The 72089-nt window shown below is 41.1% G+C and overlaps 1 protein-coding gene across 1 annotated transcript; it reads left to right on the top strand.

Moving 5' to 3' along the window:
- Positions 1–34572: 34572 nt before the first annotated feature.
- On the top strand, positions 34573–36145 carry LOC122236201 (catenin alpha-2-like). The gene is made up of 4 exons (XM_042977092.1): positions 34573–34790; positions 34874–35140; positions 35605–35671; positions 36063–36145. The coding sequence occupies exons 1-4, from the start codon at positions 34764–34766 to the stop codon at positions 36143–36145; spliced, it is 444 nt and encodes a 147-aa protein (XP_042833026.1). The 5' UTR covers positions 34573–34763.
- The last annotated feature ends 35944 nt before the right edge of the window (positions 36146–72089 follow it).

Below are 72089 nucleotides of genomic sequence, written 5' to 3'. Positions count from 1 at the left end.
TGTGGGTTTTTTGTATAGAGCCTTTATCATGTTGAAGTACGTTCCTTCTAGCTCTACTTTCTTGAGGGTTTTTATCAAGAAAGGATGCTGTATTTTGTCAAATGCTTTTTCTGCATCTATTGAGAGGATAATGAGCTTCTTTTCTTTTATTTATGTAATGGATCACATTGATTGATTTGTGGATATTGAATTAGCCCTGCACCCCAGGAATAAATCTTATGACACTGGGATCATGACCTGAGCCAAAATCAAGAGTCAGATGCTTAAACGACTGAACCACCTAGGCGCCCTAAAAAGAAATATTTTTTAATGTTTACGTATTTTTGAGAGCTAGAGAGAGAGAGAGAGGGAGAGGGAGAGGGAATGCAAATGGGGGAGGGGCGGGGGGGCAGAGGATCCCAAGCAGACTCCATGCTGACAGCATAGAGCCTGATGTGGGGCTCAAATTCACAAACTGTGAGATCATGACTTGAGCTGAAGTCAGACACTTAACATACTGAGCCATCTGGGCGCTCTGAGAAAAAAACACATTTAATCGATATCTCTTTCCATTGCATTTAATGAATGAATATACTTAGGGATTTCCCCAGTTTTTAAAACTTCTTGTTAAAGTATTTGAAATAAAATGACTGATGTAATCTTAATTACTCATGTCTTTCCTTGTTATTATTCTCTTTTGCCAAATTACGAGCTAGAGAAGAAATTCTGGGAAACAACCAAGGTGTGCCCTCCTTAAGGGGCAAAATGCCCTCAGGTCCTCTAAAAAGCAGAAGCAAAAGTTGTTTCACAAAGTTAAACTGCAAGTCCTTGAGACAATTTTTCCCTCAGTCTCAGAGGGACAGCCCACTGGGCATAGGTGAGTGACGCACAGGGTTAACCTCACACCCAAAATGTATTAATTGAACAAGCTCTGAGCACACATGCCCTTCCCTGTTGGATCTGATGTGAAAGTATCATTCCGTTCTGTCATATCAGCCCTGGTTTACACATTTATTTTCAGCATAAAAGTCGAACTTACTTTGTTTTTATTTCAACTACTTTTTCAGTGTCATGAATATTTCACACAAAATGGTTTTGATGGTAGAAATTTCTGGTTCATATCAGCTTCACTTATTATTGGGAATATTCTCAAGTGTGACATAGTATAGCTGCTGTGGCACATGGGCATGGGATTCCTGCTCAGCCTTTCCTATTTCTTAACCCTCTGCAAGCTAACATCTGGCCTGGAGAGAAGCATAGCATTTCCCAACCTTGATCCTTGTAGGGCTGACATCTGAGTAGTTTCAGGGTTTGGGCTGGTTGATGTGGCAGTGTGCAGAGGTAGCAGTAGGTAGAGGAGCACTGCAGAAGAGGGAGGAAAGTGACCTGTAGTCCTGATGCAGGAAAGTGTCAACTTTAGGCATTGAGAGAGACTGGGGAGGGAGTGGATCTAAGGAGAATGGCTTCTTGGTGCCTCCATGCTGGCTTTTCCCTTTTTTGATAGCCCTTGAAGTTACCAGCCCAGGCTCCCTTCTCCCCAGTCAGGCCATTGTGGCTCTATTATTTTCTGCCAGGGTTTTATCTTCCTTTTGTTTTTGCCCAAGATTTGAAGTCCAGAACAGACACCATGAACATCCAATAGAAGGACTACGATTCTCCAGCTTACTTTCTTCCCCGACTTCTCGTTAGTATGCAAGAGAAGGAGGGGCGCCTGGGTGGCTCAGTTGGTTAAGCATCTGACTCTTGATTTCCACTCAGGTCATGATCTCACGATTGTGGGATAAAGGCTTGGCACATTAGGCTTGGCACGGACAGCGAGGAGCCTGCTTGGGATTCTCTCTCCCTCTCTTTCTGTCCCTCCCCCACTTGCATGCACAGGCATGCACACATGAGCTCTCTCCCTCTCTCAAAATAAATAAACATTTATTTTAAAAAAAAGAATGTAAGAGAAGGAGAAAAGCAGCCCATGTCATCCAGGAACTGGCTTGGTTCCCTCAGCTCCTGGTGAACATAAATGTCTTCATAGAATATCAGCATCAAGTAAGACCATGGGATGACCTGGATAAAAGCAAAAACAAGTCCACTCTGTAATCAGATCTGCACACAAAGACATCATCCAAGTCACAAAATATTGGCTATCTCCCATCTCCAGGCCAATATGACAACTGCTGTTTCTTTATTGCTTACAGCTGTAGTTTTGCTCTGGTATTACCTACCTAAAGATGAAATTAAGGTCCCAATCATAAAAGTATTCCTGACTACTGACATACATCATCCTGAACAAAACACTGCTTCTTTTAACCCATCCCTAAAATCAACTAACAAAAGTGCAAAGTCTATATAGAATAAGCTCTTCTAACACCTTTTTTTGGAGACAGTCCGTGGTTCCATGGTGCATTTCTCTCTTGCTGAATGGAGTAATAAATCCAGTTTGTATTTAACTGTTATGTATGTTCTAAGTAGTATTTGGCTGGTATTGACCTGTGTATAAAATATGAATGTTTACATGGATATAAAGACATAGATACTACTTTATTCTATAAAGCTGAATCTGTTTTGAGCACATTTTTAGACACATTTTCAATAAAGAATATATACAAGTTTGAGCTGAAAGCCCCAGTGGAGACTGACAGGTGGAATGGGATGGATTTGAGGGTCAGTTATTGTGGAGGCAGGGCACACTGTGTATGTGTGTTCATGGGGGTAAAGTTGTGTGGGAGGAGAATAGAATTTGCCCTGATGAAGTAGAGCCTTCAGTGATTGGATCAAAGAGAAGGTGTTTGTGGTTCTGCCTGCCTCTCCACAAAGAGGCTGGTGACCAGACTGTGGAAGAGACCATCACAAGGTTGGTGGCAGGGGGAGTGGAAAGTGGTAACACCATAACCCCTGAGGAATCCAAGTGAAGGGATCAGCAGCAATTCATTATGCTGCTATTGCAATTCTTCTGTAAGTTCCATAATTATTTCAAAAGAAATTTTTTAACTTTATTTTTTATTTTTTAAAATTTACATCCAAATTAGTTAGCATATAGTGAAGCAATGATTTCAGAAATAAATTCCTTAATGCCACTTACCCATTTAGCCCATCCCCCCTCCCACAACCCCTCCAGCAACCCTCAGTTTGTTCTCCATATTTATGAGTCTCTTCTGTTTTTCCTCCTCCCTGTTTATATATTATTTTTGTTTCCCTTCCCTTATGTTCATCTGTTTTGTCTCTAAAGGCCTCATATGAGTGAAGTCATATGATTTTTGTCTTTCTCTAATTTCACTTAGGATAATACCCTCCAGTTCCATCCACGTAGTTGTAAATGGCAAGATTTCATTCTTTTTGATTGTCGAGTAATTAGTACTCAAAAGTTCTTCTGGTTCCCCACCAAGTGAGCTTGCTAATATATGAAGATAGTCAGTTTATTCTCAATATTACCCAGTTTTTATCCTTAATGAATTATTTGGCCTTCTGTGTATCAATTTTCACCATATTTGTTTTTTATCCCAGGATCCTCTTGGGATACATAAAAATTCAGTATTCCAGGGTAGGATCTTCAGCTTGCACATGTCCAATCTGGAACAGCCCTTGTGACTCCAGAACAGGCTGAGTCAAAAGGACCACGACATTTTGGTTTCATGACTATATGGACATCCAGAGCCCTAGTGCATTGGAAGGGGTCCAGCCGAGAAGTGTTTGTGTGGAGGCTTGGCCAGAGATTTTAGGTTGGAGCTGTTCTCATAATGGTTGGGCCCTAGGGAATTGAAGTTACACATCTGGTTTCCACAGTAAACATATTCTGAGTGAATAGAAATACTGGAAGAACCTTTGTCCTCCCTGTAGCCATTTTTTTCCCTTATTGCATTTCTGACTATGTCTTTGTTCACCCTAAGAAGTCATGGATTACACTCAGGAGGTACCAAGTGATGGGTGTCAAGATCCCACTCTGTCCTGTGCTCAGTGACAGCCATTAGCATGGCATATTCCAAATGGGAATATCCATGGGATAGTCCATGGGAGACGTCCTCTCCCTGAGCTTGGTGCTTGGCTGTTTGTAGTGAGGGGTGGAGTAAGGGAAGAGAGCTTGCCTCATTTCCCAGTCTGATTGAGGTGCCTTTGTTCTGATAAACAGTGCACACAAAAGCAGTAGGCTCCAGAATCTGGTCATCACAGAAAGAGCCCTTTACTGAAGATGGCACCAATGCCTGTTTCCATACTTTAGAGAAACAGTTGGGGGCACCTCACAGGTACCACACAGACAATGCTCACTCCATCCCTGATGTGGAAAAAGCAAGGCAAACAAAGACCCAGGGCTCTCCAGGTCCTTCTTAGGGAAGAAGACAGGCCTTGGATGACAGGTCTCCCAGGAGGAGAATGTAGAGGGTTCTTTGGCTAAGACCTGTGGGTTTCGTCCCACAGCCAGATTTCTGGGAGATGGTGCTGGGAAGTTGTTTCTAAATAATTCCCCTTCCATTCATTCAATGGTCTTGGTCTCCTCTTACATCTTTACACTTTTCTCTTGTACAAAAAAGGTCTCCTAGAATCCATTCAAAGTCCGTGTCTCACAATCATATCCTCTGCCTTCCACCTGGCTGTAAGGTCTAATCTTTCTGACTGTGGAAGAGATATTGTCATCGTGGTGATATTAATTAATTGTGTTTCAGAAATATGTTGCGACCCAATGGTCCTGGATAATTGAACTGCCCAGCAGAGGATGTTTGTATAGACTGGGCCAGAGGTTTGGGGAGGGAGATGGCCTCTGTCTGTGTCGAGGTGAAATGAAGTAAGATTCTTACCTAGTTGATCCCAATTCCCGATGGAAAAGTCTAGATTTGGCCCTCCTTACACACATTCCCTCCCGTTGCTGTATTTCTGGCTATATTTTTCTCCCTTAGGAGTCATGGATCCATCCCTCATTCAGCTGGCAACCCTTGGTAGGCCGCAAACTCCCACTCTGCTCCTGGGCTCATTGAGACGTACCAGGCTCTGATCTAAAAAGGGAAAGAAGGCCTTTAATCCGGAGTGCTGGGCGATTGGGCTGTTGTGGTATGGAAGGGGAAGGCAAAGTACCCTCCCTCACTGACCTGGATGATTGACTTGCCTTTATTCTGATAGCAGACATTTTGCACATGGGCAGCAGGGCCAGGAGGTAGTCAGCATGGGGAAAGCCCTTTCCAGGAATAGTGAACAATGTCCTTGTTCCAGACTCCTGAGCAACAGCCAGCAGAGCCCAATAGCTACAGGTCATGCACTGATACCTCTACCAACCGATAGAAAAAGCGGGAGGGACAGACATAACTAGAAATCTCTGGCTCCTAAGGAAACAATGCACACTTCTTGCTAACAGTCGCTCCCAGCTGTAGTCATTCAGAGGGTTCCCTTTGCCTAACCCCACAAGCATTTCTTCTTCCAGATTCAACCAGGTCGATGGGGACTGTGCTGGGCACTTCATTCTCAACATTTCCCACATCTCATGCGTGAAGAACTCTGACCATCTGTGTCTCCATGTCCACCCATTACCCTGTTATTGAATAAGGTTCTGAATGAAATATATTCAGAGCCATTGTCTTAGAGTAATATTCTCTTCTTTTGGCTTGTGAGTCTGGTGGAGACCTTGTGATGGTGAGACAGGTATTGCAATGGGACCCTCTCAATCGGGTTTCAGAACATAGGGTGTATGAAGGCGCTGAGGCAGAATACTTGCGGTAGGCTCAGCCAGAGATTAGGGATGGAATCTGCCTCATGGATGGGAAGAGGGTAGGGAATATAGATTATCTCCTTCCTCTGTTTGACCCATATCCATTTGAATGCAGAACTTTGTCCTGGGAGTCATTACTAACCCATTGCTGCTTTTCTAATTTGGTCTTGATTCACACACCAAGACCTTGGGGCTGTCCCATACACAACCAGTGTCCATGGATTGCAGGTGAGTTTCCAGGCAGTTCCTGACCCAATGCAGTGCTCTAAGATTCTGATGTCTGAGAGGACAGCTAGCAGTCCTGTCACTGAGCCCTCAGTACTGAGCAAGCTAAAGTCATCATGAGAATGGGGAGCCACACTGACTCCCACCCCTAATTGATGGAGATACACTCATTTGGAAAAAGAGTCTGTGCAGGTGCAGTTTGCGGCATGACCTGATCAGAGCACAAAAATCCGAGGCCTCCATTATTCCTTCAAGTAGAGAGGGGAAAGCCCTGGCTTTGGATGTCTTTCCTGCCATCCTATCGGCAGATAGGGGCAGCAGAGATGCAGCAGGGTGTATGTGGAGCACTGAGGTGTTGTGTTTGCTAGGTGTGTGGTGTATGGAAAGGGCATGTGTATGTGGATTGTCAGCAATACGTCTCTGGTGTATGTGTGTTGTGTGCATTTCTGTGCATGGTATATGTGAAAGTGTGTGTGGGGAGGTGAACTGCTTGTGCTGTATACGTCGTGTGGTGTGTGTGGTGTCTGGACCATGTGACGGATAGTTTGTTTATGTGATGTGCTTTGTGTATGTTCCATGTAAATTGCGCATGTCATTTATACGTAGGGTGTGTGTCCAATGCGATTTTGAAAGCAGTGTCATCGTGTGGCACGTGGGAGGTTTGAATGCGTGTGGTACTTGCCGTGTGTTGTGGTAGGCTTTGTCCCTGTGCGGCGTGTTGGTGTTTATGTGTTTCTCAGGCACTGTGGCAGGTGGAAGTGCGGTGTTTGTGGTGTGTAAGACGAGGTAGGTGTGCGGATTGTGTTTGGTGCGTAGACCTTGGTGAGTTGGTTACAGTGTCTGTTGTGCGCTGGGTGTGAAACAAGAGAATTTGGTGTGTTGGTTGAGAGGCAGGTTCTCCACATTGTTGTCTCCCAGGATTGAGGGTATGGAACTTTCCTTAGAGTTCCTCGAATAGGGTTTCAAACATGTCTAACGTAGTGAAACAAGATGTTGAGCGAAAGATGGTTTCTTCGTGGTTTATTTTCAAGGCGCTGAGTGTATGGTACTGTCATTATGCATTCAGGCCTAGATTTTCTATCCCTTCTCAGCTGGGGAACAAGAGGCTAGTTGAACGATGCTTTCTTTCTCCACAGTGTTTTATCACAGAGTTGAGTATATACACGGTACTTTCCCTTAAAGGGAAAGGCTTAAAGCCCCGTATATGTTTTCAAAAACGTCCATTGCGGAGTGAAACAAGTTAGCTCAAAGACGTATTCCCCAGGGTGTTTCATACGGTTTCCTACACTCTCGCTGTAGGCCCTGCCTGTGTTTTGAAACAGTTCTCACTGAGTGAAACCCCATGTTCGTTGACAGATGGTTTCACCACATGTTGTCTCACAGGGTTGGGTACATGGCAAAAGTTTCGGTGTCGGCCTGGCATGGCTTTGAAACACTTGTAACTTAGTGAAACAAGGTGTTAGTTGAAGGATGCTTTCCCCACGGTGTTGGTTGCCAGAGTTGAGTACATGGTAGCACTTTAGGCCTAGGCCCCGCGTAGGTCTTCACACACTTCTGGCATAGTGAAACCAGATGTTACTTGAGTTTCCCCACAGTATTTCCCCCCCCCACCCGAGGAGCCGAGCTCATAGTTCCCAGCATTGGTTTACACGCCCTTCTAACTGAGCGAAACAAAATTTTCATTGGAAGATATTTACCCCACAGTGATGTCTCACAGAGTTGTGTCTATGGCTTGTCCACGCATGGTTTTCAAACACTTCTAAAGTAGGGAAATCAGATGGTAGTTGAAAGACGGTTTCCCCACAGTGTTGTTTCACAGAGTGTAGTGTGTGGCACTTAGTTTACTGTAGGCCTCGCATAGGTTTTCAAACAGTTGTCTCTTGGTGATATCAGACGTTACTTGAAAGGCTCTTTCACCACAGTGCCGTTTCACAGAGTGGACTGTATGGCACTATCCGCCTAGGACCCGCATGGGAAGTCAAAAGTTTCTAACAGTGATAGCAGATTTGAGGGGAAATGTGGTTTCTCCACCGTGCTGGTTCGTGGTTGCGTATATGGCACTTTCCGGGCAGGCCCTGCATAGGTTTTCAAACTCTTCTAACTTTGTGAAACCAGACGTTAGTTGAAAGAGTTTTCCTCCACAGTACTCTTTCACACTGTCGAGTGTACGTCGCTTTCCACATCATCCCCTCCCCCTGCGCCCCCCCCCAGGTTTTCATACATTTCTACCTTAGTGATACAAGATGTTAGTTCAAAGTAGATCTTCACAAAGTGCAGTTGGACAGAGATGAGTATATGGCACTTCTGGCATTGGCCCCACAGAGGTTTAGAAACACCTCCAACTTAGTGAAACGAGATGTTAGTTGAAAGATGGTTTCCCCACTGTGTTGTTTCACAGAGTAGAATATACGGCACTTACCCTGTCGGACCGCCTAGGTTTCCAAAGCCTTGTCACTTATTGAAACCTCAGGTCAATCGACAGATTGTTTCACCACAGTGTTGTTTTACAGAGTTGAGTGTATGGCACTTCCAGCATTGGCCCCGCAAAGGTTTTCGACACTTGTAACTTAGGGAAGCAAAATGTTAGTTGAAGGATGGTTCCCCACAGTGTTGTTTCACAGAGTTGAGAACACGGCACTTTAGGCATAGGCCCCGCATAGTAGTCCAACACTTCTAACAGACACTAGGTGTTACTTGAAAAGAGGGTTTCTCCACAGTATTTTTCACAGAGTCGGGTTTATATCAATTTCCTCACAGTCCCCAGCACTGGTCTGCAAACACTCCTAACTTACTGAAACATGATGTTAATCGAAAGATGTTGATCCCACAGTGTTGTTTCACAGAGTTGAGTACATGGCGCTTTCTGACTGGGACGTGCATCAGTTTTCAAATCAAACACTTCTGAACTAGGGAAATCAGATGGTGGTTGCAAGGTGGTTTCATCACACTGTGGTTTCACAGTTGACTAGATGGTACTTCCCTCATAGTTCCCCACGTGGGTTTTCAAACACTATCCAACTTAGAGAAACAAGACTTTAGTTGAAGATGGTTTCCCCAAAGCTTTGTTGGACAGGGTTGAGTATATGGCCCTTCTCCCTGGAGCACCTGTAGGTCACTTAGTGAAACAAGATGGTGGTTGAAGAGGTTTCCCCACAAGGCTGTTTCACAGACTCATACGGCACTATCTGCATAGTCCCCGTGTGGGCTTTCAAACACTTCTAACTTCGGGGCACCAGACGTTAGTTGAAAGATGCTTTCTCTACAGGCTTCTTTCACAGAGGTGAGTGTATTGCACTGTGTTCATAGGCCTCGCATGAGTCTTCAAACACTTCAAACTCAGTGAAACAAAGTTTAGGTGAAAGAGCGCCTCCCCCAACAGTCTTATTTCAGGGGGTTGAGTATTTGGCACTTTGTATGTAGGTCATGCTTGGGTTTTCAAACTACGTTAACGGTGTAAAACCAGATGTCAGGTGAAAGGTGCTTTCCCCACAGTGTGCTTTCGCAAAGGTGAGTGTACGGTACTTTCCTCATAGGGCGGGCGTAGGTTTTCATACACGTCTCACCGAGCGATGTTAGTGGAAAGATGGTTTCCTCACAGTGTTTTTCCACCGATTTCAGTACATGGCACTTTCCACATGTCCCTTTCCACATCGGTACCCACAAAGGTTTTCAATCACTTCTACCTTAGTGATAAAAGATGTTGCTTGAAAGACGGTTTCCGCCAAGTGCTATAGAAGGCATTTTCGGCACAGGTCCCGCAGACATTTTCAGACACTTCTGAGTGAACCGAGATGTTAGTGGAAAGACGGTTTCCGCACGGTGTTGTTGTTTCACAGAGTCGAGCACCTGGCACTCGCCGTCTAGGCCCCGCATATGTATTCCAACCCTTCTGACTCAGGGAAGGATTGTTTCTCCACAGTGTGGGTTCACAGAGTTAAGTGTATGGCTCCTTGCACGTAAGCCATGCAAAGGATTTGAAACCATTTTCACTTTGTGAAACAAGATGTTAACTGAAGGATGTTTATCCCACAGTGCTGTCTCATAGAGTTGAAAACACGTGCTTTCTGCCTAAGATGCGCACAGTTTTTCAAACACTTCTAACCGTGAAACAAGATGTTAGTTGAAAAATGGCTTTTCCACAGTAATCTCTCACAGTGTCAATAAGTCCCTTTCCTAATCGTTCTCCGCGTAGCTTTTCAAACACGTCCAACTGAGTGATGCAAGAGAGTAGTTGAAAGATGCTTTCCGCAAAGTGCAGTTTGACAGAGTTGAGTATATTGCACTTTGGGCATAGACCCCACGGAGTTTTGAAAACCTTTTAATTTTAGGGAAACGAGATGATAGTTGAAAGATGGTTCCCCCGCAGTGTTGTTTGAAAGATGGTTTGTCCACATTATTCTCTCACGGCGTCGAGTATATGTCACTGTCCTGATCGTTCCCCACATAGATTCTCAAAAATTTCTAATTTAGTGAACCGAGATGTTAGTGGAAAGACGGTTTGGCGACAGGGTTTTTTCACAGAGTTGAGAATATGGTCCTTGGCCTGTAGGCGCCGCACTTGTCTTCAAAGAGTTGTCGCTTAGTGAAACCTGATGTTAGTGGGAAGTTTTTCACCACAGGGTTGTGTCACAGAATTGACCATTGGGCACTTTCACCGCAAGCCCAGCAAGTTTGTCAAGGAGTTCCAACAAAGTGAAGTGGGATGTTAGCTGCAAGGTAGTTTCCCCACAGCGTTGCTTCAACAGAGGTGTGTCAATGGCACTGACCGCGTAGGCCCTGCATAAGTGTCCAAACAGTTCTCACTTAGTGAATTTAGATGGTAGTTGAAAGACTGTCTCAACACAGTGTAGATTGCCAGAGTGGCGTATAAGGCACTTTAGGTGTCGGCCACATAAGCAGTTTGAACCACATCTACCATAGGGAAACCTGATGATTTTTGAAGGATAGTTTCAGCACAGTGTCTGTTCCATTCAGAGTTGAGTATTCGGCACGTTGGTCATTGGCCCCGCAGAGTTTTTCAAACGCTTCGAACTTCTGAAGCAAGATGTTCGTTGAAGGATCGTTTCCACACAGAGTGTCTTTGCCAGAGTTGAGTAAAAGGCACTATCCCTCAGGCCACCCATGTATGTGCCAACGAATTTGTGACTTAGTGAAGCCAGGTTTTGGGTGATGGCTTCCCTTCAGTGTTGTTTCCACAGAGTAGAGTATATGGCACTTACGTTGTAGCCCCCGCGTAGATTTTCAAGGAGTTCTCACACTAAGGTGAAATCAGGAGTTGGTTGAAAGAGAGTTTCACCAGAGTGTTGTCTCCCAGAGTGGAGTATATGGCACCATCCGCCTTGGTCCCGAATGTGTATTCAAGCGTTTCGAACTTCGTCCAAGCAGATTCTAGGGGAAACATGCTTTCCCCACCGTGATGTGTCCAGAGTTGCGTCCATGGCGCTTTCCACAGTAGTTCCATGCATAGCTTTTCAGAGTCTTTGTGAAACTGGATAGTTAGTTGAAAGCTGTTTGTCCATGCTGTTTATTCGCAGAGTTGATTACCTGGCCCTGGCCACCTAGTCCCCGCCTATGTTTGAATACGCTTCTATCGAGTGAAACGAGATGTTAGTTGAAAGACGGTTTGTCCACAGTGTTCTCTCAGTGTCGAATGCATGCCACTTTCCACATCGTTCCCCGTATAGGTTTTCAAACACTTCGAACGTAGTGATACGAAATGTTGGTTGAACGACTGTTTCCGCAAAGTGCCGTTTGCCAGAGCCGAGAGTATATGGCAGTTCCGTCACAGGCCCCGCATAGTTTTTGAAACCCTTCTAACTTGGCGAAACGAGGTGACAGTTGAAAGACGGCTTCCCCACGGTGCTTTTGCACCAACTTGAGTATATGGCACTTACTGTGTAGGTCCTGCCTAGGTTTTCAAAGAAGTCTCTCTCACTCAGTGAAACTAGATGTGAGTTGAAAGATGGTTTCACCACAGTGTTCTTTCACAGAGTGGAGTATAGGTCACTTTTGGCATAGGCCCCGAAAGGGTTTTCAAGGAGGTCTGTCTCAGTGAAATCAGATGAGCGTTGAAGGAGGGTTTCAAAACAGTGCTGTTTCACAGAGTGGAGTATACCGCACTATGTGCCTAGGCCCCGCACGTGTAGTCAAACTTTTCTAATTTAGTGAAATCAGATCTTAGATGAAATGTGGTTCCTACTCAAGTGTTGTTTCGAGAGTTGAGCATATGGCTCTTTCCTTGTAGGTGATCCATATGTTGTCAAACTATTTTAACTTGCAGCCAGATGTTAGGTGAAAGATGCCTTGTCTTCTGTGTTTTCGCACGTAGTTGAGTATGTGGACCTTTCCGCATAGTTCCTGCATAGGTTTTCAAATCCTTCTTAGTGAAACAAGATGGTAGTTGAAAGGTGGTTTTGTCCACAGTATTCTCTCACAGAGTCGTGTATACGTCACTTTCTGCAGCGTTCCCCGCGTATGTTTTCAGATACTTCTAACTTAGGGAAACAAGCCGTTAGCTGATAGATTGTTTTTGCCAAGTGCCGGTCGACGCGGCTGAGCATATGGCTCTTTTGGCCTAGGCCCTGAATACGTTTGCAAACAGTTCTCACCTGGCGAAATCAAGATGAGGGTTGAAAGATAGTTTCAAAACACTAGTGCTTGGCAAAGTGCTGGTTGGCAGAGTTGAAGCTATGGCAGGTCCGGCATTGTTTCTGAAACAATTCTAACTTCGTGAAATGAGACAGTTAGTGGAAAGAGCATTTCCCCACAGTGTTGTTTCACAGAATCCAGCCTATGACACTCTCTGCCTAGTCCCCGCATTGCTCTTCAAACAACTCTAACTTAGTGAAAGGACATGTCAGTTGAAAGATGGTTTCCCTACAATGTTGTTTCACAGAGTTCAGTATATGACACTCTGCCCAGGCCCCGTATATGGTTACCACCACGCCTAACTTTGTGACGAGAGATCTTCCTTGCAAGACGGTATCCCCACAGTGTTTCACAGAGTAGAGGATATGGCACTATCCGCATAGTCCCCGCCAGGGATTTCAAACACTTCTACCTTAGGGAAACGAGATGGTAGTTGAAAGATAGGTTCCCCAAAGTGCTACTTGACAGAGTTGAGTACATGTAACTTTCCTCATAGGCTGTGCTAGGTTGTGCAACAACTGCCAAGGTAATGCAACAAGATAGTAGTTGAAGGATGGCTTCCTCACAGTGTTTTCACACGGTCGAGTAGATGGCACTTTCCGCTTAGACTCCCGATAGATTTCCAACACTTCTCACTTAGTGAAACATGCTGTAAGTGGAAAGATGGTTCGGCACCACTGTTGTTTTATGGCACTCTCCTCATGCTTCCCTGCATGGGTTTTCAGACACTTCTATCTTAGTGAAACAAGAGGCTCGTTGAAAGACGGTTTGTCCACGGTATTGTCTCCCAGTCTCGGCTGTATGTCCTTTTCCACATCGTTCCCTGCATAGGTTTTTAACAATTCTCACTCAGCGATACAAGATGTCAGTTGAAAGCTGGGTTCCGCAAAGTGCAGTTTGAGAGTTGAGTGTGTGGCACGTTGGGCATAGGCCGCGCTTATTCTCTCAAACACTTGTCACAGTGAAAGCAGATGTTAGTTGAAAGACGGTTTCCCCTCAGTGTTGTTTCTCCGCGTTGAGTATACGGCACTTACCCTGTAGTCCTCGCATAGGTTTCAAGCGGTACTCACCTAATTAGCGAAACCAGATGTTAGTTGAAAGATTGTGTCACTGCGGCGTTGTTTTCAAGAGTGGTTTCAAAGAGTATGACACTTTGGGAATAGGCCCTGCATAGGTTTTCAAACACTTCCAACTTGGTGAAACGAGATGTTAGCGGAAAGATGGTTTGTCCACAGGAGTCTCTCACAGTGTCATGTATATGTCCCTTTCCACATCGTTCCATGAATGGGTTGTCCAACATTTTGAACTCCGTGATGCAACATTGAGTTCAAAGATGGTTTCCGCACAGCGCAGCGTGATAGAACTGGGAGTGTGGCACTTTCGGCATCGGCCCCGCCTAGTCTTTCAGACCCTACTGACCTAGTGAAAACGAGACGTTTACTTGCAAGATGGTTTTCTCCCACCCCCCCCCCAATGTTGCTTCTTAGAGTTGCGTATATGGCACTTGCCGTATAGCCCCCTCCCCACACGCATCGGTTTTCAAACAGTTCTCAGTGAAATCAGATGTTAGTTGAAAGGATGCTTTACCATGGTGTTATTTCAGAGCGGAGTGTATGGCACTTTACGTGATGGCCCCATAAGGGGTTTCAAACACACCGAACCTAGAGAAACCAGATGTTTGTTGAAAGAGTCTTTCACCCCAGTGTTGTTTCACAGAGTTGAGTCTATGGCACTGTCTGCCTAGGCCCCGCATGTGTAGTCAAAAACACTTTTCCCTTAGTGAGACCAGATATTAGGTGAAAGATGTTTTCCCCACAGTGTTGTTTCACAGAGTTGAGTTTGTGGCCCTTTCCCTGTGAGTGATTCATAAGTTTTCAAACTATCTTAACTTACTTTGTGAAACCAGATGTGAGTTGAAAGACGCTGCATCTCCACGGTGTTGTGTTTTGTTTTGTTTTGTTTTTTTCTTTCACAAAGTTGAGTATATGTCGCTTTCGGCATAGGCCGCACACAAGTTTTCCAACCCTTCTCCCTTAGCGAAACAAGATGGTGGAAAGACGGGTTTCCCCACAGTGTAGTTCCCAGATTACGGTATATGGTGCTTTCCGCATAGGTCCCGCATAGGTTTTCAGACAGTTCTCAGGTGAAACGAGATGTTAGGTGAAAGATAGGTTGGTTCCCCAAAGTGCTGCTTGACCGGGTTGAGTGGCACTTTACCCACAGGTTCCGCATAAGTTTTCAAGTACTTCTAACTTAGTGAAACGAAATGTTACTTGAGAAATAGTTTCCACACAGTGTTTCACTGTGCTGAGTATACGGCACTTTCCGCACAGGGGCGGGAGAGTTTTCGAGCACGTCTAACTTGGGGACAGCGGGTGGTAGTTTCTTTGAAAGAAGCTTTCCCCACAGTGTTGTTTCACAGAGTTGAGTGTACGGCACTATCCTCCTAGGCAACACATTGTTTCCATCAATTCTTAGCAGAAGGAGATGGAAGGAGCCAGATCGCTCCCCATAGTGCTCCTTGACAGATTTGAGTATATGGCACTTTCCGCGTAAGCTCCACATTGGTTTTCAAAGACGTGTAACTTAGTGAAACGTGATGTTAGTGGGCAGACCTATTCCCCTACGTGCTGTTTGACAGAGGATAATGGCACTTTACTCTTGAGCCCCACAGTTTTCCCACACTTCACTTGTGCAACGAGATGTTTGTTTAACAACGGTTTCAGCACAGTGATGTGTGACAGAGTTGAATGCCTGGCACTTTCCGTGTAGGCCCCTCATGGGTTTTCCAAGACTTCCAACTTAGTTGAACCAGTGGTTTTTGAAAGTTAGTTTCCCTACAATGATGTTTCACAAAGTTAAGTCAACGGCGTGTTCTTTATACTAACAGACCCAGGATTTCTCCACTTGTAACAGTGAAACATGATATGAGTTCCAAGATTCCTACACAGTGTTGTTTCACAGTGTTGCCTCTAGGGCACTTTCCTTGTAGGTGTCGCACGGGTTTTTCAAACACTTCTTAGTGAGCCAAGGTGTCAGTTGAAAGATGGTTTCCCCACAGTGCGGCTCTACAGATCGCAGTATAAGGCACTTCACTCCTAGGCCCCCTTAGGTTTGCAAACACATCCAACTCAGGGAAATAAGATGTTAGTTGAAAGATGGTTCGTCCACAGTATTCTCCCACCGTGTCGAGTATATGTCACTTTCCACATCGTTCCCCACATGGGTATTCAACCATGTCTAACTTGGCGGTACGACATGGTAGTTGAAAGATGATGGTTTCTGCATGGTGCTGTTTGAGAGACTATAAGGCACTTTCGGCAAAGGCCCCGCAAGTTTTCCAAACATTTCTAACGTAATGAAAAGAGGCGTTCGTTGAACGTTAGTTGAACGTTTCATTGAACTGTTAGTTCCCCACAGTGTTGCCTCAAAGAGGAGACCAGACGGCGCCTCCCTTGTGGGCACCATATAGGTTTAAATCACTTACTGAAACCAGGCGTAAGTTGAAAGGTTGTTTCACCACAGTGTTGCCTCACAGAGTTGACTGTACGGTAGTATCCCAATAGGCCCCGCAAATCGTTCAAACACTTTTAGTGTACTGAAGCCAGATGGTAGTTGAAAGACAGTGTCAGGACGCTGTTGTTTCACAGTCTTGAGCTTATGGCGCTTTCATGGCGGACCCCCATGGGTTTATAGACACTTCTAACAGCGAAACCAGATGATATGTGAAGATGCGTCCCCCACAATGTTGTTTTACAGCGTTCAGCTTATGGCACTATCCGCATAAGCCCCCGCATGGGTTTTTCAAACACGAAGTTCGAAGTTTGTGATAACGTTTGCGGGGGGGAAATGGTGACTGTGACATACCCTCCATCCTGTGTAAAAGTATTGTGGAGAGACGTTCTGTCAACTAAAATCTCGTCTCCCTGAGAAGTGTTTCAAATGCTATGCGGGGAACGATGAGGAAAGTGACAGATACTCGAGGGCGTGAGAGAATACCGGGGGCGAACCAACGTTCAACTAACATCTGGTTTCACTGAGTGGGAACTCTTTCAAAACCTATGCGGGACCTACACGGTAAGGGCTGTATACTTAAATCTGAGAGAAACAATGTGGAGAAAGCACTTTTCGCCTACCTACCATCTAGTGTCACAAAGGCAAAATGCTTTGAAATTCTTCGCAAAGACCTACAAGGAAAGGGCCATACCCTCAACTCTGTGAAACGGCACTGTGGGGAGACCATCACCCCAAATCTGGTTTCACGAAGTTAGAAAGGTTTGGGTACAGTGTATGCGGGGCCTAGGATAGTGCCGTTTGCTCAACTCTGGCAAAAGATACTGTGGGGAAACCATCCTTCAACTAACAACTTGTTTCCCACTTACAAGTGTTTGAAAACCTATGTGGGGTTTGATAACCTATGTGACGAAAGTTCCATGTGCTCAACTCTGTGCAAGAACGGCGTGCTGAAACTTCACCAGCACACATCAGGTTTCACTATGTTTGGTGTGTTTGAAACCCCGCAGGGGTCCGACACATTAAGTGCCATATACACCACTCTGTCCACCCACACTGCGGTGAAGCACTCAACCAACATCTGATTTCACTCACTGAAAACTCTTGGAAAGCCTATGCGGAGCCGACACGGTACGTGCCATTTACTCAACTCTGAAGCAACTGTGGGAAACCATCTTGCAAGTAACATCTCCTTTCACTTAGAACTGTTTGACAAACTCTGCGGGGCTTGGTCGAAGCGCCATATATTCACTTCTGTGAAACAGCCCTGGGGTGACAAACTTTCCAACATCAGGTTTCACTAAGTGAGAACTCTGAAAACAAATGCAGCGCCTACATGTTGTGCGCTAGATACTCAACTCGGTGAAACAACACGGTCGCCATACCATCTCTCAACTAACATCTCGTTTCACTCAGAAATGTTTGAAAAATCTGTGCAGGGAACGATGAGGACAGTGACTTATACTCGACACAGTGACAGATTACTGTGGAAAAACCGTCTTTCAACCAACATCTTGTTTTCACCGTTAGAAGTGTTTGAAAACCTATGTGCATCTTAGGCGGAAAGTGCCATGGACCCCACCCTGTGAAACAACATTGGGGACAAAGTATCTTTCACCTAACATCTGATTTCCCCAACCAAAAAAAAAAAAAAAAAAAAAAAGTGGTTTCAGCTCTTTTGCACGACCTACCAGGAAGGAGGCAAGCACTTAACTCTGCGAAACGACACTGTGAGAAAAACCTTCTTTCACCTGAAATCTGGTTTCACTAAGTTCAGTTCACTTAGTTCAGAGCCTGAGGGCTCTCACTGAGCACAGGAGCAGGTGGGAGTTTCATGCGTACCCGGTTGAGCTCCCTGAGCTTCTGATAGCTCCATAGCTCCTCAGGGAGAAAACAAAATGTCGGAAATGCAGCAAGGTGAAGGCAGTGGGCATAAAGGGCTCCAAAGTTTGGCATACACAGTAGGAGTTGGGAGCCACTTGGAAAGGAGGTGTCTTACTTCGTTTGCCCTTGGCCCAAAAGAAGGCCAGCTCCCTACCCAATCTCTCTCGCCCAACCGACAAAAGAACACCCTTTGAGGGGACCCTTCCATTGGCCTGGATCTCCGAGTCACCACAACGAATTGATGAGGAATGAGCCCTGTGGCCAAAATCTTTCCCACAGTCTCCAGCCGGGAGTGAATCAGACTCCCAAGTGAAAGGCAGAGGATATGACCATGAGACAATGACTCTGAAAGGATGATGGGAAGAATCTTTCCTCTACAAGAAAGCAAAGATGTGCAAAGGTGGAGAAAGAGGGTCAGAGCTCTTCAGAGTTTGAAAGGGGAATTATGTGGCGAAGGGAGAGTCCAGAAACAAGTATGTCATTGGAGTCTTGTGAGCCAGAGACCCTAACAAAGAGAGGGAAATTTGGCTTTTATTGTGTTTCTCCCCATCGTGTCCAGTAGATAGGGGCAGCAGGGGCTCCGAGTTATCAAGAACGTGCTTCCATGCGATGATGAAGAGGTGGGGATGAGGCCTTGATGCACCATGTTTTCAAAAGGATTTTTGTGCTCTGATCAGGTCATGCAGCAAACTGCACCTGCACAGACTGTTTTTCCAAATGAGGGTATCTCCATCAATTAGGGGTGGGAGTCAGTGTGGCTACCCATTCCCATGATGACTTTAGCTTGCTCAGTACTGAGGGCTCAGTGACAAGACTGCTAGCTGTCCTCTCAGACATCAGAATCTTAGAGCACTGCACTGGGTCAGGAATGGCCTGGAAACTCACCTGCAATCCATGGACACTGGTTGTGTATGGGACAGCCCCAAGGTCTTGGTGTGTGAATCAAGACCAAATTAGAAAAGCAGCAATGGGTTAGTAATGACTCCCAGGACAAAGTTCTGCATTCAAATGGATATGGGTCAAACAGAGGAAGGAGATCATCTATATTCCCTACCCTCTTCCCATCCATGAGGCAGATTCCATCCCTAATCTCTGGCTGAGCCTACCGCAAGTATTCTGCCTCAGCGCCTTCATACACCCTATGTTCTGAAACCCGATTGAGAGGGTCCCATTGCAATACCTGTCTCACCATCACAAGGTCTCCACCAGACTCACAAGCCAAAAGAAGAGAATATTACTCTAAGACAATGGCTCTGAATATATTTCATTCAGAACCTTATTCAATAACAGGGTAATGGGTGGACATGGAGACACAGATGGTCAGAGTTCTTCACGCATGAGATGTGGGAAATGTTGAGAATGAAGTGCCCAGCACAGTCCCCATCGACCTGGTTGAATCTGGAAGAAGAAATGCTTGTGGGGTTAGGCAAAGGGAACCCTCTGAATGACTACAGCTGGGAGCGACTGTTAGCAAGAAGTGTGCATTGTTTCCTTAGGAGCCAGAGATTTCTAGTTATGTCTGTCCCTCCCGCTTTTTCTATCGGTTGGTAGAGGTATCAGTGCATGACCTGTAGCTATTGGGCTCTGCTGGCTGTTGCTCAGGAGTCTGGAACAAGGACATTGTTCACTATTCCTGGAAAGGGCTTTCCCCATGCTGACCACCTCCTGGCCCTGCTGCCCATGTGCAAAATGTCTGCTATCAGAATAAAGGCAAGTCAATCATCCAGGTCAGTGAGGGAGGGTACCTTGCCTTCCCCTTCCATACCACAGCAGCCCAATCGCAAAGCACTCGGGATTAAAGGCTTTCTTTCCCTTTTTAGATCAGAGCCTGGTACGTCTCAATGAGCCCAAGAGCAGAGTGGGAGTTTGCGGCCTACCAAGGGTTGCCAGCTGAATGAGGGATGGATCCATGACTCCTAAGGGAGAAAAATATAGCCAGAAATACAGCAACGGGAGGGAATGTGTGTAAGGAGGCCCAAAGCTAGACTTTTCCATCGGGAATTGGGATCAACTAGGTAAGAAGTCTTACTTCATTTCACCTCGACACAGACAGAGGCCATCTCCCTCCCCAAACCTCTGGCCCAGTCTATACAAACATCCTCTGCTGGGCAGCTTCAATTGCTCAGGACCACTGGGTTGCAACATATTTCTGAAACACAATTAATTAATTAATAGTACCACGATGACAATATCTCTTCCTGGAGACGTACCTTCAATCCTTGGACTAGGTTGTGTACCAGACCCCATGGATTTGGCGTGTACCTGAAACCTTGTTAGAAACACAGCCTTGGGAAAGGATTACAAGGTGAGTGAAAGTTGTGCATTCAAATGGGCACAGGTCCAGTCAAGGAAGGAGATATCTATCTTCCTTTCCTCTTCCGCACACAGGAGGTGGGATCCTACCAAAATTCTGGCTTATCCCACACACAAGCATTCTTCTTGTGTACAATCACACACCCTAAGTTTGGGGATGGCCACAGAATTCTGAAATCAAATTGAAAAGGGCCCAATGCAACAATTATAGCACCATCACAAGGACACTACCAGACTCCCAAGGAAAAAGATGAGAATGGTACTCTATGACATTGGCGCTGAGCAGATTCCATGATCCATTTTTTTAAAAAATGTCTCATTGGTGGAAATGGAGACACACACTGACAGAGTTCTTCATCACACATGAGATTTGGAGAGTGTTGAGAATGAAGTAGCCAACACAGTCTGTCTTTTGTCCTAAGTCCATTTTTCCCCAGATCTCAACTGTGGGCCCCTCTTAGGGCCAGGGCCCAAGGTAGGGTTACGGTTAGGTCTCAGGAGGTGACAAGTTTGGAACTCTAGCAGCACAGTGGTCTCCTTGGACAGCTTCAATTTAGCGTGAAGTTCAGGCTTAGTGTATGGGTTTAGAGCTGACCATGATGTTGGCCAAGGTTGGGTTTGGCTTCAGAATCGCCCTAGTTCATCTGTATCCCTGCTTTGGAAATGGCATAGTGACTTTCCAAGTTCCATGCTGAATAATCCTACCCAGATAGGGGCTCCAAATCTGTTCTGTTCTCAGACGTAGGAATTGGGCCTCCACAGGGAAAGGGCCTTGGCTAGGGTGAGGGTTATGTCCCAGGAGATGTCAGCGGCTAAACCAACACCAGTACATTGACATCCCTGGAGGGCTGTGTTGAGGATGCCTGTTAGGGTGCAGAACAGATATAAGGTTTTGGTGCAGTGGATGCCTGATTGTGTGCTCCCAGTTTAGATTTTGGCTTCAGATCCCATTCTGAGGCTCCATGCAGGCCCTGAAAATATCATGGTTAGGTCCTGGGTCCCTGTTAGGTCCTAGGATGTGACAGGTCTGAACCCAGGCAGCAAATGGGCTACCGGAAGGTAGAGTTGAGGGCGCAGTTTTGGATGTGGGTCAGGCTTAGTCTTTGGATTCAAGGGCCGGCCTATAGGGGGGAGCCAAGCTTAGGTTTGGTCTCAGGATCTTCTTTGTGCAGCTCCATTCCTGCTTTAGAAATAGCATGGCCACTATCCAAGTTCCATGGTGAAGAATCCTACATCAGTTATGGGCTGCAAATCCGTTCTGTTCTCGGACCTAAGAATTGGCCCCCCATAGGGAACGAGCCTTGGCTACGGGTTAGGGTTAGGTTCCAGGATATTTCAGGGGCTGAATGAACATCATTCCGATGACCTCCCTGGAAGGGTGAGTTGAGGGCGACTTTTAGGATGCAAGACAGGCATAGGGTTTGGTTGCAGTGGACCCCCGATTTTGTATCCCAGGTTTAGATTTGACACTAGGTCTCCTTCTTATCTTCCATTCAGGCCCTGGAAATATTATGGTGAACTCCTGAGTTTCTTGCTCAACAGTTTGATGCCTTGCATTGATCCTTAGTCTTTTTTTTTTAAACTCAGACCTAGGACGTGGATCATGTTCGAGCCAGAGCCATGGCTAGGGTTAGTTTTGGCAACTAGGAAGGTCAAGGACAGAACCACCCACAGTACAGTGATCTCAGTGGAGGGCTGAGTTGAGGGTGCATGGTCGGGTGTGGATCAGGCTTAGAGTTGGATTCAGAAGCCAGAAGATTGGGTGGGCCAGGGTTAGGTTAGGTCCTACAATCCCTTCCTGCAACTCCATCCCAGCCATGGAGATGTTATGGTGACATTCTGGCTTCTACCCTGAAAGAGTCCATATTGGCCATTGGCCCCAAATCCATTCTTTTCTCAGACCTCTATGGTAGGCCCCCTTAGGGCCAAAGGCCTGCCTACGGTTAGGGTTAGGTCCTGGGAAGTGCCAGGTGCTAAGACTGCAGCCGTGCAGTGATCTCCCCAGAGGGTTGAGTTGAAGACGTGTGGTAGGGTGTGGGCCAGGCCTCACTTTCCCCTTGGTGCAACTCCATCCCTCCTTGGAAATGTCATGGCCATTATTTGTTCCCTCGGGATTAACCTGCGCTGGTCTTGGCCCCAAATGTGTTCTTCCTTCAGACATAAGGGGTGGGACCCCTGAGGAAAAAGCCTGGGGTAGGGTTATGGTTAGGTCTTTGGAGCTGCTGGGGCCTGAAATGACACCATTTAAGGGATCTCCCTGGAGAGATGAGTGTCAGGTACTGTTAGGGTGTGGCATACCCTTAGCATTTGTGTGTTCAGATATGACAGATAATTGTGTGTTCCAGGCTTAAATTTTCTCACTGAATCACCTTCTGCAACTCTCTTCTGACCCTGAAATGTCATGGCCATCTTCTCTTTTCCTCGTTGCATAATTCTGTGCAGGTCATGGGACCCAAAGTGTTCTTTTATCTGCTTTAGTAGGTGGGCCCCTTTCGAGCTATTTTCCAATTATCAGAGAAACCACCACACACACACCACAGAAACACACTTCATATACAGTACCCTCCCCAAGGTTACACCACATATACAGAAGACACATGCCACTTCCTTTGCACATATACTACACATATACCACACAGACTGCATATATAGATATAAACATGACACAATACACATCCCTAAACCACACCTATTCTGAACAAAGCGCACACTTTGTACAAACACATACATCACATAACACAAGATTATCACACAACACCACATCATACATAAACCACACACACACCACACAAATATCTTCCACAATTTACTGTACATAATATACATATAACACACACACAATCCCAAACATGTAACACACAAACACACTCCACATACATAACACATACATACCATATATGCACCACACACACCACAGTTATTTTACACAAACTACACATATGCCACACCACAAAACCATACATGCACCAATGACACAACACATGTGCCATGCAGAAATCTACATTACACGTGGACACGAATACCACAATCACAACATATACACCACACTTACAGAACACAAAAAGACACTTACAGCACCTGTAAACCACTAACACCCCATACACACACCACACATGCCATACAAATGCCATACACAGACACAAACCACATATACACAACACATACCATAAATGCAGAACAGACAAATGTTCTCAACTACAACCATTCCAAACATATACCAAACATACCACACATGTACCTCCTGACTCATACCAAGACACCGCACACACCTTGTGATTAAATGTCTGAAACTACACTTTTCAAGTGTCTTTCACATTCATCTCATAGGAAGGTTGTTGAAACATTCTTTATTAGTGTGTGTTGGGAGAGCTAATATGGCAGAAGTGTATCTCATCCCTTGATATGAGATAGCTTGATAGCTAGCACATCATTCTAATACTCAAGAAATCAACCTGAAGACTGACGGAACAAAGTCCGCAACTACATGGAGAGAAGAAGCCACATCAACGAAGGTAGGAAGTGCAGAGAGGTGGTTTGGGGGAGAAACAGATAAAGGGTGCTGCAGAGGAGATGTAGCCTGCATTGGGGAAAAGGGTGACAGAGAAAGGAGCACACAGGGGAACACACAAGGTGAGTATTTCCCCTGTGAAATACGTGAAAATTTGATCAACATCACTCCTCATCAGGGAAATACATATCCAAACTGCAATGAGATACCACCTCACTTCTGTTAGAAGGACTAAAATTAACAACACAAGAAACAACAGGTGTTGACAAGGATGTGGAGAAAGGGAAACCCTCTGACACTGTTGGTGGGAATGCAAACTGGTACAATGACTCTGGAACACAGTAAGAAGTTTCATAAACTGTTAAAAATAGGACTACCCTAGTGCACCTGGGTGTCTCAATCAGTTATGCATCTGACTCTTGCTATCCACTCAAGTCAGGATCTCAGGGTCATGGGATTGAGCCCTCTTTGGGCGCTGCACTGACATTGTGGATCTTGCCTGAGAGTCTCTCTTCCTCTCTCTCTCTGCCCCTCCCCACTTCTTTCTCAAATAAACTAATTACTTTGAAAATCGCCCTTTAAAAAGAACTATCCTATTATCCAGCAATTGCACTTCTAGATATTTACCCAAAGTTTACAAAAATAACAACTTGAAGAGATACGATGTTTTTAGCTGCATGATGAACAATAGCTAAAATGGAACAGATATAGATATAGATACAAATAGATATAAAGAGTGCACTTTGTAATGTGTACTGGGTATTGTATGGAAAGGTGGAATTATTGAATTATACCCCTGAAATTCATATTACACTGTATGTTAACTAACTAGAATTTAAATAAAAAATTTTAAAAAAATTCTATATTAGCCATAGAGAAAGGTCCTGTGCTGAAGTGCCTAAAGAATCACTGTGCTTCAAGTGACACTCTTTTTTAAAAAATATAATGTATTGTCAAACTGACTTCCATACAACACCCAGTGCTCATCCCAACAAGTGCCCTCCCCAATGCCCATCATCCATTTTGCCCCTCTCTCCCGCCCCCCATCAACCCTGTTCTCTGTATTTAAAAGTCTCTTATGGTTTGCCTCCCTCCCTCTCTGTAACTTTTTTCTCCTTCCCCTTCCCCTCCCCCATGGTCTTCTGTTAAGTTTCTCAAGATCCACATATGAAAGAAAACATATGGTATCTGTCTTTCTCTGACTGACTTATTTCACGTAGAATAATACCCTCCAGTTCCATCCATACTGCTGCAAATGGCAATATTTCATTTTTTCTCATTGCCAAGTAGTATTCCATTGTTTTTAGCAGCACTTTCAACAATAGCCAAGTTATGGAAAGAGCCTAAATGCCCAACTGATGAATGGATAAAGAAGATGTGGTTCAAGTGATATTCTTGTCCCTCATAAACATATAGTAACACTTTCCCCACAACTTCTCTGTGTAAACACTTAAGCTTTACTGCTGATAACTACCCTTTGTTCCTAAAGGGTTTTGAAAGCTTCTTGGGGATATGTAGTCAAAAGTATTCTTAAACCCATGTGTAGAAGTATTAGGAAATGGCCTAGCTTTAGGTGCCTAAAAGTACAGTGTGATAATGCATTCTTCACACAGCATTAAGTGTATATATAGTAGGAAATTTTGTTGAAACCCTCGAATTTGCACGAGGGAATGTCCATGTTCTTTGTTCCCAGAAAAATTGCTTTTCTTTGTCTTCTTTTTTTAAAATTTTGTTTTACTGTTTATTTCTGAGACAGAGACAGAACATGAGCAGGGGAGGGGCAGAGAGAGAGGGAGACACGGAATCAGAAGCAGGCTCCAGGCTCTGAGCTGTCAGCACAGAGCCCGACACGGGGCTCGAACTCACAAACTGTGAGATCATGACCTGAGCCGAAGTTGGTCGCTCAGACGACTGAGCCACCCAGCCACCCCAAAAATGCTTTTCTTAAAGCATTTGTGAATTAGCTTCTCATAAATATCCAGTAAGAAGTTTGCCTTCATCCATCTGTATAAGAACTAGGGAAGGCCCATGTACTGAACTACCTGAAATAGCTGTGTTCTAAATGAGGATTTCAAATTCCTTTTCATTACATATAAGTACAAGTGTTCTTAAACTTGTTTTTATGAATGCTACGGAAGGGACTTATATTTAACTGCCTAACTACAATGTGCTTAATACATCTTTAATTTGGTGTTTAATTTGCATCTATTTGGGTATTTTGTTTAATGTTTCTTTATTATCAAATGGCTATGCACTTAATTGCCACAAACACCATTGTGGCTGAGGCAATTTGAGTTAGCTTCTTAGATTCATCCAATAAGAAGTGTGCTTCAATCCTCTGAATAATCACTAGGGACTGTACAGGTGCTTTGCCTGAAACAGCCATGCACTCAGTAAAATCTCTAATATTAAAAAAAAATGAAATAACAAGTTTCTTTGTATAAACACCTATAGTTAATGGCTTAAAACTACCCTGGTTCAAGACTGGTTAATGACTTTCAATACACGCAAATACAGTCATTGGAACACTCTATACGAGAAAGAGGAAATGGCCGAGGGTTGTACCCCAGAGATACAATGTATCTCAGAGATATCCTTGGGAGTAAGATACTGCCTCCTCCATGCATGCAGAAGAGAGAGGAAAGAAGACAATGTTTGTTGAGGGGTGAAATATGTGCAATGCTCTCTGCCCAACTAGCTCTAACCCTTTCCCTGAGCAGAAATGAGGGATGGGGTTGGTGCACAGGGGTTAACAATAGGCCAGCAGTTCCATAGATGGTGGTACAGGGTGGGGTCTGTGGTGTGGTCCTCCCACCCAAAAGTTCTTGCCCTTTTCTTTAGCCCATGCCACCACTGGCTGCCCTCCCTCTCCTTCCCATCCCCACTGCCTTCTCCCATGTGCAGATGTGCTGTATAGTGAGTTCATACCTCTTGCTCATGGTTGGGGGAAAGGTGAGGGGCATCTTCCCACTCTGGAAGCCAGGTCCAGCAGGGGCAGGGCCTGGGGTGAGGGTCCATTCTCCTGCCCCCTCATATATTATGGGAGGAGCAGTCATCAGGAGGAAGTGGCCATGTGGCCATACTCAGTGGGTGCACAGACCTCTGCTTGAGAGGAGCTTGGGGGATATGTGGCCCCAGAGTTCCTGGTCCCCTCACAGCTGGCCCAGCCCTGATGTTTGTAGTGATGCCTGCAGGTGGGAGGCCTGCAGCTGCTGGAGTGGGAGAAGGGTGGGACAAGTGAAGTCTACCTACCTCAGGCACAATATCTAATGGAGCACCAAAGACTTAGTCATCAAGCTGAATAATAGTTTAATGCGATATTTTAAATCTTGTATTGGCAAACCTCACCCCGGAGGCCTGCATGTGTGTTTGGAAACAAGTACTATTGGGAGTCCTGGCTATCGTCTCCCTACCTGGCCATATTCTTGGTGGGAGACATGCCAAGTTGACTGAGGTCAGACTGAATCAAATCTGTGCTCAGTGTCCCCATGGGGGCCACAGCAGGGAAGATTATACCATGGGCATTGGTGAATGCTGTGAACCAGGGCTTTTCCCAGAGAGCTGTGTGTCCAGAATCTGCATGACCCCGTGGGTCTGGAGCCTAGTCAAGATGCCTTCTGAAACAAAGCCAGTGGGAGCCTCATTTCTTTCACTCTCCGGGTGGATGTACAGATGGAGTGTGGACTGGGGTATCCTCCACCCAGCCTGGCAGGGGCGGGGCTACAAGCATGGTTTCATGTTTGAAGACTCACTTCTGCTTCTTGTTAAGTGACCATACTTTGCTCATGAGGTAAGTAGACAGAATTCCAACTGGGTATTTAATGCAAGATTTTAGCCTTAATTCTTCAGAAATATTTGATGTAAAGTGAGTTCTGTCTGCCCTTAAAAAGTAAACATAATAATGACAATACCAAATAGCAGCTTCCTAAATTTCAACCCAGGTGGGAGGGCTTTCTTCAAGTGGTGAAACAAAATTTAAATAGAAAAAATGGGAAGAGTTAATGGTGGAGAAGTAACGGGACTCTGGGTGTTCTCAATCCTCAAACACAGCTGTATTAACGTCAGATAACTTGGAACAGCCAGGAAATAGATCTGTGGAGTGGCAGAAGGATCTCCACAGTTAGAAGGACACAGTTTGGCTAATTCAAGGTGTGTGGATGTGAATTGGGGGAGAGAAAACAGCAGAGATGCAGAGGGGAGGGATCCTTTCTGTGGAGAGACAAAAGGGAGAGAAAGAGAGTAGATGAGAAAGTGCAGCATTGAGTTAGCACAAGAGAAAAACCTCTCTGGACCAAAGACTGGGGAGTGAGAGTACTGTGTGTCCCAGTTCTTTTTTTGCAAACAGTTTCTGTAGCCCAAACTGAGGTTTTGGAAGTACTTGACTTTCTTCAGAGTGGAGGCGTGGTTTATGTTCCTGGAGAGGAGACAGCTGGTCCCAGAGTGCATATTGTGGTGTAGAAATCTTGAGGTGCCCTGGGAGAGAACAGTCCCTTTCCTGGAATACTTTTGGAAGAGGGTTTACTGCCTCCCATGGACAAAAGACCCTGCAGTTGCCAGCCAAAGGCTTTTATCAGCAAGGTGGAGAGTCTTTACTCTGGAGGAGGGGAGTGGATCCAAGCAATGCTGGTTTCAAGACTTTGGGTTTTGAATCAGCTGCACAACAAAGAAAAAATACAGAAGACAGTTTCAGTGCAGGGCAAGCTGACTTCCCTTGTATTCAGTGAGGGCTACCACATTGAATATTCAGTGGGGGATGAGATCCCAAGTCAAAGGACTAGAGAATGGGGTGGCAATATTCCCCATTATCCCCCTCACACACCAACACAGTGAGGCAAGATCTGCTTACACCAAACCCTGCCCCTCCATGCCTGCAACTGCTTATTTACTTGGGCAAGACTGACACTGACCCAAAACAGCTGGCCTCTCCTCCGGACCTGCACAGCCACCAACAGCCAGGCATGAACAAACAACTCTTTTTCTTCTTTCTTTCTTTCTTTCTTTTTCTCTCTTACTTCTTCTTCTTCCCTTCTCCTTCTTCTCCTTCTCCTACTCCTCCTCCTTCTTCTTCCTCTTGATTTGGAATTAGGCGCATAGTTTCTGGCTTATTTTCTGGCATTTCCTTTTATCTTTTTAAAATCTGTTTTTTTATTCTTTTCCTTTTCCTTCTTTTCCCTTCTGCCTTTTTCTCGTTTTTACTTTCTTTTTCCTTGGAACCAGCCTCTTAATTTTTTCTGTTTTTTGTTTGTTTGTTTTGTTTGTTCTTTTTCTGTTCCTTTTCCCTTTTTATGGGATCAGCCTTCCCCCCTCCTTTTTCCCCCTAAGGTTACTCAACAAACAAATCAAAGCAGACCTAGTTAAAGGTGCAAACACTCCACCTCTGCAAACAAGGAGGAACTCTACAGAGGACTCATAAAAGGGTAAGAACCGCTAAATGCAACAGAATGCACACAGCATACACCAGAAACACTTCCTGAAGTGCCAGGCCCTAGAAGTGTATGACCCCTTTTAAATATAGTAGTATTCTCAGGTGCAGGAAAGATAAGCTTTCAAAACACTTAAAACACAGAAACGTAGCCAAAGTAACAAGGACAAAGGCATTCTTCCTTTCTGCCCCTGCCATATGTCAAGCAGAAATCACAGCCAAGGATTTACTCAAAGCGGATAAAAGCAATATATGTGAGCCATAATTTAGAAAAACAGTCAAAAGATTACTAGCTTGGCTTGAAGAAAAGCATAGAAGACACCAGAGAAATCCTTGCTGCAGAGATCAAAGACCTAAGAACTAGTTAGGATGATTTCAAAAATACTATAAGTGAGATGGAAACTAAACTAGATACAGTGACAGTGAAGACTGAAGAAGTAGAGGATAGAGTAGGTGCAATAGAAGTTAAAATGATGGAAAATAATAGAGCTGAAAACAAAATAGGAAAAGGAAATAGCCAAATAATGAGGGAAGACTTAGAAGGTTTATTTGAAAAAATTATACCTGAGAACTTCCTTAATGTAGGGAAGGAAACAGGCATCAAAGTCCAAGAGGCACAGAGAACTCCCTGTACAATCAACAAAAACAACTTAACACCAAGATATATCATAGTGAAACTAGCAAAATACAAGGACAAAGAGAAAATTCTGAAAGCAGCTAGGGACAAACAGTCCTTAACCTGCAAGGATAGACACATAAGGTTAGTAGCAGACCTGCCCACTGAAACTTGGCAGGCCAGAAGGCAGTGGCAGGAAATATTCAATGTAATGAATAGGGAAAATATGCAGCCAAGAATTCTTTACCCAATAAGCCTGTTATTCAGAATAGAAGAATAGATAAAGACCCTCCCAGACAAACAAAAGCTAAAGGAGATAGTGATCACTACACCAGCCCTGCAAGAAATTCTAAGGGGGAACTCGACGAGTGGAAAGCAGCAAACATACAAAGGACCAGAAACAATACCACACAAATGAAATCTACAGCTTACACAGTAATTCATGTCTTCCAATACATATCTGAATGTAAATGGACTAACTGCCCCAGTCAAAAGACACAGGATATGAGAATGGGTAAAAGACAAGATCCATCTATATGCTACCCACCTGAGACTCTATTTAGACCAGAGGACACTTGCAGATTTAGAATGAGGGGATGGAGAATAATCTGTAATGCTAATGGACATCAAAAGAAAGCCAGAGTTGTAATTTCCTTATTTGACACCATGAGGTCTTTTATTCATGTGAACATTCATCAGCATTTTATAAAGTGTAATAAACTTTTAAGCTTAACTGCTACTAAAAAAAGCCAGAGTAGCCATACTTATATCAAACTAGATATTAAAACACACTGTAACAAGAGATGAATAAGGGCATTATATCATAATTAAGGGGTCTATCCATCAAGAAGAGATAACAATTGTAGGTATTTATGCCCCCAACATATATATGAACCAAAATATATAGATCAATTAATCAAAAACAAGCAAACTTGTTGATGATAATACCATAATTATAGGAGACTTTAATACTCCATTTGCAACAATGGACAGATCATCTAAGAGATAATCAATAAAAAAACAGTGAATCTGAATAAGGGACAGAGGGACAGAGGGACATTGGGACAGAGGGACTTGACAGATATATTCAGACCACTTCATCCTAAAGCAACAGAATACACATTCTTTTTGAGTGCACATGGAATTATACAGAATAGATCCCATCTTGCATCACAAATCAGCCCTCAACTGGAACAAAAAAACTGAGATCATATCATGCATATTTTCAGATCACAACACTATAAAACTTGAAATCAACCCCAAGAAAAAAATTGGAAATCCCTCAAATACATCGAGTTTAAAGAAAATCCTATTAAAGAATGAATGGGTCAGCCAGGAAATTAAAGGAAAATTTTTAAAAAATCCATGGTAGCAAATGAAAATGAAAATGACAGTCCAAACCCCTTAGATGCAGCAAAGGCAGTCCTCCAGAGGAAAATACATTGCAACTCAGGCCTTTATCTCAAGAAGCAAGATAGGTACACAATATTCGATTAGGTTTCTGGAAAAGAAGCAGCAAATAAAGCCAGAAGCAGAAGAAAAATAGATTAGAGCAGAAATAATGACATAGAATGAAGAAACAGAATAGATCAATAAATCTAAGATACGATTTTTTGAAATAATGAACAAAATTGATAATCCCTAGCCAGACTTCTCAAAAAGAAAAGAGAGAAGACTCAGATAAAATCAGGAATGAAAGAGGAGAGATCACTACTAACACCAAAGAAATACAAACAATTTCAAGAGAATATTATGATCAATTAAATGCCAACCAATTGGGCTATCTGGAGGATATTGATAAATTCATAGAAACCTATGAACTACTGAAAACCGAAACAAGAAGAAATAGAATATTTGAAGAGACCGTAAGCAGTAAAGAAACTGAATCAGTTTTCAAAAATCTCCCAACAAACAAGAGTTCAGGACCAGACGACTTCCCAGGGGAATTATACCAAAATTTTAAAGAAGAATTAATACCAATTATCTTGAAACCGTTAAAAAAAATAGAAATGGAAGTTAACTTACAAACTCATTCTATGAAGCCAGCATTACCTTGATTCCAAAACCAGACAAAGACCCCTCTAAAATAGAGAATTATAGACCAAAATCCCTGATGAACATGTATGCAAAAATTCTCAACAAGATACCAGCAAATTGAATTCAACAATACATTGAAAGAATTATTCACCATAATCAAGTAATATTTATTCCTGGGCTGCAGGTTTGGTTCAATATCCACAAACCAATTAATGTGATACACCACATGAATAAAAGAAAGGCTAAGAACCATATGATTGCGCCAATAGATGCAGTAAAAAAGCACTTGACAAAATACAGCATACTTTCTTGATAAAAACCCTCAAGAAAGTAGGGATAGAAGGAACTTACATCCACATCACAGAGGCCATATATGAAAGACCTCAGCTAATATCATCCTTGATGGGGGAAAGCTGAGAGTTTTCCCCCTAAGGTCAGGAACATGACAGGGCTGTCCACTCTCACCACTGTTGTTCACCATAGTACTGGGATCCCTAGCCTCAGCAATCAGACAAAATTAAGAAATAAAAGGCATGCAAACTGGCAAGGAAGAAGTCAAACATTCACTCTTCACAGATGACATGATACTCTATAGGAAAATCCAAAAGACTCTACGAAAAACCTGCAAGAACTGATATGTGAATTCACCAATGTTGCAGGATATAAAGTCGAGGTACAGAAACTAGCTCCATTTCTTTACACCAATAATGAAGCAGCAGAAGGAGATATCAAAAAATCAATCCCATTTACAATTTCACCAAAAACCATAAGATGCCTAGGAATAAACCTAGCCAAAAAGGTAAAATACCCGTACACTGAAAACTATAGAAAGCTTATGAAGGAAATGGAAGAATTATTCCATGAAATAATGGAAATGGAAAAATTATTCCATGTCCATGGGTTGGAAGAACAAATATTGTTAAAATGTAGATACTACCCAAAGCCATCCTCACATTAAATGCAATCCCATCAAAATAACACCAGCATTCTTCACAGAGCTAGAGCAAGCTATCATAAAATGTGCATGGAAACACAAAAGAATCCAAATAGCCAAAGAAGTGTTGAAAAAGGAAACCAATGTGACAATAAATCTCATATTAAGAAAAACTACAACGATAAAACCTCCAAACAAAATAAATAAAAGCCATGACAAATGTTTTAACTCTAGGTTATAAAAACATTTTTAAAGATATGACACCAAAATAAATGTCCATAAAAGAATAATAAATTGGACTTTATTAAAATTAAGTCCTTTGAAAGACACTTTAAAAAAGAATCAACAAAGATTTTGACTGGGGGACAATTTTACAAACAAAAAAAAAGAAAGAAAGAAAACCAAAGCTGGAGGCTTCACAATCCCAGACTTTAAGCCGTATTACAAAGCTTGATAATAATCAACACAGCAAGAGACAGAGCATGAACGGGGGAGGATCAGAGAGAGGGAGACACAGAATCCAAAACAGGCTCCAGGCTCTGAGCTGTCAGCACAGAGCCCGACGTGGGGCTCAAACTCAGGGAGCACGAGATCATGACCTGAGCCAAAGTCCCCCGCTCAACTGACTGAGCCACCCAGGCGCCCCCAATTCTTCATAATTTAACATTTAGATTGTTTTCAGGGTTTTTTAAATGTAAGTAAGGAATGTTTCCTCAAGTGTTTTTATAGAGAGAATCCCCCTTCCATCTCTTCCTTTTTTAAGTGTAGGTACCCAGTAATATAATATGCAATTTCTGGACCAGAGTTCTGGAGGTTAAAAGGCTCTTCATGACTAGTCAGGAGAAACCTTTTACTTTGAATGCCTAGATAATTATCTGGCATAGAAAGTACACACGTGTGGTGGTTACCTATTGGTGTTCATGTTTAGGACCAAAAAGAAATGCCCTCAAACTAGAATTCATGTTGGCGGGCTAAATTCTTTAGTGCATAAGCAAAAGAGGATAGATGGTTCAGTTAATTATTACTTGTCAATCTGCCTTGACAATCCTAGATAACCAATCCATTGTGCTTGTCTCAGAGTTCTTTTGACACACAAAAGAAAAGATACAATTGTTGCCAGGTCATTCATATAACACATACTGAATAAACAAATAAAAACTGAACCCCAGTGATTCAAGTAACCTTCAATGATGTTTTGAAACTGGAAAAATTTCTCTGAGATCCTCAGCTGGCAATCGTACATGGCCTCAGAGAGCAGCGCTGCCTTTAACATTTCTGTAAATGATGTGAACATTTTCTTAACAATGCTCTTAAAGCTGAAGATCAAGAGATTCCCAGGTAGTAGTATTTTGACAGCCCAAACAAGGAAGACACATCACCTTTGATCTATTTTTATTCCCTAAACTCAGTGATCGAGCTGCCATTAAAGATAGCTTTAAAAAAATAAAATGAAATGAACCCTAGTCCGAACCTGAAAATGAAGTGGCAGATATGCACTAAGCAAAAATCAGAAGAGTTTGATTTCCCATGTTTGTAATTGTCATTGACTATAGGGGCAAGCAATATCATAAGACTGAAGTCTGGGTTTTCCTCTGCTGCTTAACTAACTCCTATCCATGCAGGCTACTTGTCTGTATCTTGGTTTTTACATTTTCCCCAGCAATATTTGAGTGCCTTTTATAGGCCAAACATTTGCTAATAAGTAAAGGGCCACTAAACAAGATCGGGTTTCCTGCTCTCAAGAGATACAACACAGGAGGGACACATGCTTAAATATGTAACTCCAGTACAGTATAATAAGTATTGATGATAGGAGGGGATAGGGGCTTGTGGGAGCAGATAGAAGGAGACATCGCCTAGAGAGCTGGATGGAATAGGTTCCAGGAAGATGGGCCATGTTGAGTGAAAGGGTTGGGTAGAAGAGGGGTACTCCAGTATTTCATATGGAAAGAACACCATACACAAAGTCCTGGCAGCTAGAGAGAGGACAAGGGAAGGTAGATGGTTTACAAAATTCAGTGGAGTTCGGTGCGTCTGACTCAGAGTTCAATAACAAACGTTTCCATGGCAAACTCCATGGATGTGACAGGTTTCATGTTTTGCACACACAGGAGCTGAAGGACCCTCACTGTCGGAATGAGATGGCAGCCGCCCGAGGGGCTCTAAAGAAGAATGCCACAATGCTGTACACAGCCTCCCAAGCGCTTCTCCGCCACCCACATGTTGCTGCCACCAGAGCCAACCGAGATTATGTGTTTAAACAAGTCCAGGAAGCCATTGCTGGCATCTCCAATGCTGCTCAAGCTACCTCGCCCACCGATGAAGCCAAAGGCCACACAGGCATCGGTGAGCTGGCTGCAGTCCTGAATGAGTTTGATGTAAGTGTCCCAGTGGTGCACACAGAGGGGTATACGTTTGTATTGAAAAAAATGATTTGGGGATGAAGGGCCACAGTAGCATACATGAATTTACCCCTCGTGGAAGCTTAGGATAAAATGTAAATTATATCGTATTTCTGTTGATGGGAATCCAACATAGTGGCAGAGCCTAGTTTTCTTGTATTCAAAGGATCTAACAACAATGTTGAAGAGGACCTGATGTTAGGCAAGCAGAAGCCCTGTAAATCATTAACTTTTTTTTATCCCACTGGTTATTTAGGGACCATTCATCACTTGGATGATGATCTTTATTTTTAAGGGGACAAATGTCATAAGCAGTGTAGGTATAGATTGCCTCTATGTTGTGCCTGGGTGAAGAACTACCCTCAATGTGTTCATTTTAAGTCATTGACAAACGTTGTTGCCCACTGATCCCACATGGGATCGCCATCTTCCTTGAATAGACCCCTCTGGGTAATGCCTCTGCAGGACCCATGAATGACCCACATTCTGCACCTGCTGTTTCTGGGGGTGTGTCCCAATGAGTGAAGCAGTAGGAAGATGGCATCAAAGTGAATGGGAGGCATTCATGTAATCAGTACCCCAGGATGAGAGCCCTCACTTCTCCTAGATCAGGATATGGACCCACCTATGGGATGCTGGAATTCATCTGAGCTCATTCTGTGTTCAGTGTGAGAGTCTAAGTGTGTTGTGAGAACTACCAAGATTTAAAATAATTGGTATCTGCTTTCAAGGATTCTATTTCCCTGTAAGGAGATGGGAGAAGTAGAATATATTAAATACCTTTCAAGGGATAAAACACAGTAGTAACGAAATTCATAAGAGAAAAATAGGTTACTTAACAGCTGTGGAGAAAGATGATGAGCTTGCTTTTGGATCTGTTGACATGAATTTTTGGCAGGAGATGACTGGCTAGAGAAGAGAATCGGGAACAAAGCAGTGATTGCTAGAGACCTAAAGCTGGAAGATCTAATGGAGGAATAATTATGATACTTGACCTAGCTGTTTTCATAGGGGTGTCTCCTCTTTTAGGTTTTTCAGTCAGTCAAAATATATAGAGATAGCTTAGACCATATACTGTTTCCTATGTTTTTTTCTTTTCTTCTTTTTTTTTTTGCTCAAGATTAAATATAATAAATTTAAAGTGCCACAGGATCACCTGGGTGGCTCAGTTGGTTAAGTGTTGGGAGAGGAAGTTAATAACTCACATATCACATTCAACTGATTTCATGCAAGTGACAGGTTATATTTATTTAAAGATATTTGGAAATTTAGGGGCAACTGGGTGGCTCAGTTGGTTAAGTGTCCAGCTTTGGCTCAGGTCATGATCTCATGGTTTCTGGGTTTGGGCCTGGCTTTGGGCTCTGTGCTGACAGCTTGGAGCCTGGTGACTGCTTCAGATTCTGTGTCTCCCTTTCTCTGCCCCTCCCCACTCGTGCTCACACTCGCTCTCTCTTAATAAACATTATTTATTAGTTATAAATAATGTTTTAATGTCTTAAATAATATTTTTTAATGTTTATTTATTAAGTATTTACCACAGGGATTGGGGGTTAATATGTAATTCACAAAGTTTGAGGAGACAACTGAAAATCCATTGGAGCTAACAGAGTTCAGTAAGGTTATCAGTTTTAAAATATACGTCCACAGATTTGCAAAGTGCAAAAACATAGAGTAATGGAAAAACAGATCCTATTTTTAAAAAAATGATCTTGTTGATAGAAATGAAAAATAGTTTGTTGGCTTTATTTTATTCCTTATTTCCTTATAAATGTTGGAAATCATCTTGATACAGATGTGGAAGACTAGAAACAAAACAAAAAAAGCTGAGTGGCAAGTTCTACTTCTGGGTATGATATCACAATGATATCACAAGCCTGGGTGGGAAAACTATTGATTCTTAATTTTTACAATGTTCAGACAATCCCAATAAAAATTCTAAGAGTTCTTTTGCAACTTGACAGAGTAATGATGAAGTTTTTTTTCTGGACTAAGAATGAATAAGCCCATATTTTAAGGAGATGAAAATGAGCGGGTGATGTACTCGATATTAAAACATTCTAATGCTACATTAATGTTAAAAGTGTGCATTAGACCAAAAAATGCCTAGTCAAGTTAAACGGAATAGAAATTTGCAAAAAATCTCCAATACAAAATTATCTTATGAAATGATAGTTTTTAAAATTAGTAGGTGGATTAGTCAGATTTTGACAAAACTATATTTTTATAATCCTATGTTAACTTCAAAAAGTAAACAGTAAACCCTGCCAGGACCTAGTAATAGGAGTAGAAGCACTGAATGCGGAAAAGTCCCTGGAAGGACAGTCAGACCCTTCAGCTGCTGCCACCTTCTGCCCAAGCGTGAGGACTCCACCTTCCCATTTTCTTTGTATCCAGAACCTTCTCACTGAAAGGAGCTTTAACTAAAAATGAGGTTCACTATACAAAAGGCTTTGGACTCATAAAATAAAACTTAAGCCTGTATGGGGAAAATCTATTAGCAAAATATGTTGGAAATACTTAAACATTTGAAATGTTGGTTTGTGTGTATGTGTGTGTGTGTTATTTATTTTATTTTATTTTTTAGTTTATTTATTTTTAAATATGAAATTTATTGTCAAATTGGTTTCCATACAACACCCAGTGCTCATCCCAACAGATGGCCTCCTCAGTACCTATCACCCACCCTCGCCTCCCTCCCACCCCCCATTAACCCTCAGTTTGTTCTCAATTTTTAAGAGTCTCTTATGTTTTGGCTTCCTCCCTCTGTAACCTCTCTTTTTTTTTTCTTTTTTCTTCCCCTCCCCCATGGTCTTCTGTTAAGTTTCTCAGGATCCACATAAGAGTGAAAACATACGGTATCTGTCTTTCTCTGTATGACTTATTTCACTTAGCATCACACTCTCCAGTTGCATCCACATTGCTACAAAAGGCCATATTTCATTCTTTCTCATTGCCATGTAGTATTTTGTTAACTGTAGTGATACGCTGTGCAAATATGGCTTTGGGAGGTTGATACCGAAATGTAAGTTTCTTACAGAACATGACATATTAACTAAGTAATTCACTGTATTTTCACTATTACACTAGGTAACTTTTATTAGTTAAAATAAGTGTATTATGTCAATTCTATGCTTATATAATACCAGACTACTCAATTATATATTGGCTAAGTATATTAATCAAGTAATATTTTATTAAGAATGTATACTGGTTCACAAGCTATATAAATAACTAAAGCATTATCTAATGTTTAAAACTTTATTTCTCAGAGATTGACAAATGTTTAAAACTTCATTTCTCAGAGATTGACAAAAATCATCAGGGAGAACCATCTATATTGGTGATTTATAGATAGTAATTCAATTGGGTATGGTTCCCTAAAAATTTAGCAAGTGCAGTTTCAGTACTTTCTCAAACATAGTAATGCTAATAAAGTATTACAGAATATGACCAGACATAAGGTAATTAGCCATTTGTAGATGTGTTGTTTTTTCCACCATTTGACACCAGCAAATCTAGACAGTCCTTAAGGATATTTGAAATTATCACTAAAAATTAATGTTCTCCTTCTCTTGGTAACAGAATTCTCCATTTCTGTTCTTTAGTTGCATAATGAATACTTTGTTGTTGTTTTTATTCTGCGGACATAGTGACTCGAAATTGATTTTTGAATTCAGACATGTGTCTTATATCCTAAAAGCTATTCTCAGATATTAAACAAATTGATACCACATTGGGAGGGAAACTCACTCAAACTTCCTGTGAATTAGGTTTCTGGCAATATCCCTTCCTGATGCTAGGTTTACTGACTTGCCAACGTGAAGGAGATTTTCAAAAGGAAAGTATGTTTGAGATCCTGAAGTGAAAGGAACTATAGAAATACACAAGTCCATTGTGAGCATGGCTAGCATGCCTTAATGTTCAATTTCAAGCACGATTTGTATTGGTCATCAGTATGCAAAACCCAGTTTTAGGGGCGGTAGGATGCAGAAGTGACGTAAAGTTTGATAGCTGACTAAAAACAAGGTAAAAATTAGTATTTTTACGTTAATTTGTTAAGTTGTAGGATTGATTTTTTTTTTTTTAATCTAGGTAGTTAAAATTGTGGCTCAATGCATGGTGACCTATTTTCTGGCACTATTTTTCTGCCTACATGAATAGTTGATGTAGTGATTTATGAAGCAAAGGAATGAAGAAAAAAACCCAGGATTTTAACAACTTGAAACTGTCAAGGGAGTTTCTAATGATAAAATAGCAAAGAGAAAATGATTGCTAACCAATGGAAAAATCAGCCTCTGTTTAAAATGTGGCAGCTTGAGGTAGTTAATTTTATTGGGTGAAACTACTAAGGAATACTAAAAAGAATTTTAAAAATATAGTGACTACTCAGAAATAAATCCTATTAAAATGTCTATTTTACTGCCAGAAAACTTGAAAGAGTGAGAGAGAGGAAAATTAAAAGTTATTCCTACAGAATTTCTATTTTAAAGAGAAGAGAGTATACTATATCTTGTTTTTTGAAGCTTCTTTTGTAGATGAAGGCACTTGAGAAAAATGGAAATTAACACCATTCATGGACCAGTCTTTATAATTGGTAGCTATTTGCATTTTAAACGTTTGTTTTAAATCAGATAGTAAGTAAACACAATCTCAAATTCCTCTAACTTTATTACCTTCTTGTGAATTTTCTTACTTTTCCCCACCTGCCCTGGGTATTTGCTTGATTAGTAATTATTTTCTTGGACATTTAGTTTCTCTTTCTCCACTAGGAGAAATTCCCTCAGCCTATAGAAAAATGTATTTCTCTTCTACAGTCTGAGAAGAAAATAAAGCATTAGTTTACTATATTTACCATTTTTCTCATACTTCACTCTTCTCCTTACACAGTTCTTTAAGAACAGTTGTTAAATAAGTCAATGCCAGTCCTTGTTTCCGTGTCTTGGCTACCACTAGCTCCTACCTTTTTGAGCCTTGTCATCCAACTTTTACTGCCCCTCCTCTGTAACTCTGTGTTTGAATCTTTAAGGACCCCCAAGTCTATGTGATTTTACTTGCTAGTTCTCAACTACTTTAAATTTGGAATGGGGGGGTGGATTTTAATAGCATTAACCATATTCTTTTTTTTTCTTCGTATTTTTTCTGATTTGCAAGATTTATTTTTATTGAAGAGTAGGACATTCAGACCTCAAATATATTGAGTGAAATATCACCATGACATACCAACTCTACATACATTGCCCTTGCTATTTCTACCTGATTTTTCACACCCTCTTCCCTCTGGTATTTCTCCCATTTTCTCCCTCTTCTTTCTTTTTAAGTATAATTGTGTGGATCTAAAGGTAATTCTCTTACTGCTGGTATTCATTGGATAGAAGTGTTGGAATGTGAGCATAAGACATCATGGAGCATCTACATCACAGGCCAATGAGGATAGCAAAACTCTTTATCTGACAAGGGTAGGGCACATAGACCAACTGCACTGATGGGAGAATTGTCCTCTGGGGAGCATCTCCATGTTAGGGTGGTCACTGCCCCAAGGTGATTCCAACTATGTGCACTTCTCAGGTATGTATGGACAATCTAGGAGATCTAGTTGGAAAAACGTGGTTAAGAAACAGGAGTTAGATGGTAACTCATTTCATAGCAAGACGCCAGCCCATTTTTGGGACATGGAGGTTTCTGGACACCCAAGCATAATAACCCTAGCCCAGGGTTTAGAACCCAGGGTTGGAATACAGGCCCAGTGGAGAGCTGGAGTGCTAATACAGGTATCTTAGGTAAGAAGCCCAAATGCATGACCTCATGCAGACCTATGCTTCAGGAGACTAAAGAGGTAGAGTTTTTCAGTTGGTACTCTACTCTAAACATCTCTCTTAATACCTTTTGAATAGTGAGATTAATTCTTAGATGCTCCTGTTGAAAGCCTGATCCCTTAAGGAGCCGTGAACCAGAATTCTGGCTGGCTCAGTGATTCTTAAAGGGTTTTATTGACTCATGGTCTCTCCAAGGAGGCAAGAAGGAATGCCTCCTTAAAGTAGTACATTTTCACAGAGCACCTTGTTGAGCTCCTTCCCAGTTCTAACCCTCCCTTTTGCTGTGGAAATCAACATAGGTCTTTCTCAGAGAGGCCTACCCTAGGTCTCCTCTTCTCCTGTGATACTCCGTAAAGCCATTCTGACTGCAGACATGTGGGAACACTCACATTAGGTTATGGAAAAGGTAAGCTTCCTATGTATTACATTAGCATGAGGACAGAAAAAAAGAGGAGAAATCCCTGACAAAATACTGTAAACATACTGATGAAGAAAACTCAAGATACAGCTTATGTCCTAAAGCAGTTAGCAAGAAGAAAGCCAAATGCATAAAAATTAAAGCCAGTAAGCAGGACCATTTAGCTTCTGGAAAGCAATTTTGGTTCCTAATTCAGGTACTAAAAAGAGGAAGAAGGCAAATTCAGCAACTTTCTGAGTGTATGCCAATATTTTTGAAGGCTTAACATCTGTAGAGTTGTATCTGTTGTTCTTTAATGCTTTTATTGGTACTTTTTTTTTTTTAAAGTAAGCTCTATTCCCAACATGGGGCTTGAACTCGCAACCCAAATAGCAAGAGTCGTATGCTCTGCTGACTGAGCCAGTCTGGCACCCCTATTAGTACTCTTCAATAATCTCTGCCATATTCCTATCAAATGGTTCCCTTTTAATGGCCTTTGGAAGTAGCCCAGGATATTGGGAAGAGCTCAGGACTTGGATTGCAGTGTGTGGCTACTACTCCAAGCTCTGTAAAATTTTAAGAATGTGTGACCTTGGGTTGCGGAGATAGTATCTCTAGGCCTTGGAAAAAGATTTAGCTACAGGATAGCTAAGATGATTAAGAGTATAGAGTATGCCAAGTGAGATGTAAGAAGGAAGGACTGCAAGGTATAAAGGAGTAATACTCTGTAAACAGCTATATTTACTGCGATGCATAAATGATGTGCTATACACTTACCTATGTAGTATGCACCTACATACTAGTGTGTGTTGGGGGATGGGTAAAATTAGGGAGGATCAAATCATAGATTTCCTGGAGGAGGCAGTGCATGAGTAGGAATTAACATGCTGATGTGTGAATGAGTATTTCTCAGAAAGAACACCATTTCATGTGGCAGCATTAATCACTAAAATAGTTCTGGAACCGAGGAATGAGAAGAAACCTGGCTGAGTGAGCTGGAGGCAGATCCGGGAGTGCTCTGTAGGCCTTGCAAGGCCAAGGACTGAGCTTCAACCTGAAGGCATTAGGAAGTTGCTGGTGCTCCAGGCAGGGGAATGCATGGTCAAATTTGTGTTTTTAAAGTGACCTCTGCCTACAGGGTGGAGAATGGACTCAGAAGGGACAAAGCTGCAGTGTAGGAGGGTGGTTATGGCGAGCAAGGTGACCAGTGCCCTAAATCCATTGTTGGAGGAGGAATGGGATAAATGGGTGGGTCTGAACCATGTTGAGGGAGGAGAGTGAACAGGCCTTGACAATTGTACTTTTCGTTTGCATATATGAAAAGTTAATGTTTTGTACAGTAGTCTTTAGTTAAAAAGACCAAACATTTGTAATTCCAACTATGAAATCTGGGGAAGTTTCAGTTGTTTGTGGGATATTTGATTTTTTGCATAAAAAAAAAAAAAACCTTCTCACGCTTTTTTTTTCTGGCTCTTTAATTCACGTATATACACAACAGTATGATTATTAAATGCCTGGTAATTGACATAGATCTATGTTTTGGATAATTTAAATCTAAACTCTACATCTAGGATTTTCCTAATTAGTTTAAGTTATTTATATGCAAGTGAGCTTTCATTAGTATGTGCTTACTAATGCACATTTTACTTTTTAAAAACTAAATTTTAGAGACACTTTTAAAAAAATGGGACATGGATTTCCCCATCTGAGAGGACATAGTATCAATGACTGGGGGTTAGTAGGGTCCAGAGATTCTCATCTTTTTTCCAGATACTATCACAATGTACTGCCTGTAAATCTGTCTGCTTTTTTCTACTCTGCCAAATTAAACTCTTGAAAATGGCCTTTTAAGCTTTTCTGGCTTAATGTGGTATTACAGCATTCGTTATCATGTACTGACATCTGGTGGCCAAATCGAACATTAGGAACACTCCAGTGCATTCCTGTATGCCTGTAAACCTAGCACAACCTAAATATGGGCCAAGACTCCCGATGTAAATATGGAGAAGGTGTACTCTGCCTTCACAGAACTTTCAGTCGGCTTCAGGCACCCTTCTGCACACTAAAATTATGCCATGGGAATTGCATTAATCCTTTTCGGAAAACTAGCTCTAGGAAAGTGGTAAAGATGGATACAGAGGCAGATGAGTTTGCAAGAAGAGAAGCTCCAGGCAGGAGGTAGAGCTGAGGGTCGTTCTGCTGGCTGTGTGTGGGACCAGGTCAGCCAACATCAACCAACAACATATTCTCTGCTTCCTGAGTCATACCACGTGCCTCCCCAGGACCAGTTTATCCACTAGCCTCCTTTTTTGTCCAAGAAATCTTACTGTGGGATACTGACTCCTCCGATGACTTCTTGTCTGCAAACAGCTTTAATTTAAGGTGTTGTAAACCAGGAATATTTTCTGATCGTATCATTTAAATTTTTATTTTCTTAAAAGCTATTTCAAGGAAATATCCCAAGACAATTTAGTTTTCTATATTTCACTTAGTAAATATGGAGCTACAAAAATCATTGAGAGAAAAAAACAATATGATTTGAAATATTTGAAAGTTGTGTTTGAAATTTCAAATCCTTATTACCCTCCATGTTGTCTGTAATTAAAATCATATTTTTAATCTTTTTATTTATTTTCACAAGAGAAAATGAAAATCTTTTCTTCACTGAATAATGTTTTCCTTTAAAAAAAATTTTTTTTTAATGTTTATTTATTTTTGAAAGAGTGAGACAGAGCGTGAGTCGGGGAGGGGCAGAGAGAGAGGGAGACACAGAATCTGAAGCAGGCTTCAGACTCTGGGCTGTCAGCACAGTGCCTGATGCGGGGCTCGAACTCATAAGCTATGAGATCATGACCTGAGCTGAAGTTGGACGCCCAAATGCTGAACCACTCAGGTGCCCCAATAATGTTTTCCTTTGAGAATATTGGCAGATTCTGTGCATATGAGCTCACCTTTATTTCAAATAATTAGTTCTAAATGTAACTGATTATTGATGTAATGGATCATCATATTCTACATTGTCTAAACGTGTGATGGCAAATACCATGTTGATTATCATCTAATTAGTTATACTTTAAAATTGGGGAACAAAATGAGCTCTTTTATCTAGTGAACTATTTAGTGGTGAAAAATAGGATTTATTTAAAATATTGACCTCCTTAGTCTTAGTTTCTTTCGTGATTTCTTACGTTAGAAGTGCTTGTCGTAGCCCTTCAGGATTATACCTTTCCCTTTTATGCACTCTCCATATTACAAGTAGGCATATATTCAGTACTCATTTATAGGATTTGGTTTGATTCCGTGATGAGGTAAACACATGTGCTCATGCACACACACACCTGCTCCTCCCCCCTAAAAACACTAATTTTGATTTCTTATTAACCAAACTCCTTAATATACATCCTGAACTTCTCCGACAGTATTTTCTGGAAACTTTACTGTAACCTATTGAGTCCCATTGTTTATTTATCCAAATGTTCTCTGGGGCTGTTTTGTTCTTACTGCACACATTCATTGAGCTAAGAACGGAGGGGAACGGTTACCCAGAGATGCAAGTGTGGTAGTAAATTTGTCAGGTGGCTAACATCACTGAGGGCATGACTGGGGCCCATGCTAGTCGTCCTCGTTACAGTGGTCATACTTGTGGACAATGGCACAGCATGGCATAGGACAAACAGAACAAGCTTGTGTTTAAATCTGACCATACAACTCTTCCTTCCTTGCCTTTGTTTCTGCATCTATAAAATGGGGTAATAATGTTGACTTACCAAGATGGTGATAATAGTTATATGGGATAAACATTCTTGGGTGCCTCATCCTTGGTGGGCACTTAGAAATGCTAGTTGTCTTTTTCTCCTACTTCTCTTTACAGAAGTCACAGACAGATGTCTTCCATCCAAAGTTACTGTGGAAACTATTGGCTAGAAAATGCTTAGAGAACAGTTCCTAACTGAAAAGTTGTGTTCTTCCTTGGTCACATCCAGACCTCCAAGAAAAGTCTGGCCACAGTGTAGATTAGATTACCACCTGGCCTAAGAATTAATTTCTTAAACTTTTTTATTGCAGTATAGTTGACATATAATGTTATATTAGTTTCAAGTGTGCAACATTGATTCAACAGTTCTATACATTATACGGTACTGACTACACTAAGTCTAGCTACCATCTGTCACCATACAACACTATTACATACCATTGATTATACGCCCTATGCTGTACTCCTCCTCATGCTTGTGACTTAAAGTTGAGCTTTAGTACCTCTCAATCCCCTTCACCTATTTTGTCCATTCCCCCTCCCCCTCCCTCTGGCAAACACCAGTACCCTTCAGTCCATTTCTGGTTTGTTTTGTTTTTTTTTAGGTTCCACACATAACTGAAATCATATGGTATTTGTATTCCTCTGCCTGACTTATTTCACTTAGCATAATACCTTCTATGTCCATCCATATTGTTGCAAATGGCAGAATCTCATTCTATTTTTACAGCTAAGTAATATTCCTGTGTGTGTGTGTGTGTGTGTGTGTGTACACAGCACATCTTCTTTATCCATCTATTGATGGACATTTCAGTTGATTCCATACCTTGGCTATTGTAAATAATGCTACAGTGAACATAGGGGTTCATACGTCTTTTCAAATTAGTGTTTGTTTTCTTTGGCTAAATAGTAGTAGAATTGTTGGATCCTATAGTATTTGTGTTTAATTTTTTGAGGAGCTTCCACACTGTTTTCATAGTGGTTGTACCAATTTACATTCCCACCAACAGTGCACAAGGGTTCCCTTTCTCCAAGGATAATTTTTTTTAATGTTTGTCTCTTTTGAGAGTGAGAAAGAGTGAGAGAGAGTGAGAGAGGAGGAGCAGAGAGAGTGCAAATCTCAATCAGGTTCCGTGCCATCAGAGCAGAGCCTGAGGTAGGCTTGATCTCACAACTGTGAGCTGAAATCAACAGCTTGACCCTTGACTGACCAAGCCACTCATGTGCCCCTCTCCAAGGATGAATTGTAAAGAGTGAAGTTGTAAGTCTAGTGCTAGCACTAGGAATGTAGGTTTCTCCCTTGTGTTTGTTTGGTAATTCTCATTGCTTCTGATGTGGTGAGAGACCCCTTTATCTTCCTATTAAATATCAGAGTTATTCAGGTTTGGTGGTCTCTTAAGATTCTCCTAGTACACCAAGAAGGAAAAGAGTGGCTGACAGAAAGGGGTAAAAATGGAAGATGAAATGATGGCAAAGATTGGTGTTCTTCCTTCATCCAAGAACCACAATGCCAAGGAATATATAATTATTTTTTAACATGTTCTACCCAGGTGATAACTTTCTACCACAGTTAATTAGCAAGACACGACACTTGGTTTAAAAAGCCTAATACAAAAGGTAAGGAAAAAACACTGTGAAAAGACATTATTAATGCCTACACTTAATGCTCAGCTTTTCTATCGCCAATATTCTCTTAAAAACCTCCAGGATTAAACCCCTCAGTTTTGATGAGGAGAAGAATGGATCCATATTCCTGGAATAGAACATAGACTCGTAAATCAGAGGGAATTTCTAATACCTGGATGATACAGAGAATCAAAGACTAGTAATAATCTCCTTTTATTGTTGAGTTCATATAACCCAATTTGTAAAATAACCCAATTTAGGAGTGTAGAAAGTGATTTCCGAAGAACTCACTTAGTTCAAAGTGATAGAAACTATTATCCTTCTAGCCCAAGTATGGATATGTCTTTCTATTTCAGAGGTATTGGCCAAGAATGGTACACGAAGTGCTTCCTCTAAATTTCTATTAAGTCCCTAAAAGTACTCCCCGCCCCCATTAATGATGCAATCTAAGTAGAAGAATGTGCTTGTGGGGAGCCTGGGTGGCTCAGTTGGTTGAGCGCCTGACTCAGGCTTATGATTCATGGGATTGAGCCCTGCATCAGGCTCTGTGCAGACAGCTGACAGCTTGGAGCCTGCTTTGGATTCTGTGTTTCCTTTCTCTGCCCCCCACTCACACTGCTTGCTCACTCGCTCTCTCTCAAAACTAAACAAACACTAAGAAGAAAAAAAAGAATGTGCTTGCAATGCAGGTGCGGCTTCCAGACAGGTCCTGCCTTCTCCCTCTCTTACTAGTTTGCCTCTCCTACAGCTTTTCTTTGAAGAAATTCTGCAGCTGACATGCTTGTCTCCCAGGCCCATGCTTTTAGTATATTCTCTGAAAGGATGAGACACACACGTACATCTGTGTGAGGGGTCTTCCTGTCCTCTTCGTACTTCATGCTTAGCCTTCATCATACTTCTTAAGCTTATTCTGATTGCTGAGGGCCTCTAAGCTGGTAATGACCTTGGTGTTATTTTTTTTTAAGTTTATTTGTCTTGAGAGAGAGTGAGCAGGGGAGGAGCAGAGAGAGAGAGGGAGAGAGAACATCCCAAGCAGGCTCTGTACCCAGAGTGGAGCCCGATGCAGGGCTAGATCTCAAGACCGTGAGATCACAACCTGAACAGATACCAAGAATTGGAGGCTTAACTGAGCCGCCTAGGCACCTCTTCTTGGTGTCATTTTCTTTTACTTTTCCTTCTCAGTTTTTGATGTATGTTTAGAAATTTAAAAATAAGCTTTCACAATCATATATTGTATATAATGTACACAATTTTTTCTACATAAGAAAAAAGCTGTGATCTTTCCTCCTTTCGTTTTTCTTTTGTTCTAAATTTTCAGAAGAGGAGGTCTATCAGAATTAATCTGATTTCTATGTTACCAATCAACTGGAAAGGCAAAGGCAGAGGCAAGAGGTTACTTAAGAGACTGGTGTAGTAACCTAGAGGGGAAATTAGGCTGTTTGTTAGCAGTGGAGATGGTGACAAGTGGTCAGATGTTTGGGACGTATTTGCAGATAGAACCAGGGCCCGCTTCACGACTTCCGGGATGTAACACTAGTGCTGTCTCACAATGGTTTTTGCTTAGAAAAGTTTGTGCTTATTTGCATACTGTGCTGTTGCAATCCTGAAATTCTTTTCTTCCCAGTTTTACTGAGATATAATTGGCATATATCATTGGGAAATATAAGTTTTACAACATGATGATTTGATACATGTATATGTTTTGAGATGACTACCACAATAAGATTGGCTAACACCTCTGTCACCTCATATAATTATCTATCTTTTGTGTCTAAGTGTTGCATTTATTAATCATCTTTTCTTTTCAATTCTAACAGGCCATATGATATTTATCCTTTCATAAACAAGCCAGTCATGTTCTTTTTTGTGGCATTTTACTTGGTCTTGCCCCTGTTGGGAAAGATAAAAAGTGATTTCTTTCTATGAGTTTAATAGAACACAAGAGACATGTGGAATGATTCAAAGAAAAGTGCATAAAGCTGATACACATTTGAGAATAAGAAAATCATACTTTTTCATAACTTTTGACTGTACAAGTAGCTCATTATGAACAAAGATGTCAGATGACAATGTTCATGTTAAAAACACTGCCATCACCACAAAGATTTACTGATTGTAATGAAATGAAAGAAAAAAAAATGTATATATTGTAGCTTAGATAACTGTTAGTAAATGGGATACAGATAATGTTGACATAAAAACACTTAAGTTCACAGTAATTATACAGAAGCATCGATGGCAGTTGTACAAGGAGAGAGAAGCCATTAGTCCTCCATTGAATATGATAGTGCCATATCTGTGCCTTGATCAGCTCATAATCTTAGACAAAATTTCTGCTCCCGTGAAATAAAGTAAGATGTCCTTTAAGTATCCTACTGTAGATAAGAGGCTTTGTGAACTCCATGAGTAGATGTCTGTTCTAAAAAGAACTTTAGACACACATATGAATATCCAGTTGGCAACAAGATCAAATGCAATCAGCCACCACCCAATGCAAATTCATTTCAACTAGCAAACAGATATATATGTACAGATATATAATGTATTAGTGTATGGTAATATAAAATAAAATTTATTATTATATTTTGTAATGTAAAGTCAAATTATGAAATACACTATGCTGTAGTCAGATGCATCTTAGCACATATAGATTAATTTTTTTGTGTTTTTCTTTTTAATGGTATGATGTTAGGCTCAAGTGGAAATAGTTAAGAAAGCTCTCCAATGAAAACTCATCATGATATGCAAAGACGCGTGTTTATTAAAAAGCCTCAACCCATGCTTACAAAGTAAAAAAGTAACTTCGAAACATGTGAGAAAAACAATGCCTTCACAAATCATAGGAATATACTTCCTGATTTAGAAATAAACAGGAAAATTAAAGCAATGGACAGTGGATAATCTATGGCTACAAATATCAACTCTTATGGGAAAATGACTTATATCAGATATAATATACATATCCTAATTTCAGCTTTTGAATAAAAATTTAATACCAAACTAACTGCTTTCAGAGTTAACATTTTTAATAGGATATAATTTGTTTGCAATGAATACATCTAATTTTAAAAAGCAGCCATTTTATGGGCTCTTTACTATTCTGAAGTTTTAAGTTTAAAAATGTTTCATCTCAAATGGTTTTGAGCAGCATGCCATGGTTGGCATTTTAAAAATTGCCATTGCATCGAATAGTCTAGAACTGATACATGAGATTTTCTTATTACATTCGTACACAAAATTTGGTGTCACCTGGATTTATTATCATTTTTAACAATGTTTTTCACATTGCAGTCCTGAAAAAGATTTTCCAGTGAACTAATATTTAAAAACATTTCACAATGTCACTGTTAGGATAAAATATCAAAAAACACAATATTCCCATTGGAAAACAAGCACAGAAGTATATTTTAAGTATATAGACCTTTGCTTAATTTATAGCAGAAAAGTAGAATTATAATAAATTCTGATTTTGCAAAACTGAAAACACTGAATCTTAAAATAATGGAGTTTTACACACCTCTTTACCTTTTCTACATTTTAACATACTTCCACGTTAGATGAAAAATTAAGCATTAAAATAAATGCAAGTATGTACATAATTGTAAACATTTTTTCCCCATTCATCTAAAGATTTTGTATATGTTGGCCATACACATCCTGTGTGTCCCATCATATTGGGCTGGTGCTCCTGGCAGCTGTATATTTCTTTCATAGTTATACATTTGTTTCCCTGACTCTGAATCTGTGCAGGAATTTCTCTCACAAATTAAGTTTTAGTCCACAGCAAACATGACAGCATGACTTTGCCCACCAAGCCCCTTTAGGAACAGATCCTGTTGTAAAATAACTTTTGTTCAAGTATTACCTGAGAAAGCAGGGAATAAAGGATGTAAGAAGGGTCCAGATAATAAAGGCTCAGTGCTGGCTACAGAGGGAAAATTTTCTGGACACCCTGATGGCACGGCCTCTCCTCAGCCCCAGGAGCTAGGATACAGAGTTCTTCTCATGGGGACTCTGTCCCACATCAGCCCCAAACCAGAGTGTTGTCTCTTAAGTCACTGTGCTGAGGGAAGGAAGCTCTTTCTCACTGACCCTGCTATTGACCTCCTGAGCTCTGGGCAGCTCAGAAATGGTGGAATTGTGTGCCTCCTGCTGGCTAATGAGGGCAGCACAGGACCCTTGGGGTTCACCTGCAGGTGGACTTGCTCCCCTCCTGGCCAAAGTGCTAAGTTACTAAAAATCTCAGTGCCCCAGCCTCTGGAAGACACTGGTGTTGCTCTGCTTCATTCATGCCCACTCTCCTGCCTGGGACATGCCCTTGAAGTAATGGCTTGGAGAAGAAAAAAGACATCAGGGTTTTAAGTCATCTCAAAAACATCATCCCTATGCCATGCCACAGTGACAGAATCAAGTCTCAAGTCCCTACAAAAGATCCACCCATTTCAACCATTAAATTCTCCACTAGATGTTCAGACGGTTAGAGAGGGCTTCAGCTCTTTCAGGAAAAGATCCTCCTTGATAAACTGCTGTGTGGCCTTGATTAAAATCACAGATAACTAAGGCAGAAATGAAGGATTTTTTTTTTTTTGCTCATGCTCATATGGAAATTGTAGTGCAGGGACATTTACTTTCAAGCAGTGGAATACAGCTGGTATGCCTCTGAGCTCATCAGGGAGGGAATTGAATTGTGTTTTCTCTCACCTAACAAGTCTTATCAGAAGTTAATGAGATAGGGAAGAACATGATGCTTATGACCACTCTATCCAATTACATTTTTATGTGCAAGAAAGTAGTCTGTAATCATACCAGTTGAGAAATGTCTAACAACAAAATTATGGTATATTAACATATCATTATGGTATCTTTATATTTAAATATGATATCCCTTGAATACCCAGACTTCTTTCTTTTTTATTTCCTTTCAAACATTTTATTTAAATTCAAGTCAGTTACCAGATAGTGTAGTATTGGCTTTAGGAGAATTTTGTGATTCATCACTTACATATAACACCCAGTGCTCATCCTAACAAGTGCCCTCCTTAATGTACATCACCCATTTAGGCCACCCCCCCCACCTCCCTCCAGGAGCCCTCAGTATGTTCTCTGTATTTAAGAGTCCTTTATTGTTGGCCTCCTTCTCAGTTTTCATCTTAGTTTTCCCTCCTTTCTCCTATGTTCATCTGTTTTGTTTCTTAAATTCCACATATCAGTGAAATCATGATATTTATTTTTCTCTGACTTATTCACTTAGCATAATACACTCTAGTTCCATCCACGTTGTTGCAAATGGAAATATTTCATTCTTTGTAATCACCAATATTCCATTATATATATGTGTGTGTGTATATATATATATACATGTATATACCAAATCTTCTTTATCCATTCATCAATGGACTTTGGACTCTATCCATGGTTTTGATTTGTATTTCCATGATGATGAGTGATGTTGAACATTTTTTCACGTGTCTGTTAGGCATTTTTATGTCTTTCTTGGAGGAATGTCTGTTCATATCTTCTCCCCGTTTCTTAACAAGATTAGTTGTTTTTTGGGTGTTAAGTTTGATAAGTTCTTTATGGATTTTGAATACCAGTTCTTTATCTGGTACATCATTTTAAAATATCTTCTCCAATTCCATCAGTTGCCTTCTAGTTTTGTTGATTGTTTCCTTCACTCTGCAGAAACTTCTTATATTGATGAAGTCCCAATAGTGTACATTTGTTTATGTTTCTCTTGCCTTTGGAGATGTGTCTAGTAAGAAGCTGTTCTGGCTGAGGTGAAAGAGGTTGCAGCCTATATTTTACTCTGGGTTTTGATGGTGTCTTGTCTCATATTTATGTCTTTCATCTATTTGAATTTATTTTTGTGTATGGTGTTAAGTGGTCCAGGTTTCATTCTTCTGCACGTTGCTGTCCAGTTTTCCCAACACCATTTGTTGAAGAGACTGACTTTTTTCCATTGAGTATTCTTTCCTGCTTTGTTGAAGATTAGTTGACTATATAGTTGTGGGTCCATTTTGTGGTTGTGGGTTTTCTATTCTGTCCCTTCGATCTATTTATCTGTTTTTGTGCCAGTACCATACTGTCTTCACAGATATGTAATACAGTTTGAAGTCTGGAATTGTGATGCTTCCCACTTTCCTTGTGTTTTTCAACATTACTTTGGCTATTCATGGTGTTTTCTAGTTCCATACAATTTTAGAATTTTTTATCTGAGCTCTGTGAAAAATGCTGGTATTATTAAATGTGTAGATTGCTTTGGGTAGTATAGACATTTTAACAGTGTTTGTTCTTTGAATCAATGAGCAGAAAATGTTTTTCCATTAATTTGTGTCTTCATCAATTTCTTTTGTAAGTATTCTATAGTTTTCAGAGTACAGATCTTTACCTCGCTGGTTAGGTTTATTCCTAGGTATCTCCTGATTTTTGGTGCAATTGTAAATGAGATTGATTCCTTGATTTCTCTTTCTGCTGCTTCATTTCTGGTGTGTAGAAATATTACAGGTTTCTGTACATTGATTTTATATCCTGCAACTTTCCTGAATTCATGTATCAATTATAGCAATTTTTTTGGTGGAGTCTTTTCCACATACAGTATCATGTCGTCTTCAGAGAATGAAAGTTTGACTTCTTGTGAATTTGGATTTTTTTTTCTCTTTTTGTTTTCTGGGTGCTAAGGCTAGAACTTCATGTGCTATTTTGAACAGCAGTGGTGAGAATAGGCATACTGTTGTGTTCCTGACCTTAGGGGAAAACTGTTTTTACCCACTAAGGATGATATTAACTCATCCTTCCTACAGGATGCTGGCTTCCTTCCTATATGGCCTTAATGATGGTGAGGCATGTTCCTTCTATCCTTACTTTCTTGAGAGTTTTTATCACAACAAAAGATGCTGTATTTTGTCAGATGCCTATTCTTCGTCTATTCAGAGGATCATATGGTTCTTATCCTTTCTTTTATTAATGACATGTATCCCATTGGTTGGATTGTGGATTTTGAGCCAGCCCCACAGCCCAGGAATAAATACCACTGAATCATGTTGAATACTTCTTTTAACATACTGTTGAATCTGCTTTGCTAGCTTTTGTTGAAAATTTTTGCATCCATGTTCATCAGAGATATTGGTCTGTAATTCTCCTTTTTAGTGAGATCTTTGTCTGCTTTTGGAAACAAGGTTATGCTGGCCTTGTAGAATGAGTTTAACAGTTTTCCTTCCGTTTTAATTTTTTAGAACAGTTTCAAAAGAAGTATTAATTCTTCTTTAAATGTTTTGTAAATCAGGAGACTATAGATGCTGGTGAGGATGTGGAGAAACGGGAACCCTCTTGCACTGCTGGTGGGAATGCAAACTGGTACAGCCACTCTGGAAAACGTTGTGGAGATTCCTCAAAAAACTAAAAATAGAACTACCCTATGACCCAGCAATAGCACTGCTAGGAATTTACCCAAGGGATACAGGAGTACTGATGCAGAGGGGCATTTGTATCCCACTGTTTATAGCAGCACTTTCAACAATAGCCAAACTATGGAAAGAGCCTACATGTCCATCAACTGATGAATGGATAAAGAAGATGTGGAACAAAGTGATGGTTACCAGAGGGAAGACATTTGGTGGGGAGGGGTGGGTGAAATAGGTGAGGGGGATTAAGAGTACACTTACCTTGATGAGCACTGAATAATGTATGGAAATGTTGTACTCTAGAAACTATTCTAACACTGTATGTTAACTAAACTGAAATTAAAAGTAAAATTAAAATAAAAAAAAAAAAAAAAGAAGATGTGGATTATATACACAATGGAATACTACTTGGCAATGAGAAAGAATGAAACTTGGCCATTTGCAGCAATGTGGATGGAACTGGAGGGTATTATGCTAAGTGAAATAAGCCAGGCAGAGCAAGATAGATACCATCTATCTTTGGGATGAGCACTGATGGAAACCAGTTTCACAATAAATTATATTTAAAAAATTAAAAATAATAAAAAATAAATAAATGCCAAAAATTTTTTTTTATAGAATTGTGCTCAGATTCCATCCAGCCCTGGAATTTTGTTTGTTGGGAAATTTGAGACTACTGATTCAATTTCTTTACTGGTTATGTATCTGTTCGTATTTTCTATTTCTTCCTGTTTCAGTTTTGGTAGTTTACAAGTTTCTTGAAATTCATCCATTTCTTGCAGATTATCCACTTTTTTGGCATATACTTGCTCATAATATTCTCTTGTAATTGTTTGTATTTCTGCAGTGTTGGTTGTGATCTCTCTTTTTTCCATTCATGATTTTATTTATTTGGTTCCTTTACCCTCTCTTTTTTTTGATAGCTTTGGCTCGGTGTTTATCAATTTTGTTAATTCTTTCAAAGAACCAGCTCCTAGTTTCATTAATCTTTTCTACTTTTTTAAATTTTATATCATTTATTTCTACTCTAATCTTTATTATTTCCCTTCTTCTGCGGGCATTGACCTTTATTTGCTCTTCTTTTTCCAACTCTTTGATGTGTGAGATTTGGTTGTGTACATGAGACTTTCCTTCTTTCCGGAGGAATGCCTGGATTGTTATATACTTCCCTCTTATTACCGCCTGGCCACATAGTAAAGGTTTTGGACTGTCATGTTTTCATTTTCATTGGCTTCCATGTATTTTTTAAATTGATTCTTTTATTTATTACTCTTTAATTTCCTGGTTACCCAATGTATTCTTTAGTCAGATGTTCTTTAATCTCCATGTATTGGTGGTCTTTCCCATTTTTTTTTCCTTTGGTTGACTTCAGGTTTCATAGCATTGTGGTCTGAATATAAGAGGGCTGATTTGGACCTAGTATAATCTACTCTGGAGAATGTTCCATGTGCATTCAAAAAGAGTGTGTGTTTTGCTGCTTTCGTGTGAAATGCTCTGAATATATCTGTTAAGTCCGTGTGGTCTAGTGTGTCATTCAAAGCCATTGTTTCTTTGTTGATCTTCTGCTAAGATGATCTATCTTTTGACGTAAGTGGGGTGTTAAAGTCCTTTACTATTATTGTATTATTATCAATATGTTTCTTTAAGTTTGTTATTAATTGGTTTATATAATTGGCTGTACCTAGCTGAGGGCATAAATATTAACAATTGTTGGATCTTCCTCTTTGATAGACTTCTTTATTATGACATAAGACTTTCTACACTTGATCTTAGCCAAAAGGCTGAGAAGCGATTAGGACTTTCTTCATCACTTATTACAATCTTTCATTTAAAATCTAGTTTGTCTGATATATGTATTGCTACTCCAGCTTTCCTCTGTTGTCCATTAGCATGACAAATGGCCCTCCACCCCTTCACCTTCTATCTCAATGTGTCTTTGGGTCTAAAACGAGTCTTTTATAGGCACCATTTCAATGGTTGTTGATTTTTTTAATCCATTCTGATATGCTATGTCTTTTGACTGGAGCATTTAGCCCATTTACATTCAAATAATTATTGATAGATATGAATTCAGTGCCATTGTATTACCTGTAATGTTGCTGTTCCTGTAGAATGTCTCTGTTCCTTTCTAGTCTTTGTTGCCTTTGGCCTCTCTTTCCCACTCAAAGTGTCCGCTTTAACAATTCTTGCAGAGCTGGCTTGGTGCTCAGTAGCTCCTTTAGTTTTTACTTGTCTTGGAAACTCTTTCTCTCTCCTTCTATTCCGAATGACAGCCTTGCTTGATAAAGTATTCTTGGCTGCATATTTTCCCCATTTAGCACATTAAATATATCATACCGCACCCTTATGGCCTGCCAAGTTTCTATAGACAGGTCTGCTGTTAACCTTATAGATCTACCCTTATAGGTTAAGGACCTTTTTTCTTTAGCTTCTTTCAGAATTCTTTTTCTCTTTGCATTTTGCAAGTTTCACTATGATATATTTTTGTGTGGACCTGTTTTATTGATATTGAGGGGAGTTCCCTGTGCCTCTTGGGCTTGAATGGCCCAAGATCCTGGTGGATCCTGGTGAGCCCTACCTAACTCCTCCCAATTTAGATCATTCTCCTCTCCACATTAAACTGAGCACACAGACAAGCATACACAGAAACGGATTGCATCGGTGGAGATAATGGGATGGTGGTTAAGGAAGGGCTTATAGCCTGTAAGTGTTAGGGAAAAAGGAGGAAAGACTTGGAGACAGATCTGACATGGAGCAGGGACATTTATTCTCCTGGCAACATGTACAAAATTCCATAGCATGAAGGGGATTCTTAAAGTTCCCATTGTCTCGCAGGGGAACAGGCCATCTCCATAGTAGTCTCTGGAGAAGAGTCTGAGGTCCTGTCATCCACCATTCTCAGCTCTTAGGACTAGGATGAGCACACACGCTAGGCCACAGTAAAATGGGGACCATAGTTTGAAAGGACTCAGTTTCCTTGTCCATAAACTGAGTGCCTTCTCTTTTATCACTGTTCTTATGCAATGAATATAAGTCTGTATCTTAACTATTCTGGAATTAATTTTTTTTAATTCTGAAAAGAAAAAAAAACTGTTGGTAAATATTGAGCACCTCTAGTATCCCAATTTTACAGGTAAATGAACTAAGGCTCAGTGAGGGCATCACTGGAAGGATAACACAAGTAAGGTTTTCTGACACCTGGTTTAGGTTCCTTGCTCAATGAAGAAAAGTAAAGAACTTTTCTCTCTCCAAGTCAATAGATATATCTTTTAAATGTGTAATTTTTAAAGAACAGTGATATTCAGTCAGCATTAGGAAGATACATATAAGCCTCTTATATTATCATATTATCAAATTACTAATGTGTTTATTTAAATTCAAGTTAGTTAAAATACAGAGTAGTATTGTTTTCAGGAGTAGAACCCAGTGATTCATCACTTATATCTCCCAGTGCTCTTCCCAGAAGCTGCCTTCCTTAGTGCCAATCATCCATTTAGGCCATCCCTTACACACACACCCTCCAGCAGCCCTCAGTATGTTCTCTGAATTTACAAGTTTCTTACGTTTTGCCTCCCTCTCTGTTTTTATCTCCTTTTTCCTTCCCTTCCCCTATGTTCATCTGTTAATTTCTCAAATTCCACATATGAGTAAAATATCATGTATCTGTCTTTCCCTGACTGACTTATTTTGCTTAGCATAATACCTTGTAGTTCCATCCATGTTGTTGCAAATGACAAGACTTCATTATTATGATCGCTGAGTAGTATTCCATTGTGTATTCAATTGGTATATATGTATATATATAAGTATACATGTATGTATATATATATATATACACACACACACACACATGCCCACACACACACATATAGTACATTTTCTTAATCCATCCAACATGTGGACTCTTTCCATAATTTGGCTATTGTTGACAGCACTGCTTTAAACAATGGGGTACATGTGCCCTTTGAATCAGCAATATTTTATTCTTTGGATAAGTTCCTAGTTCCTAGTTCAATTGCTGGGTCATAGAGTAGTTCTAATGTTAATGTTTCAAGGAACCTCTATACTGTTTTCCAGCATGGTTGCACCAGTTTGCATTCCCACCAATAGTGCAAAAGGATTCACCTTTTTCTGCATCTTCATCGTCATCTGTTGTGGCCTGAGTTCTTAATTTTAGCCATTCTGACAGGAGTGAGGTGGTATCTCATTGTGGTTTTGATTTGCTTTTTTTCTGTGAGTGATGTTGAGCATCTTCTAATGTGTCTGGTAGCCTTCTGGAAGTCTTCTTTGGAAAAGTGTCTATTCATGTCTTCTGCCCGTTTCTTCACTTGATTATTTGCTTTGTGAGTGTTGAGTTTGGTAATTCTTTAGAGATTTTGGATACTAACCCTTTATCTGATGTCATGTGCAAATATTTTCTCCCATTGCGTTGGTTGACTTTTAGTTTTGTTGATTGTTGCCTTCACTGTGCAGCAGCTTTTTGTCTTGATGAGATCTCAATAGTTCATTTTAGCTTTTATTTCCCTTGTCTCTGGAGACATGTAAAGTAACAAGTTGTGGCAGCCCAGGTCAAAGAGGTTGCTGTCTGTTTTTACTGTAGAATTTCCTGTCTTGAAACCTACTTGTAGGTTTCTGTCTCACATTTAGGTCTCTCATCCATTTTGAATTTATTTTTGTGGGTGGTGTTAGAAATTGGTCCAGTTTCATTCTTCATGTTGCATGTTGCTCTCCAGTTCTCCTAGCATCATTTGCTAAGGAGACCGTCTTTTTTCCATTGGATACTGTCCTGCTTGACAAAGTTTAATTTTCTATATATTTGTGGGGCCATTTCTGAATTCTCTATTTTATTCCCTTTATCTATGTGTCTTTTTTTGTGTAGTACCATACTGTGTTGATTATTATAGCTTTGTAATACAGCTTAAAGCCTGGGATTGTGAAGCCTCCAACTTTGGTTTTCTTTCTTTTTTTTTTTTTTATGTTTGTAAAATTGTCTCCCAGTCAAAAACTTTGTTGATTCTTTTTTAAAGTGTTTCTCAAAGCACTTAATTTTAATAAAGTCCAATTTCTTATTCTTTCATGGACATTTATTTTGGTGTCATATCTTTAAAAATGTTTTTATAACCTAGAGTTAAAACTTTTGTCATGGCTTTTATTTATTTTGTTTGGAGGTTTTATAGTTGTAGTTTTTCTTAATATGAAATTTATTGCCACATTGGTTTCCTTTTTCAACATTTCTTTGGCTATTTCGATTCTTTTGCGTTTCCATGCAAATTTTATGATTGCTTGCTCTAGCTCTGTGAAGAATGCTGGTGTTATTTTGATGGGATTGCATTTAATGTGAGGATGGCTTTGGGTAGTACCTACATTTTAACAATATTTGTTCTTCCAACCCATGGACATGGAATAATTTTTCCATTTCCATTATTCCATGGAATAATTCTTCCATTTCCTTCATAAGCTTTCTATAGTTTTCAGGGTACGGGTATTTTACCTTTTTGGCTAGGTTTATTCCTAGGCATCTTATGGTTTTTGGTGAAATTGTAAATGGGATTAATTTTTTGATATCTCTTTCTGCTGCTTCCTAATTGGTGTAAAGATATGGAGCTAATTTCTGTACCTTGATTTTATATCCTGCAACATTGGTGAATTCACATATCAGTTCTTGCAGGTTTTTGGTAGAGTCTTTTGGATTTTCCTATAGAGTATCATGTCATCTGTGAAGAGTGAATGTTTGACTTCTTCCTTGCCAGTTTGCATGCATTTTCTTTCTTAATTTTGTCTGATTGCTGAGGCTAGGGATCCCAGTACTATGTTGAACAACAGTGGTGAGAGTGGACAGCCCTGTCATGTTCCTGACCTTAGGGGGAAAACTCTCAGCTTTCCCCCATCAAGGATGATATTAGCTGAGGTCTTTCATATATGGCCTCTGTGATGTGGATGTAAGTTCCTTCTATCCCTACTTTCTTAAGGGTTTTTATGAAGAAAGTATGCTGTATTTTGTCCAATGTACTTTTCTGCATCTATTGACGCAATCGTATGGTTCTTATCCTTTCTTTTATTCATGTGGTGTATCACATTAATTGGTTTGTGGATATTGAACCAAACCTGCAGCCCAGGAATAAATATTACTTGATTATGGTGAATAATTCTTTCAATGTATTGTTGAATTCAATTTGCTGGTATCTTGTTGAGAATTTTTGCATACATGTTCATCAGGGATTTTGGTCTATAATTCTCTATTTTAGAGGGGTCTTTGTCTGGTTTTGGAATCAAAACCAAGGTAATTCTGGCTTCATAGAATGAGTTTGTAAGTTTACCTTCCATTTCTATTTTTTTTAACGGTTTCAAGATAATTGGTATTAATTCTTCTTTAAAATTTTGGTATAATTCCCCTGGGAAGTCATCTGGTCCTGAACTCTTGTTTGTTGGGAGATTTTTGAAAACTGATTCAGTTTCTTTACTGCTTACGGTCTCTTCAAATGTTCTATTTCTTCTTGTTTCAGTTTTCAGTAGTTCATAGGTTTCTATGAATTTATCAATATCCTCCAGATAGCCCAATTGGTTGGCATTTAATTGACCATACTATTCTCTTGTAATTGTTTGTATTTCTTTGGTGTTAGTTGTGATCTCTCCTCTTTCATTCATGACTTTATCTATTTGAGTCTTCTCTCTTTTCTTTTTGAGAAGTCTGGCTAGGGATTATCAATTTTGTTCATTATTTCAAAAAATCGTATCTTAGATTTATTGATCTATTCTGTTTCTTCATTCTATGTCATTATTTATGCTCTAATCTATTTTTCTTCTGCTTCTGGCTTTGGGCTTTATTTGCTGCTTCTTTTCCAGAAACCTAATCTAATATTGTGTACCTATCTTGCTTCTTGAGATAGAGGCCTGAGTTGCAATGTATTTTCCTCTGGAGGACTGCCTTTGCTGCATCCAAGGGGTTTGGACTGTCATTTTCATTTTCATTTGCTACCATGGATTTTTTAAAAATTTTCCTTTAATTTCCTGGCTGACCCATTCATTCTTTAATAGGATTTTCTTTAAACTCGATGTATTTGAGGGATTTCCAATTTTTTTCTTGGGGTTGATTTCAAGTTTTATAGTGTTGTGATCTGAAAATATGCATGATATGATCTCAGTTTTTTTGTTCCAGTTGAAGGCTGATTTGTGATGCAAGATGGGATCTATTCTGTATAATTCCATGTGCACTCAAAAAGAATGGGTATTCTGTTGCTTTAGGATGAAGTGGTCTGAATATATCTGTCAAGTCCCTCTGTCCCAATGTCCCTCTGTCCCTCTGTCCCTTATTCAGATTCACTGTTTTTTTTTTTTTTGATTATCTCTTAGATGATCTGTCCATTGTTGCAAATGGAGTATTAAAGTCTCCTATAATTATGGTATTATCGTCAACAAGTTTGCTTGTTTTTGATCAATTGATCTATATATTTTGGTTCATATATATGTTGGGGGCATAAATACCTACAATTGTTATCTCTTCTTGATGGATAGACCCCTTAATTATGATATAATGCCCTTATTCATCTCTTGTTACAGTGTGTTTTAATATCTAGTTTGATATAAGTATGGCTACTCTGGCTTTTTTTAGTAGCAGTTAAGCTTAAAAGTTTATTACACTTTATAAAATGCTGATGAATGTTCACATGAATAAAAGACCTCATGGTGTCAAATAAGGAAATTACAACTCTGGCTTTCTTTTGATGTCCATTAGCATTACAGATTATTCTCCATCCCCTCATTCTAAATCTGCAAGTGTCCTCTGGTCTAAATAGAGTCTCAGGTGGGTAGCATATAGATGGATCTTGTCTTTTACCCATTCTCATATCCTGTGTCTTTTGACTGGGGCAGTTAGTCCATTTACATTCAGATATGTATTGGAAGACATGAATTACTGTGTAAGCTGTAGATTTCATTTGTGTGGTATTGTTTCTGGTCCTTTGTATGTTTGCTGCTTTCCACTCGTCGAGTTCCCCCTTAGAATTTCTTGCAGGGCTGGTGTAGTGATCACTATCTCCTTTAGCTTTTGTTTGTCTGGGAGGGTCTTTATCTATTCTTCTATTCTGAATAACAGGCTTATTGGGTAAAGAATTCTTGGCTGCATATTTTTCCTATTCATTACATTGAATATTTCCTGCCACTCCCTTCTGGCCTGCCGAGTTTCAGTGGGCAGGTCTGCTACTAACCTTATGTGTCTATCCTTGCAGGTTAAGGACTGTTTGTCCCTAGCTGCTTTCAGAATTTTCTCTTTGTCCTTGTATTTTGCTAGTTTCACTATGATATATCTTGGTGTTAAGTTGTTTTTGTTGATTGTACAGGGAGTTCTCTGTGCCTCTTGGACTTTGATGCCTGTTTCCTTCCCTACATTAAGGAAGTTCTCAGGTATAATTTTTTCAAATAAACCTTCTAAGTCTTCCCTCATTATTTGGCTATTTCCTTTTCCTATTTTGTTTTCAGCTCTATTATTTTCCATCATTTTAACTTCTATTGCACCTACTCTATCCTCTACTTCTTCAGTCTTCACTGTCACTGTATCTAGTTTAGTTTCCATCTCACTTATAGTATTTTTGAAATCATCCTAACTAGTTCTTAGGTCTTTGATCTCTGCAGCAAGGATTTCTCTGGTGTCTTCTATGCTTTTCTTCAAGCCAAGCTAGTAATCTTTTGACTGTTTTTCTAAATTATGGCTCACATATATTGCTTTTATCCGCTTTGAGTAAATCCTTGGCTGTGATTTCTGCTTGACATATGGCAGGGGCAGAAAGGAAGAATGCCTTTGTCCTTGTTACTTTGGCTACGTTTCTGTGTTTTAAGTGTTTTGAAAGCTTATCTTTCCTGCACCTGAGAATACTACTATATTTAAAAGGGGTCATACACTTCTAGGGCCTGGCACTTCAGGAAGTGTTTCTGGTGTATGCTGTGTGCATTCTGTTGCATTTAGCGGTTCTTACCCTTTTATGAGTCCTCTGTAGAGTTCCTCCTTGTTTGCAGAGGTGGAGTGTTTGCACCTTTAACTAGGTCTGCTTTGATTTGTTTGTTGAGTAACCTTAGGGGGAAAAAGGAGGGGGGAAGGCTGATCCCATAAAAAGGGAAAAGGAACAGAAAAAGAACAAACAAAACAAACAAACAAAAAACAGAAAAAATTAAGAGGCTGGTTCCAAGGAAAAAGAAAGTAAAAACGAGAAAAAGGCAGAAGGGAAAAGAAGGAAAAGGAAAAGAATAAAAAAACAGATTTTAAAAAGATAAAAGGAAATGCCAGAAAATAAGCCAGAAACTATGCGCCTAATTCCAAATCAAGAGGAAGAAGAAGGAGGAGGAGTAGGAGAAGGAGAAGAAGGAGAAGGGAAGAAGAAGAAGTAAGAGAGAAAAAGAAAGAAAGAAAGAAAGAAGAAAAAGAGTTGTTTGTTCATGCCTGGCTGTTGGTGGCTGTGCAGGTCCGGAGGAGAGGCCAGCTGTTTTGGGTCAGTGTCAGTCTTGCCCAAGTAAATAAGCAGTTGCAGGCATGGAGGGGCAGGGTTTGGTGTAAGCAGATCTTGCCTCACTGTGTTGGTGTGTGAGGGGGATAATGGGGAATATTGCCACCCCATTCTCTAGTCCTTTGACTTGGGATCTCATCCCCCACTGAATATTCAATGTGGTAGCCCTCACTGAATACAAGGGAAGTCAGCTTGCCCTGCACTGAAACTGTCTTCTGTATTTTTTCTTTGTTGTGCAGCTGATTCAAAACCCAAAGTCTTGAAACCAGCATTGCTTGGATCCACTCCCCTCCTCCAGAGTAAAGACTCTCCACCTTGCTGATAAAAGCCTTTGGCTGGCAACTGCAGGGTCTTTTGTCCATGGGAGGCAGTAAACCCTCTTCCAAAAGTATTCCAGGAAAGGGACTGTTCTCTCCCAGGGCACCTCAAGATTTCTACACCACAATATGCACTCTGGGACCAGCTGTCTCCTCTCCAGGAACATAAACCACGCCTCCACTCTGAAGAAAGTCAAGTACTTCCAAAACCTCAGTTTGGGCTACAGAAACTGTTTGCAAAAAAAGAACTGGGACACACAGTACTCTCACTCCCCAGTCTTTGGTCCAGAGAGGTTTTTCTCTTGTGCTAACTCAATGCTGCACTTTCTCATCTACTCTCTTTCTCTCCCTTTTGTCTCTCCACAGAAAGGATCCCTCCCCTCTGCATCTCTGCTGTTTTCTCTCCCCCAATTCACATCCACACACCTTGAATTAGCCAAACTGTGTCCTTCTAACTGTGGAGATCCTTCTGCCACTCCACAGATCTATTTCCTGGCTGTTCCAAGTTATCTGACGTTAATACAGCTGTGTTTGAGGATTGAGAACACCCAGAGTCCCGTTACTTCTCCACCATCTTAACTCTTCCCATTTTTTCTATTTAAATTTTGTTTCACCACTTGAAGAAAGCCCTCCCACCTGGGTTGAACTTTAGGAAGCTGCTATTTGGTATTGTCATTATTATGTTTACTTTTTAAGGGCAGACAGAACTCACTTTACATCAAATATTTCTGAAGAATTAAGGCTAAAATCTTGCATTAAATACCCAGTTGGAATTCTGTCTACTTACCTCATGAGCAAAGTATGGTCACTTAACAAGAAGCAGAAGTGAGTCTTCAAACATGAAACCATGCTTGTAGCCCCGCCCCTGCCAGGCTGGGTGGAGGATACCCCAGTCCACACTCCATCTGTACATCCACCCGGAGAGTGAAAGAAATGAGGCTCCCACTGGCTTTGTTTCAGAAGGCATCTTGACTAGGCTCCAGACCCACGGGGTCATGCAGATTCTGGACACACAGCTCTCTGGGAAAAGCCCTGGTTCACAGCATTCACCAATGCCCATGGTATAATCTTCCCTGCTGTGGCCCCCATGGGGACACTGAGCACAGATTTGATTCAGTCTGACCTCAGTCAACTTGGCATGTCTCCCACCAAGAATATGGCCAGGTAGGGAGACGATAGCCAGGACTCCCAATAGTACTTGTTTCCAAACACACATGCAGGCCTCCGGGCTGAGGTTTGCCAATACAAGATTTAAAATATCGCATTAAACTATTATTCAGCTTGATGACTAAGTCTTTGGTGCTCCATTAGATATTGTGCCTGAGGTAGGTAGACTTCACTTGTCCCACCCTTCTCCCACTCCAGCAGCTGCAGGCCTCCCACCTGCAGGCATCACTACAAACATCAGGGCTGGGCCAGCTGTGAGGGGACCAGGAACTCTGGGGCCACATATCCCCCAAGCTCCTCTCAAGCAGAGGTCTGTGCACCCACTGAGTATGGCCACATGGCCACTTCCTCCTGATGACTGCTCCTCCCATAATATATGAGGGGGCAGGAGAATGGACCCTCACCCCAGGCCCTGCCCCTGCTGGACCTGGCTTCCAGAGTGGGAAGATGCCCCTCACCTTTCCCCCAACCATGAGCAAGAGGTATGAACTCACTATACAGCACATCTGCACATGGGAGAAGGCAGTGGGGATGGGAAGGAGAGGGAGGGCAGCCAGTGGTGGCATGGGCTAAAGAAAAGGGCAAGAACTTTTGGGTGGGAGGACCACACCACAGACCCCACCCTGTACCACCATCTATGGAACTGCTGGCCTATTGTTAACCCCTGTGCACCAACCCCATCCCTCATTTCTGCTCAGGGAAAGGGTTAGAGCTAGTTGGGCAGAGAGCATTGCACATATTTCACCCCTCAACAAACATTGTCTTCTTTCCTCTCTCTTCTGCATGCATGGAGGAGGCAGTATCTTACTCCCAAGGATATCTCTGGGGTACATTTTTATGGACGTCACAGAGGAAATCCCAGCCAGCTTTTGTCTGGAATCACCCCAACATGGAATCTCTGGTCTACTATTCAGGATGGAATCACTGGAATCATCCAGGGGAATGAGGCAAGCAGGCTCTCTTGCCTCACTCTCATCCCCATTCCAGAGAAAGCCTACTACCAAGCTCAGGGGTAGGAGAGCTATTCTCCTTTGGGATATCAGATGGCGATGGCTGTCACTGAGTGCAGGACAGAGTGGAAATATCCACCTATCCCTTAGTGCCAGCTGAGTGAGTTCCAACTTCTTGGCTCCAAAGAGGAAGGAAAGACACAGTCACAAGTGCAGTAAAGGGAAAGAAATGGCTGTGGGGCGGGGGGCAAAATTCCTTTGACACATCCATCCAATGGGAATGGGGCCAATTTGGAGAGGGGATGATTAACTTCATTTACCCTCAGCCAGAATATGGGCCACCTGGCTCCTAATCCCTCTGGCTCAGCCTCCACACAAACAGTTCTCTGCTAAATCTCTTCCACTGCCTTAGGGCTCTGGATGTCTATGTAGTTGTGAAAGCAAAATGCCAGGGGCACGTTGGCTCAAGCTATCTCATAGTCATAAGGGCTTGACTAGATTCAACATTTGCAAACAGAAGATATTACTCCAAAATACTGAATTTGTATGCACCCAAGAAAAACCTAGATTGATAATAAAGCAATGCAGTGAAAATGGATACATGGAGGGCCAGAGTTCTTCATTACAGGTGAGAATTTGATAATGTTGATAATAAAGTGACTAGCAGAATGTATAAGCAAGGTGGTTGGCTCAGGAATAAGAAGAACCTTTCTGGGCTTTGGCTAAGGGAGTCAGTCCTCTACAGGCTGTCTCTTGGCTCCCTGTGAGCAAGAGGCCCATATTCTGCCTTAAGAAAGAGAGGAAAACCTTTGGCTTTGGGGGTGTTTCTGCCTATTAGATCAGTAGATAAGGGCATGGGTGATTGAGGGGCATGAAGTATTTGCTTCCATCTGATGACCAAGTGGTGGGGATGAGGCCTGGGTTCTCTCTTTCTTCAAAGGGCGATTTGTGCACTGATCGGGTCCTGAGCATACTGTACATACAAAGACTGGCTGTTCTTCCAAATGAGAGTATCTCCATCAGTTATGGGTGGGAGTAAATGTGGCCACGTAGTCCCATGATGACTGTATTCTGCTGAGTAATGAGCAGTCAGGGAAAGAAGGGTCAGCTGTCCTCTGGGATATCAGACTCTGAGAGCCCTCCATTGGATCAAGAACTGACTGGAATATCTCCACAAATCCTTGGACCCTGGTTGTGTATGTGACAGCCCCCATAGTCTTGGAGTGTGAACTGACACCAAGGTAGAAATGCAAATGGGATAGGAAAGACTATGAGGTGAGTCATAGCTGTGCATTTCAAATTGGCATGGGTCAAATCTAGGAAGGACATATCTATCTTTCCTTTCTCTTGTCTCACAGGGGAGGCAGGATCCTCCCCTGACCTCTGACTTAACCTACCCACAAACATTCTCCCTGGGCACCTTCAAATACCCTAGGTTTTTGGATGGCCACACAGTTCTGAAACCAAATTCAAAAGGGCCAGTTGCAAAACCTATATCACCATCACATGGGCAATACCAGACTCCTAACTTAAAACAGGATGAAATTACCCTCAGACACTGGAAAAGGGCTTTTCCTGTTCTGAACCCCTCCTGGTTCATACTTCTCATGTCCAAACAGTCTGCCTCTTAGGTGAAAGCTACTTAACCAACCAGGTGAGTGAGGAAAGCTGGTTCTCCTTCACTTTCTATACTAGAGCAGGCCAAGCACCATGCATTCAGGGACTAAAGGCCATCATTCCTTTGGTTTAGCAGACAGATTGCTCTCACTGAGCACAGGATCAAGGTGGGAGTTCGTGGCCTACCTCAGAGCACCAGTTGTGTGAGTGAAAGTTCTATGGCTCCTGTGTGTAAAAAAAATTTTATTTAGAAACACAGCCATGGGTAGGATATGGTGAGCTGAAGAACCAAAGCTCGACATTGCAAATGGTAATAGGATCAGTCCAAAAGGAGATGGCTCACTTTATTTCCTCTCAGCCCATAAAGAAGGCCAACTCTCTCCAGCAACTTCTGACCCAGCATACATAGAAACATCCTCTACTGGGCATCTTCCAATGACCCAGGCCTCTGGATGTCCATCTTAATTTGGCCTACTTCTGAAATGAAGTGAAGAGGTGGTCGTTTTACAGAAACTATTCATTCTACAGTCGCAAGGTCTCCACCAGACTCTCCTACTGAAAGCAGAGGATATTACTCTGAGAGATTCATTCGGAATGAACCACAGGGAGAAACTCCTTTGAAAATAGAGCAAAGAGGTTCAAGTGGTTGTTGGCAGACTAGAGTTCTTCATTAGAGATGTGAATGGAAGACTGTTGTCAACAAAGTGACTAGCACAATCTTTTAGCAAATTGACTGTCTCAGAAATTAGAAACACCTATGGGTTTTAGAAAGGTACCTGTCTCCAGGCTACATATGAAGTACTGATGTCATGAGTCCTCTATTATTCCTTCAAGCAGATAGGGAAAGTGCTGGCTTTGCATGTGTTTCCTGCCATCCCATTGGCAGATAAGGACAGCAGAGATATAGCAGTAGCAGATATATGCTCTTTGCTGGTGGTCACGTTTTGGTACGTAGCTTTGGTGTGGTCTGCACTAAAGAGGTTGGTAGTGTGCAGAACAGTTCCTATAGCATACTTTACATACATAAAGACACATTCAGCAAAGTAGTTTTAGAAAACTAAGCAGACCAGTCCTTAGTTTGCATACACAGGTGTTAGAACTTCATCCTACATTGACCAAAAATGCTAACCGAATTTAGGTATACTGCAGATTCAAGGAGTTAAGGCCATATCCATTCTCTAGGGCTTTACTCTAATTACTTCTTTTCTGTGTAAGAGGCCTATGCAAGCCACTTGACATACAGCCTTTACTTTAAGAAGTTAAACACGTTGCCATCAGCCTCTCACAAATATGGAGTATTTAACAAATGGCCCAACTACATATACATGAAATCCTACGTGAAAGCCCTACAGAGAACACTGTACTTTTAAGCACTTAAACCCTTGGCCATTTCCTCTTTCTCGTATAAAGTGTTCCAATGACTGTATTTGCATGTATTGAAAGTCATTAACCAGTCTCGAAACAGGGTAGTTTTAAGCCATTAAGTATAGGTGTTTATACAAAGAAACTTGTTATTTCATTTTTTTTTAATATTAGAGATTTTACTGAGTGCATGGCTGTTTCAGGCAAAGCACCTGTACAGTCCCTAGTGATTATTCAGAGGATTGAAGCACACTTCTTATTGGATGAATCTAAGAAGCTAACTCAAATTGCCTCAGCCACAATGGTGTTTGTGGCAATTAAGTGCATAGCCATTTGATAATAAAGAAACATTAAAGAAAATACACAACTAGATGCAAATTAAACACCAAATTAAAGATGTATTAAGCACATTGTAGTTAGGCAGTTAAATATAAGTCCCTTCCGTAGCATTCATAAAAACAAGTTTAAGAACACTTGTACTTATATGTAATGAAAAGGAGTTTGAAATCCTCATTTAGAACACAGCTATTTCAGGTAGTGCAGTACATGGGCCTTCCCTAGTTCTTATACAGATGGATGAAGGCAAACTTCTTACTGGATATTTATGAGAGGCTAATTCACAAATGCTTTAAGAAAAGTATTTTTTGGGGTGGCTGGGTGGCTCAGTCGTCTGAGCGACCAACTTCGGCTCAGGTCATGATCTCACAGTTTGTGAATTCGAGCCCCGTGTCGGGCTCTGTGCTGACAGCTCAGAGCCTGGAGCCTGCTTCTGATTCCATGTCTCCCTCTCTCTCTGCCCCTCCCCTGCTCATGCTCTGTCTCTGTCTCAGAAATAAACATTAAAACAAAATTTTAAAAAAGAAGAAAAAGAAAAGCATTTTTTTCTGGGAACAAAAAACATGGACATTCCCTCATGCAAATACAGAGGGTTTAAACAATAGTTCCTACTATATATACACTTAATGCTGTGTGAAGAATGCATTATCACACTGTACCTTTAGGCACCTAAAGCTAGGCCATTTCCTAGTACTTCTACACATGGGTTTAAGAATACTTTTGACTACATATCCCCAAGAAGCTTTCAAAACCCTTTGGGAACAAAGGGTACTTTTCAGCAGTCAAGCATAAGTGTTTACACAGAGATGTTGTGGGGAAAGTGTTACTATATATGTCTATGAGGGACAAGAATGTCACTTGAACCACATCTTCTTTATCCATTCATCAGTTGATGGGCATTTAGGCTCTTTCCATAATTTGGCTATTGTTGAAAGTGCTGCTATAAACAATGGAATACTACTTGGCAATGAGAAAAAATGAAATATTGCCATTTGCAGCAGCATGGATGGAACTGGAGGGTATTATTCTAAGTGAAATAAGTCAGTCAGAGAAAGACAAATACCATATGTTTTCATTCATATGTGGATCTTGAGAAACTTAACAGAAGACCATGGGGGAGGGGAAGGGGAAGGAGAAAAAAGTTACAGAGAGGGAGGGAGGCAAACCATAAGAGACTTTTAAATACAGAGAACAAACTGAGGGTTGATGGGGGGTGGGGGAGAGGGGCAAAATGGATGATGGGCATTGGGGAGGGCACTTGTTGGGATGAGCACTGGGTGTTGTATGGAAGTCAGTTTGACAATACATTATATTTTTTAAAAAAGAGTGTCACTTGAAGCACAGTGATTCTTTAGGCACTTCAGCACAGGACCTTTCTCTATGGCTATATAGAATTTTTTTAAAAGTTTTTATTTAAATTCCAGTTAGTTAACATACAGTGTAATATGAATTTCAGGGGTATAATTCAATAATTCCACCCTTCCATACAATACCCAGTGCACATTACAAAGTGCACTCTTTATATCTATTTGTATCTATATCTATATCTGTTCCATTTTAGCTATTGTTCATCATGCAGCTAAAAACATCGTATCTCTTCAAGTTGTTATTTTTGTAAACTTTGGGTAAATATCTAGAAGTGCAATTGCTGGATAATAGGATAGTTCTTTTTAAAGGGCGATTTTCAAAGTAATTAGTTTATTTGAGAAAGAAGTGGGGAGGGGCAGAGAGAGAGAGGAAGAGAGACTCTCAGGCAAGATCCACAATGTCAGTGCAGCGCCCAAAGAGGGCTCAATCCCATGACCCTGAGATCCTGACTTGAGTGGATAGCAAGAGTCAGATGCATAACTGATTGAGACACCCAGGTGCACTAGGGTAGTCCTATTTTTAACAGTTTATGAAACTTCTTACTGTGTTCCAGAGTCATTGTACCAGTTTGCATTCCCACCAACAGTGTCAGAGGGTTTCCCTTTCTCCACATCCTTGTCAACACCTGTTGTTTCTTGTGTTGTTAATTTTAGTCCTTCTAACAGAAGTGAGGTGGTATCTCATTGCAGTTTGGATATGTATTTCCCTGATGAGGAGTGATGTTGATCAAATTTTCACGTATTTCACAGGGGAAATACTCACCTTGTGTGTTCCCCTGTGTGCTCCTTTCTCTGTCACCCTTTTCCCCAATGCAGGCTACATCTCCTCTGCAGCACCCTTTATCTGTTTCTCCCCCAAACCACCTCTCTGCACTTCCTACCTTCGTTGATGTGGCTTCTTCTCTCCATGTAGTTGCGGACTTTGTTCCGTCAGTCTTCAGGTTGATTTCTTGAGTATTAGAATGATGTGCTAGCTATCAAGCTATCTCATATCAAGGGATGAGATACACTTCTGCCATATTAGCTCTCCCAACACACACTAATAAAGAATGTTTCAACAACCTTCCTATGAGATGAATGTGAAAGACACTTGAAAAGTGTAGTTTCAGACATTTAATCACAAGGTGTGTGCGGTGTCTTGGTATGAGTCAGGAGGTACATGTGTGGTATGTTTGGTATATGTTTGGAATGGTTGTAGTTGAGAACATTTGTCTGTTCTGCATTTATGGTATGTGTTGTGTATATGTGGTTTGTGTCTGTGTATGGCATTTGTATGGCATGTGTGGTGTGTGTATGGGGTGTTAGTGGTTTATAGGTGCTGTAAG

Source organism: Panthera tigris (genome assembly GCF_018350195.1).
Source record: "Panthera tigris isolate Pti1 chromosome A3 unlocalized genomic scaffold, P.tigris_Pti1_mat1.1 chrA3_random_Un_scaffold_92, whole genome shotgun sequence".
NCBI lineage: Eukaryota > Metazoa > Chordata > Mammalia > Carnivora > Felidae > Panthera > Panthera tigris.
Note: the sequence above shows the minus strand (reverse complement) of the source record. Positions and strands in the feature narration are given on the sequence as shown.

Bases quoted from the DNA above. Each gene is read 5' to 3' on its own strand.
- LOC122236201 (XM_042977092.1), top strand. From the start codon at position 34,764: ATGGTTTACAAAATTCAGTGGAGTTCG. The intron at 34,791-34,873 runs GTGCGTCTGACT...TTGCACACACAG, and splicing joins ACAAAATTCAGTGGAGTTCG to GAGCTGAAGGACCCTCACTG. The intron at 35,672-36,062 runs GTGTGTCCCAAT...AATTTTTGGCAG, and splicing joins TGCACCTGCTGTTTCTGGGG to GAGATGACTGGCTAGAGAAG.